This window comes from Prunus avium, chromosome 6 (genome assembly GCF_965620075.1).
Source record: "Prunus avium chromosome 6, drPruAviu1.hap1.1, whole genome shotgun sequence".
Lineage (NCBI taxonomy): Eukaryota > Viridiplantae > Streptophyta > Magnoliopsida > Rosales > Rosaceae > Prunus > Prunus avium.
In genome coordinates this window covers 2,606,766-2,664,619 of record NC_142289.1, presented here as the reverse complement: position 1 = coordinate 2,664,619, position 57,854 = coordinate 2,606,766, and the positions used below count along the sequence as shown (strand labels likewise).

At 40.9% G+C, this 57,854-nt stretch overlaps 8 protein-coding genes and 1 long non-coding RNA gene across 17 annotated transcripts; 3 read left to right on the top strand and 6 right to left on the bottom strand.

Annotated features, from left to right (window-relative positions):
• Positions 1-14,371: 14,371 nt before the first annotated feature.
• Positions 14,372-17,785, top strand: LOC110746132 (pseudouridine synthase and archaeosine transglycosylase (PUA) domain-containing protein). The gene is made up of 8 exons (XM_021946350.2): positions 14,372-14,530; positions 15,135-15,216; positions 15,299-15,366; positions 15,482-15,579; positions 16,444-16,580; positions 16,712-16,779; positions 17,203-17,266; positions 17,455-17,785. Exons 1-8 carry the CDS (start codon positions 14,520-14,522, stop codon positions 17,470-17,472), a joined length of 546 nt encoding a protein of 181 aa, XP_021802042.2. The 5' UTR covers positions 14,372-14,519; the 3' UTR covers positions 17,473-17,785.
• Positions 17,786-18,563: 778 nt separating this feature from the next.
• LOC110747301 (folate receptor family protein) lies at positions 18,564-20,693 on the bottom strand. Its single transcript, XM_088254065.1, has 4 exons — positions 20,494-20,693; positions 19,385-19,743; positions 18,927-19,255; positions 18,564-18,753 (listed from the first exon to the last, which is right to left on the bottom strand). Exons 1-4 carry the CDS (start codon positions 20,552-20,554, stop codon positions 18,636-18,638), a joined length of 867 nt encoding a protein of 288 aa, XP_088110191.1. The 5' UTR covers positions 20,555-20,693; the 3' UTR covers positions 18,564-18,635.
• Positions 20,694-27,067: 6,374 nt separating this feature from the next.
• On the bottom strand, positions 27,068-29,010 carry LOC148293475 (uncharacterized). Its single transcript, XM_088255787.1, has 2 exons — positions 28,693-29,010; positions 27,068-28,312 (listed from the first exon to the last, which is right to left on the bottom strand). The coding sequence occupies exons 1-2, from the start codon at positions 29,008-29,010 to the stop codon at positions 27,068-27,070; spliced, it is 1,563 nt and encodes a 520-aa protein (XP_088111913.1).
• A 3,856-nt stretch (positions 29,011-32,866) lies between these two features.
• On the bottom strand, positions 32,867-34,076 carry LOC110746136 (Dormancy/auxin associated family protein). Of its 3 annotated transcripts, none has more exons than XM_088255361.1 (3): positions 33,852-34,076; positions 33,477-33,647; positions 32,867-33,075 (listed from the first exon to the last, which is right to left on the bottom strand). In XM_088255361.1, the coding sequence occupies exons 1-3, from the start codon at positions 33,964-33,966 to the stop codon at positions 32,921-32,923; spliced, it is 441 nt and encodes a 146-aa protein (XP_088111487.1). In that variant the 5' UTR covers positions 33,967-34,076; the 3' UTR covers positions 32,867-32,920. The 3 variants fall into 3 exon arrangements, with proteins under 3 accessions (XP_088111487.1, XP_021802046.2, XP_021802047.2); XM_021946354.2 differs by having other exon boundaries at positions 32,867-33,082; positions 33,852-34,075; XM_021946355.2 differs by having other exon boundaries at positions 32,867-33,079; positions 33,852-34,075.
• A 451-nt stretch (positions 34,077-34,527) lies between these two features.
• Positions 34,528-35,992, bottom strand: LOC110746137 (uncharacterized). The gene is made up of 2 exons (XM_021946356.2): positions 35,849-35,992; positions 34,528-35,034 (listed from the first exon to the last, which is right to left on the bottom strand). Exon 2 carries the CDS (start codon positions 35,026-35,028, stop codon positions 34,687-34,689), a length of 342 nt encoding a protein of 113 aa, XP_021802048.2. The 5' UTR covers positions 35,029-35,034; positions 35,849-35,992; the 3' UTR covers positions 34,528-34,686.
• Positions 35,993-42,832: 6,840 nt separating this feature from the next.
• LOC110746135 (F-box/kelch-repeat protein At3g06240-like) lies at positions 42,833-44,105 on the top strand. The gene has a single exon (XM_021961243.2). The coding sequence runs from the start codon at positions 42,842-42,844 to the stop codon at positions 44,090-44,092; it is 1,251 nt and encodes a 416-aa protein (XP_021816935.1). The 5' UTR covers positions 42,833-42,841; the 3' UTR covers positions 44,093-44,105.
• Positions 44,106-44,618: 513 nt separating this feature from the next.
• Positions 44,619-46,770, bottom strand: LOC110759217 (Hypoxia-responsive family protein). The gene is made up of 3 exons (XM_021961254.2): positions 46,580-46,770; positions 46,055-46,145; positions 44,619-45,022 (listed from the first exon to the last, which is right to left on the bottom strand). Exons 1-3 carry the CDS (start codon positions 46,647-46,649, stop codon positions 44,887-44,889), a joined length of 297 nt encoding a protein of 98 aa, XP_021816946.1. The 5' UTR covers positions 46,650-46,770; the 3' UTR covers positions 44,619-44,886.
• Positions 46,771-50,390: 3,620 nt separating this feature from the next.
• On the bottom strand, positions 50,391-51,869 carry LOC148293474 (uncharacterized). 3 transcript variants are annotated; one of them, XR_015836448.1, is made up of 3 exons: positions 51,528-51,793; positions 50,834-50,930; positions 50,391-50,661 (listed from the first exon to the last, which is right to left on the bottom strand). It is a non-coding gene; the product is annotated as an uncharacterized LOC148293474 (long non-coding RNA). The 3 variants fall into 3 exon arrangements; XR_015836447.1 differs by having other exon boundaries at positions 50,868-50,930; positions 51,528-51,791; XR_015836449.1 differs by lacking the exon at positions 50,834-50,930 and having other exon boundaries at positions 51,528-51,869.
• Positions 51,870-52,550: 681 nt separating this feature from the next.
• On the top strand, positions 52,551-57,471 carry SR30 (SERINE-ARGININE PROTEIN 30). 5 transcript variants are annotated; one of them, XR_015836804.1, is made up of 16 exons: positions 52,551-52,711; positions 52,828-52,924; positions 53,215-53,280; positions 53,457-53,531; positions 53,650-53,758; positions 53,844-53,890; positions 54,038-54,095; positions 54,236-54,285; positions 54,360-54,416; positions 54,525-54,673; positions 54,756-54,833; positions 56,291-56,372; positions 56,645-56,732; positions 56,829-56,862; positions 56,975-57,048; positions 57,209-57,471. XR_015836804.1 is itself a non-coding variant. In XM_088255723.1 (14 exons), the coding sequence occupies exons 2-14, from the start codon at positions 52,838-52,840 to the stop codon at positions 57,210-57,212; spliced, it is 888 nt and encodes a 295-aa protein (XP_088111849.1). In that variant the 5' UTR covers positions 52,553-52,711; positions 52,828-52,837; the 3' UTR covers positions 57,213-57,471. The 5 variants fall into 5 exon arrangements, 1 of the variants encoding a protein (XP_088111849.1); XR_015836803.1 differs by having other exon boundaries at positions 56,479-56,732; XR_015836805.1 differs by lacking the exon at positions 56,645-56,732.
• Positions 57,472-57,854: the final 383 nt, after the last annotated feature.

Genomic DNA, 57,854 nt, shown 5'->3' with positions numbered 1-57,854 from the left:
ACACTTTCTTTTCTTGTCCTTTAACCACAAATCCTTCTGGCTGTTCCATATAGACTTCTTCGTCTAATTCTCCATTCAAGAAGGCCGTTTTAACATCCATTTGATGTATCTCCAATTTATATATGGCTGCTATAGAAATTAACATTCTTATAGATGAGATTCTTGATACAGGTGAATATGTATCAAAATAATCCAACCCTTCCTTTTGTCTATAGCCTTTTGCTACTAGACGTGCCTTATATTTGTCAATAGAGCCATCAGCCTTCAATTTCTTTTTGAATATCCATTTATGACCTATTGGTTTATTACCAGGTGGTAAATCAACCAATTGCCATGTATTATTTTGTAAGATGGAATCCATTTCACTTTTAATTGCTTCCTTCCAAAGAGAAGCCTCACTTGAAGCCATTGCTTCCTTGTATGTTTGTGGTTCTGCTTCTGACAAGAAGGTTAAAAAATCAGGTCCAAAGTTTCTTGGGATTTTCGTTCTACTTCCTCTTCTTGGTTCCATTTCATTTTCATGAACCCTTGATGAAGAAGGAATGTCACTTTGATTTTGTTCAAGTGACCTCTTTCTATTTGGAAAGGACCTATTTTCTTTGTAGGGATAAATATGCTCAAAAAATTCTGCATCTACAGATTCTATAATAGTATTAACATGAATATCAGAAATTTCAGATTTAACTACTAAGAATCTATAAGCTGCACTATTATTTGCAAAGCCAATAAACACACAATCTACTGTTTTTGGTCCAAGTTTAACTCGTTTTGGCAAAGGTACTTGAACCTTTGCAAGGCAACCCCACACTTTGAGGGTTTTATATGTAGGTATTCTACCTTTCCATACTTCATAAGGAGACTCGTTGGTCTTCTTATGTGGAATTTTGTTCAAGATTGTATTTGCAGTAAGTAAGGCTTCACCCCACAGATTGTGTGGAAGCCCTGAACTATTCAACATGGAATTAATCATGTTCTTGAAAGTTCGATTTTTCCTTTCAGCAACACCGTTCTGTTGAGGTGTATATGGAGCTGTAGTTTGATGAACTATTCCATGTTGAGCACAAAATCCCAAGTCTTGATTAATTAAATATTATTATTAATCAAGCCCATCATGCAAGCCAACCATCCAAGCCCATCATACCACCAATTTCTTATTTAATTGATGTAAAGGTTTCATGCTTATAAAGCATGAGAAACCTTTTGGTTTCTCCAATGTGGGACTCCATTTGCTTTCAAACTTCCAACAGTGGACAGATTGTTGTGCATCGAATTTAAGAGGTGACTTTCCACAAAAAAGGGATTGTTGATAAAAGAATACCACGATTTATGAACACACTTGAATCGCATTAGAGATTTGGAAGGCAATCTTTGTAGGATACGCAACAACATCTCTTCCGACATCTTGCAAAACTCTGTCACTTCTGCTTTGATCCACTTCGGTTTTTTCTTCTAAGATAATCTCATTCATATGTACGTTTGTATAAATTCACACAAAGAGTAAATTAATACTAATTATACTAAATTCAGGAAGATTTGCTGACCAGAAAGAGATGGGTGATGATGGTTTATGTACGTTATTTGTGAAGATAGATGTGACTTTCTTTTAATAGTTTTCTGGTTTACTTGTTTTAACGGTATAGAGATTTTACTATTAACACAAAGCATGATAAAACTTGAAACAACTTAACAACTTTAAGAAAAATGTTAATGACAGAAACCAATTAAACCAACTTTAAGAAGTGTGAATATAAGAATTCTGTTGACCTTGGGGATGTTTAGATCTACCTCCTCTACATTAACAGGTATGAAGCAGCACTAAAATGAAGAGCTAGAATTCGTACCCGCGACTGCTATATTAGAAAACTTTCTTTTGTAAAGTCGATTATACAAGTAAGAAAAAATATAACAAAACACAACATGGGAGATGAAATAAATTAAAGTTTACCATGGATTTACTGTTCGCGTGACTTGTGGACTATTGACTTACTTTCCTTACACACCAAGAATTCCTATTATAATTGTAATCGATTTACTTTAATTCCTAATTTCCTATTGTAAATAGATTTAGGAATTTATTATTTACTTGCCCATTTTGTATTATAAATATGACCTACAAGGAGAAGAATACACAGAAAATTCCCACAAACAAATATTCTCATATTAGGTTTCATATTTTAGCATGGTATCAGAGTGGCGATCTTGGAATTGCTTACTCTAGTTTTAAACCCCCACCGCTGCTATGGGGGTTGATGATTTTTTCAACCCTCATAGAGGTAGCACCACCGACTCATTCTCTCCTTCTCAACCAATCATAGCCGAGTTGAGTGCCCAAGTGGCTCAGCTTCTACAGATGCAACCTTTGACCCCGAACCCAATCCGGAATAAGGATCCTATTTTGACGACCCCGAACCCAATCTTGAATCAAGATCCTATTTTGACGACCCTAACCCCGACCCCGACTCCGAAGACGACTCCGACCATGACTCCGATGATGACCCCAACCTCGACTCCGATGATGACCCCGGCCCCGAATTTGTCTTCGATTTAGACCCAGATCCCGACTTCAACTCCGACTTAGGCCCCGACTCAAGCTCAGATCCCGATCCAGATTCCTACTGTATCCTATGCATCTTCCGCTGCATAGATTATGACTGACTTCCCGATTAACGACCTCGACACATGGACGAGATTGCTCATATTGTGGTGATCTAAGACACACTCGTGAGACGTGTTTTAAATTGCATGGCTACCTCGAATGGTAGGCTACTCTCAAAGATCGAACACAAAGCGATACGACTAGTAATGGTGCTGGTTATGGATTCCATACTTCAGATTGTCTGCCGCGCAAATCTCACGGCCTGGAGTTCCGGGCCGAGGGGATGTGCGTTAACACGGGGTTTCCTGCTTTTGGGTGCGATGCGGTTGTGCGCGGGCGTGCCAGCACGGTTTACCGTGCGTTGATGTTTCGATGAGCGTTGGATTGGTGAATGGTGCGCCTATTTGATCTGTCTTCCTAGTCAAACGATTGTAGCCGAGAGAGGAACTGGTCTCGGCTGTTAGGTTCACGGCCTGAACTACAAGGCCGTCGAGTGATGGTGTTTGTGGTGGGTTTTGGGCGGTGCTCTGGCGCGCTGCTCAGGGAGCGACGGTCGTGTGATATATGGGGTGAGTGAACGAACAAACAGAGATGGTGCTCCGGCGCCTTGAAAATCAAGGGTCGTATGATATATTGATGAATGGATTCTGCTTACAACCTAACACTACTCCTAGGAAAGCAAGTAAAGATATTGAAAGTGCATTACAGAAGAAAATAAGTTGCTCCGTGGGAGGCTTGTTTTGGTGTTTGAACCATTTGAATGTAGCTCGAGTCTTGTATTTATAGGAAGAGTCCCTGGATGAGTAATCGAGGCTGAATTTGCGCATAGTGGAGTCTGATTAGCGCAAGTGGGTAGTCCAATCGATATTTGGGATCGTGAAGTATGGTGATGAGACCCCAGAAATCCTGGTGAATCTCGGCCGCCGCACTCAATCGTGGGTTCTGAACCTCTGGCCGTGGAGACGCATTTATTGCCTGGATAGCTGGTGAACCAACATCTCAAGCTGTCAGAATCCTTGTGAGAATGTCCACGTCTAATCACTCTGATCTTCATCACCAAATCCTGACTTCAGTCACTTCCCACCTTCCCTCATGCATTAAATGCTACTTTGTGGCCAATGGGTTTTGCTGCATTAAACAGGCACTACTTCATTAAATGAAGCCTGGGACCCTGTTGTCACGTGATGATCTGACTTTAATCCCTTTGGCCGTGACCTTGCTCTACCTCGGCCTCGGCCCTCAATCGAGGCCGAGATGATCGTGCCTTAGCAATTCTTCTTGTTTCTCTGGAAGGTCAAAATACTCTGGCAAAATGCTGCGTTTTCAGTTTCTCGAGAAGGTACGAGGGCCGAGATAAAGGGTCCCTTCGGCCAGTTCACGGCCGTGATTTATTAGGCACAAACACAGATAAGATTGACTCTATTAGTTGGATAATTGATTCCGGTGCAACTGATCATATGACGTTTGATCCTGATGATTTTATGAATACTACACAACCCCGACGAACTTGTATTGCTAACGCCAATGGAGTTACTTATCCTGTAACAGGGGCTGGCACTGTTGCACTCGCATCCTCTCTCTCACTGTCTAATACTTTACTTGTTCCATCTTTGTCTAATAAATTGATGTCTGTTAGTCAGCTTACTGAACAATTGAATTGTTGTGTACTAATTTACCTGAGTTTTTGTTTGCTTCAGGATATTCACACTAAGGAGATTCTTGGTCGTGGTACTAAGAGAGGGGGGCTATATTATGTAGATGACTTCAGTCCCGGCATGGCTAATAGTGTGACGCATCCCTTTGATAGCCAACAAAAGCAAATATGGTTGTGGCACCGTCGATTGGGACATCCGTCTTTTAGTTATATAAAGCATCTTATACCAGATTTATTTTCAGGTTTCAAAAACTCTAACTTCACATGTGACACTTGTATTTTGGCCAAGAGTCACCGTGTGCCCTATCTGTTGAGTACGACCAAGTGTACTACTCTGTTTACGTTAATTTACTCTGATGTCTGGGGACCTTCACCTATCACTGCTCCTTCTGGGGTTCGGTGGTTTGTCACATTCGTAAATGATTGTATGTGGATGACATGGCTTTATTTGCTGAAGAATAAAAATGAAGTGTTTTCCCGTTTTCAGTTCTTCCACAAACAGATGAAAACTCAGTTCAATGCTCAAATACAAATTCTTCGCTCAGACAATGGTGGAGAATTTGTAAATCATGACTTTCAGACTTACTTCCAACAATATGGAATTATCCATGAGACGACATGTCCTCAGACACCACAACAAAATGGTGTTGCTAAACGAAAGAATCGACATCTTCTTGAAACCGCCCGAGCACTTCTGATTGGCGCTCATGTTCCTCGCCATCACTGGGATGATGCTATTGTCACAGCAGTTCACCTGATCAACCGCATGCCTTGTAGTGTATTGACCTTTAAAACTCCCTTATAAGTGTTTGCCCAACACGGGCCCCTGCCCTCTGTTTTGGTACTCACATCCCGAATCTTTGGATGTGTGGCTTTCGTTCATCTCCACAAAAATCAACGTAGCAAACTTGATCCATGTGCGCTTCGTTGTGTTTTTGTGGGTTATGCCACTCATCAGAAAGGCTACCGTTGTCATCACCCTACTACCCGACGTACCTATGTCACTTTGGATGTGACCTTTTTGGAATCTGAGCTGTTCTTCCATGACCCATCATCCAATTCTACGCTTTAGGGAGAGATACGAAGTGAAGAGCAGAATTGGAGCAACTTGGAAAATGAAGAAATTTTCCTCTATACAGAAATGATTGATCGGCTCGACTCTGGAGCACGAGATTACTCTCTACCGAAAAGCAATCAATTTTCCATTCATAGCGATCAATCGCCTGATCCACCTGATCCCTACGAAGATGTTTCTGATCCGAGTCCTACACCTACAGACAATACAGAACAACAAGATGAAGACCCCCCCCCCCCCCCCCTCTAACTCAACAGTACCGACAGACCAATCTCCTGACAATATCCCTAAGGTAACTACTCCTCCTACACTTGTGAATTTAGAGGATAAATTTACTGGATACCAATTATCTTTCAAGAAAAATCGTGGGAAGCCACTAAATCGCTATTCACCTGATATTGGCAAGACATCAAAGTATCCAATTGCGAATCATGTATCCACTGAGAAGATGTCTGAACCACTCAAGGCCTTTGTGTATCAATTGTCTGCTATTCATATCCCAACCAAGGTTGATGAAGCATTTAAAGATCCTAAGTGGGTTCAAGCTATAAAGGAAGAGATGAAAGCTCTTGAGAAGAATCAGACTTGGACACTGGAAACTTTAACACGAGGAAAAAAGACTGTCAGATGTAGATGAGTGTTTACCATAAAACATAACGCTGATGGATCTATCGAGCGATACAAGGCAAGACTTGTGGCGAAAGGATACACACAGACTTATGGTGTAGATTATGAAGAAACCTTTGCACCAATTGCAAAATTGAACACAGTCAGAGTCTTACTGTCCCTTGCAACTAATTTGGACTGGCCACTACACCAGTTTGATGTAAAGAATGCATTCCTACATAGAGAACTCACGAAGGAGGTGTATATGGACATTTCTCCTGGATATAATACTACTCAGATTGGAATAGTATGCAAATTACGAAAGGCGTTGTATGGACTGAAACAATCACCACGTGCATGGTTTGGACGGTTCACCATGGCAATGAAGAACAATGGTTTCAGACAGAGTAACTCAGATTTTGTTCTTGAAACATCAGAAAGGGAAGGTAACAGCTTTAATAATCTATGTTGACGACATGATTATTATTGGGAATGATAAACATGAAATATCTTAGCTACAATACTATTTGGCTACTGAATTTGAGATGAAGAATTTAGGTGGACTAAAATATTTCTTGGGGATTGAGGTGGCCCGATCACAACGAGGCACATTTCTCTCTCAAAGGAAATATGTCTTGGACTTATTGACAGACACAGGAATGCTAGATTGCAAACCTGTAGACACTCCTATTGTTCAAAATCATCATCTTGGAGAATACCTGGATCAAGTTCCAACTAACAAAAAAAGATACCAAAGGTTAGTGGGAAGATTGATCTACTTGTCTCATACTAGGCCAAACATTGATTATGCGGTGAGCGTCGTCAGTCAATTATGCATTCTCCGAGTGAAGACCACATGAATGCAGTTATTCGGATACTTAGATATTTGAAGTCTGCACTCGGAAAAGGACTTATGTTCTCAAAACATAGTCATCTGAATATTGATGGTTACACAAATGCAGATTGGGCAGGAAGTATAACAGATAGGAAATCCTCATCCGGTTACTTCACACTTGTGGGAGGTAATTTGGTTATATGGAGAAGCAAGAAACAGAAGGTGGTCGCCTTATCCAGTGCAGAAGCCGAGTTCAGAGGTATGCCGAAAGGAATTTGCGAACTCATTTGGTTAAGGAGGTTGCTTACTGAACTTGGGTATAGACCTACATCTGTAATGAATCTCTTTTGTGACAACAAGGCTGAAATAGCTATTGCACAAAATCCAGTTCAACATGATCGCACCAAACACGTTGAGGTAGATCGACACTATATCAAACAGAAGCTCGAAGCTAAAGTGATTCAGTTTCCCTTCATAAAGTCTGAGGATCAATTGGCGGATATTTTGACAAAGGCAATTTCCAGTAAAGCATTCCACAATTCACTGGACCAGTTGGGCATTGGCAACATCTATGCACCAACGTGAGGGGGAGTGTTGGCGTAACTTGTGGACTATTGACTTACTTTCCTTACACACCAAGAATTCCTATTATAATTGTAATTGATTTACTTTAATTTCTAATTTCCTACTGTAAATAGATTTAGGATTTTATTATTTAATTGCCCATTCAAATTTCGTTGTATTATAAATATAACCTCCTACAAAGAGAAGAATATACAGAAAATTCTCACAAACAAATATTCTCATATTAGGTTTCATATTTTAGCATTTACTACTTGGAATAATTACGAAGACATACAAATTCAATGAAATGTCATCATCCTTTTTGGAAAAATATCAGTTTAGCTAGCTAGAATTAACTAACTGTATCCCTTCAAGCTTCTTGTCTGTCTAGATCATCGAAACTATCTGGTACTGGTATTTTATGAAATTTCTCAACTGCCATATCAAATGAAATGATGACTTCCAGTGAAGTTCATGTGTCACTCCCGTACCAATAAAAAATTCCGTTCAAGTATGTCTGGAAAACATGTGGGAGAATATGAGCTTCTTGTGTATCACACTCGATTTCTCTCCAAGAATCAGCATCCAAGGTGTAAACCTCTGCTCTTGAATAAATCAGATTGAGATCCGGCACAGCCAAGACAAATTTAACTCACAAACCTTGTGCACTTTTGCTTTGTCATCATAACCAAACCCCGCGCCAAGGATTTCTGATGTTTTTGGCAATCCCGAGGCAAGGTTTTCTGGTGTGTCTTGAACATATGGAAGCGGCGGAATATAAGGCTTTGGAAGAATTCGGAATTCCCTGGTTGCTGGATTGCACAAAAAACCTACTCCACATCAATCTGATGTCGAAGACAAATGATGCCGTTCCAGTGGCCTACAAGTTCTAACATATGATGTTCTACACTCATCGGAAGTGGAACATGAATGTCCTCGACAACAGAACAGAATGTTGAACAAGGTTATCGGCATTGTCGTTGCAAATATTAATTATTGATGAGAATATCGGGGCCGTTCTGTAGAATAAACTAAAAACTCACGGTAGCAAACTCACAGACAACAAACAGACCAAACACCAAATGCAAGCATGCAGATGAAACCCAAGAAAATCAAGTCTGTAAACACACCCTCAATGAACTCACACAGACACGGAAGAGAATAGAAGGAAGAAGACTAAAAACCAAGAAACTGATAAGCTTCGTTCACCTGCTTTCAAACAACAACAGCAGCACTAAATACAAATAGAGGCAACGCCTCTTTTAAGAGAAAGAGAGACCTTTCAGCAAAAACAATAAAAACTTTCTAGAGACAAGTGAGCACACGGCCGACAGCCTGCCTAATACAAAATAGCCACAGTAGCCTCACTCCTTGAGCCAATAAACAAAACACATCTGACATAAAGCATGGGCATGCTTTTACAAAGTGAATAAAGTATTAAAAGTGGCTTTGAATTCGGTGGACTTGGTTTAACTCTCAACAGCCTCCCTTAAACCAAGCTCATCATAGCTCTCCATTCCCATCATCTTCTTCAGCTTCATGAACGCATCCATCCTGAGACCCTTTGTAAATATATCTGCAATCTCTTCTCCAGTTGGACAATATTGGACTTCAACCACCTTGTCATTTACCAAATCCCGAATGTAGTGGAACTTCACAGGTATATGTTTAGTCCTCCCATGAAAAACAGGATTCCTTGCCAATGCAATCGCTGAATTATTGTCACAATAAATTGTTGTGGGGCTTTTCTGTTCATGAAGAAGATCACCAAGTAATTGGCGCAACCATACTGCATGTGTAGCAGAATTTGTGGCTGCAATATACTCTGCTTCAGTAGATGAAAGGGCTACAACTTGCTGCTTCTTTGATGACCAAGAAATCACTCCAGAACCAATATGAAATGCATAGCCTGAAGTACTTTTTGCACTATCAACATCACCAGCCCAGTCACTGTCCGTGTATCCTACCAGCTTCACAGGACAATTAGCTGAATAGAAAATACCATCACTTTGAGTTCCTTTGACATATCTCAAAATTTTTTTTGCTGCCTGCATATGTGACTGTCTTGGACTTTCCATAAATCTACTAATTAGCCCTACACCAAATGTGATATCTGGCCTAGTAGCAGTTAAATAACGCAAGCTACCAACCAACTGTTTGAAAAATGTTGGATTAACCAACTTTCCAGCTCCATCTCTCTGCAGCTTCAATCTTTCTTGAACTGGAGTTGAAATTGGCTTGCATGACTCCATTCTAAATCGTTTGAGGATGTCACCAGCATATTTCTTTTGAGAAATAAAAGTCCCTTGTTCAGTTTGTTTCACCTCAATACCAAGAAAATAACACATCAACCCCATATCAGTCATCTCAAATTGAGATGCTAAAGCCTCCCTGAATTCTGCAACCAATCTCATATTATTTCCTGTAATTATCAAGTCATCCACATACAGACAGACAATAATAATATCCCCTTGCTGATTATTTTTGACATACAAAGTATGTTCATATGGACACCTTTGAAACTTGTGCTCCATGAAGTAAGAATCAATTCTGGTGTACCATGCCCTTGGAGCTTATTTAAGGCCATACAAAGCCTTTTTCAGCTTATACACCATGTCAGCTTGCCCTTGTTTCACATAACTTGCTGGTTGCTCAAGATAAACCTCTTCTTCCAAGGTTCCATTCAAAAATGCAGATTTTACATCCATTTGTAATATCTTCCAAGCATTATGGGCAGCAAGAGAAATAACCATTCTAACAGTATCAAGCCTAGCAACAGGAGCAAAAACCTCAAAATAATCAATACCTGGTTTTTGCTTGTAGCCTTTAGCTACTAACCTCGCCTTGAAACGATCCACATCTCCATTCGGCTTGTACTTTGTCTTGTATACCCATTTAACTCCAATAGGTGTCTTTCCTTCAGGAAGAGAAGTAAGCTCCCAAGTGTCATTCTTTTCAATTGCATGAATCTCTTCACCCATTGCTTTAATCCAGTGTTCATGTTCACATGCCTCCTCAAATGATAAAGGATCACAATCTGCATATAGGGCAAAATTCACAATTTCTTCATCTGAGGCAACATTTCCTGTTCCCATTTGATAATCTTGGAAACGAGATGGCAATCGATGCTCACGTGTTGACCTTCTTGGCTCAACTTTTTGTTGAATTTCTGGTTCATTTACTTGTTGATCATCTCCAAAATGATAATTATCAACTGCTGGAAAATATGTTGCAGGTCTGCTTTCATTCAAGGACCAATCCCAAGTTCCTTGCTCATCAAAAGTGACATCCCTGCTGATTATAACCTTCTCTGTCTTTGGATTATAAAGCTTGTAGCCTTTTGTGACTGTGCTGTAGCCAATAAAAATGCATTTTTCTGCCTTCTCATCAAGTTTCTTTCTAATATGATCTGGGACATGGGAATAAGCAATACATCCAAACACACGAAGATGCTGAATATTTGGCTTCCTGCCACTCCAAACTTCATAAGGAGTTCTTCCATTCACACTTCTGCTAGGAGCCCTATTCAAAATATACACAGCACAAGCAACAGCTTCTGCCCAAAAATACTTAGGCAGATTCTTCAATTTCAGCATACATCTCACCATATCCATAATTGTTCTGTTTTTTCTCTCAGCCACACCATTTTGCTGAGGTGTATACCTGGCTGTCAATTGATGTTTTATCCCATTCTTCTCTAAAAACTCATCACAAACTATGTATTCTTGGCCTCTGTCAGTTCTCAGTACTTTTATCATTTCACCACTTTGTTTCTCAACATAGGCCTTGAACTTCTTGAAAGTGTCACAAGCATCAGATTTGTTCTTTAGAATATACACCCAAGTCTTCTTGCTGAAATCATCAATAAATGTAATGAAATATTTTCCACCACCGTGTGAGGTTGTCTCAACACTACACAGATCAGAGTGTATCACTTCAAGAGGCCTTTGAGCTCTAAAGGCTTTTCCTTTAGGAAAACTGTCTCTGTGCTTTTTACCAAGAACACAGGTCTCACATAAATCATTAGGCACAGAAATATGAGGCAAACCAAATACCAAATTTTTCTGAGCAAGGAGATTTAAACTGTTAAAATTTAAATGTCCATATCGCATGTGCCATAGCTAGTTATCATCAACCATCATTGAACTGAAACAAGGTAATTCACAGTAACTGAGATACAATGGAAACAGCCGGTTTGGTGTCATTTTTACCTTTGCTATTAGTCTCTGATTGGCAGCATGGATGGTGCAAACTCCATTGACAATTTGGATGTCATATCCTTTCTCTGACAACTGTCCCAAACTCAACAAATTGTGCCGCAAACCAGGAACGTAGTAAACATCTGATATGGAATTGGACGAGCCATCCTTTAGCTTGATAGTGATTCTTCCTTTTCCTTTGGCTGGAATCTTTGTTTGATCACCAAATGTGATCACAGACTGCACAGACTCATTCAAATCACTGAACAAATCCTTATGCCCACACATATGATTACTGCATCCAGTATCCAACAACCACTTGTTTTTCTCATCATCATTTACAGCATTAAAAGCCAGCAACAAAGTTTCTTCATTGCCTTTATCATTTTCTGCAAACTTAGCATGATGCCCCTTATTTTCAAACCTCTGAGAATTGCATTCATTTTTGTAGTGGCCATATTTCTGGCAGTTAAAACACTGAACATTAGATTTATCACGAGCTTGACTCCAGCTGTTGCTATCACGGGCTTGGCTCCAATTGTTGCTTCTTCCTCTTCCTCTGCCTCTTCCTCTTCTGTTTTCAAATCTATTCTGTCCCCTTCTGTAATTTGAGTTATGATTCTTGCCATTTGATCTTGCTTCATTGCAGGACTCCTCATTTTTAGAGTCATTCTTTTCCTTTTTCAAGTTCACTTGGGCCTTCAATGCTTCTTCAATCCCAATCTCTGACTTCTCATTTAGTCTTTGCTCATAAGCTTGCAGTGAACCTTGCAACTCATCAACTGTCAAAGTACTAAGGTCACGTGTCTCCTCAATAGCTGTAACTTTGCCTTCAAACCTGTCTGTCAAGGTTCGAAGTATTTTCTCCACAATCAGTAGCTCTTTCATATCCTCACCATTGGCTTTCATCTGATTAGCCAAGGACAAAGTACGTGAGAAATAATCAGAGATACTTTCTTTTCTTTCCATCTGCAAAAGTTCAAACTGCCTCCTCAAGGTCTGCAACCGTACCTTCTTTACCTTCTCTCTTCCAATATAGCTATTGATTAGCACATCCCATGCCTCCTTAGATGTAGAGACATGTGCAATCTTCTCATAGACTGCTGGATCGATGGCACCAAAAATATACATTAAGGCCCTGCTGTCTTTCTTCCTATTTTTCTCCAACTCTTCTCTCTGGTTCTGTGTGAGAGTTGCTTGATCTCCTGGTTCTACAAATCCATTTAATACAACATCTGTGTACTCCATCACTTTGAAGAAAAGCTCCATCTGAGAACGCCAATATTGGAAGTTCCCCTTCCCATCAAATTTACCGACGGGGCACTGCACAAAGTCATTTCTGTTTGCCATTCTCCTTGAGCCTCAGCTCTGATACCAGATGTAGAATAAACTAAAAACTCACGGTAGCAAACTCACAGACAACAAACAGACCAAACACCAAATGCAAGCATGCAGATGAAACCCAAGAAAATCAAGTCTGTAAACACACCCTCAATGAACTCACACAGACACGGAAGAGAATAGAAGGAAGAAGACTAAAAACCAAGAAACTGATAAGCTTCGTTCACCTGCTTTCAAACAACAACAGCAGCACTAAATACAAATAGAGGCAACGCCTCTTTTAAGAGAAAGAGAGACCTTTCAGCAAAAACAATAAAAACTTTCTAGAGACAAGTGAGCACACGGCCGACAGCCTGCCTAATACAAAATAGCCACAGTAGCCTCACTCCTTGAGCCAATAAACAAAACACATCTGACATAAAGCATGGGCATGCTTTTACAAAGTGAATAAAGTATTAAAAGTGGCTTTGAATTCGGTGGACTTGGTTTAACTCTCAACACGTTCTATCATATTGGAGCTCACCCGTGTTGTTTTCATCCTCAAGGATAACAGGACGCTTGAAAATAATGCAAGCGGTGGAGGAGGCATTGAGCTTGGAATTGGAAAGATGCTTGGCCACCAAGCTAGGGCTGTTCATTAGATTGTTCCATGACTTATTCAAGCATCTAAATCGCATCAAAGACTTGGGAGGCAATCTTGACATCATTTGCACACCACCATATCTTCCGAAAATTTGCCAAATAGTATTGCCATTTCTCTCGTGCTCTAATTTATTGTTATTGTTTTTTCTCCTCTTCTACCTGTTTTCTGTTTGTCACTGACGACATGCAGACATCAATATTTCATTTTCTTGGTTCAATTCTTTCTGACAGAAAGGTAGCTCCGTATTCTTCTCTCACGGCAATTGGCCTTACATATTAAGCACGCAACTTGTAGGTGTACGTGCTGCTAGTATGGAAGAGGAAGAGAAAAAACGGGTGCAGTGCAGATGAGTGGAAGAGGAATGTTTTAAGTTTTGGTCTCTTCTCTCCTTTGAAAACTTCATGGCTGTCTCATTAATGTTTAAGTTTTGGTCCTTTTGATACATAGCAATGTTTTCAATACATTTTAAGCGTAGTCACTAAATACGCATATGTGCTTATTTTGACAATTTATATATTAAAGGAATAAATACTTTTTTAGTCACTAATTCTACATGAACTTTTAATTTGGCCACTGAGAAAAAAGTTTAACCAAATTAGTCACTAAGAGGGTAACATTTGCATGGCTTTAACTAACGACAGGTCTTTAAATTGTAAGCTCTAAGTTATAATGACAAATTTGGCTAAATTTGTATTTTAGTTATCAAATTAAAATTTCGTGTAAAATTAAGTGACCAAAAAGGTAATTAGCCAAAGTCACTAGTGCCACTATGGCCCATTATTTTGAGCCTTACCCAGACCATATTGTTCCTTCCAGGCCAGCCCACTGTGAAAAGGCCGAAAGAGTGGCTCAAACACAGTGAACACCAACGCGGGCTATAGAGCGCAGCTGAGCTTAAGTGATCCCATACCGGTTTCAGTATTGTTCGACCTTAACACCAGTTTAAAGGGTTTTCTCTGCTTGCTCTTGAAGATCTTAGATTCTCTCTTACCTCCATTTTTCCAGAATGTTCAAAAAGTAAGCTTTGTACACGAGCGCGCGCACGCATATAAATGTTTTCGTCGATATTATTGTGTATGTGCGTGTGTATTTCCAAGTATACTGTATATGTCTTTTGTTTGTTCACTATGTTGATATTTGAGACATATGATTCCTGGGTTTGGTTTAGTTCGATGAAAATACAATCAGATTGTTTTAATCTTGTTTTTATTTGGTATTGTTGATTATGTTTTTATCTGGGTTTTGGTTTTCGATTTATGCCTTGAATTTCATTGTATTTTGGTTTGATGCGAGCATGCGTTTGAATGATGCCGTTACTTCTCTGTGCTTTAAGCAACCGTGAAATGGTTGTAAATGGTTTGTAAAGCTTCAGCTTTCTCATCAAAGTTGATTTTTTTTGGCTGAATATGAGATATTGTTATATAGTGAATCTTGAAAGGTTACTTATTTTGAGGTTAATTATTTGGAGAGGATGGTCAGGGTTCTCATTAATTTGTCTTCTTTGTGCTAGCTGTTTGTAATTGCAATGTCTTCGATGTCAAGGGAAAATTTTGTTATATGATTGCATATGTACATCAGCAAAAACATTTCTCCATTACCCATAATATGTGCTATGTTATAGATTTTCCTCTGAAGAGGTGTCTGCACAAAACCAAGTTAAGGCATCTGTCCAGCGCAAAATTCGCCAAAGTATTGCCGATGAGGTAAGAGATTTATAGGGATTTAGCTGATGCTTTTAAATACGCTTTACTTATGTCTTTAACACAAAATTAAATTCGATTGCAGTACCCTGGACTCGAACAAGCTTTGGAAGATTTGCTACCAAAGAAATCTCCTCTAATTGTGGCTAAATGGTTTGTTGCTCTGTCGCTCCTGCTTCTGTGGTTTTACTTCTAACTCAGGTATTCGTTTTATGATGTGTAATCCTGTATATTTAACATTGTCCCCCACCTCCTCCACTTTTTGCAGTCAGAACCATCTAAATTTAGTTGTGGTAAACAACGTGCCACTATTTTTCAACATTCGTGATGGACCGTATATGCCTACCCTAAGGCTCCTTCATCAATGTAAGAATTTCTTAACCACCAATATGTCGTTTCTCGTTATTATATTTTCTACAAGAATTATTTGTCTATCACTTTATTTGTTGATGGTCATGGCTCTGTACTGTGAAGTTAATGCTTCCTTCTTGTATTGTTCTAATGAAATTCTGGTCTGTTGGGAGTGAATGAATGGATAGCAACTTCTAGTAAATTTTAACCTTTTTTTTCTATAATAACAATATATACCTAACTGTTCCTTATAGCATAAGAGTTGCTTCTGTTTTCTATTTTAGGATTGAATGAAACATTAATGAAAATGTAATGTAATGGTGAATGAAATCCCAATGGAAAACCAGCTATTTTGTGGACTTATTGCTATTCTTGGGGGAGTTTGAATTTGAGATGAGTCCTACTCTAGTGGAAAGCCAAGGACGACTCTGTTAATATTTTCATCCTTGGATTTTGGGTGGGGGTTGACAGTCCTGGCAGGTGGAACCATCATACGGCTACTCTAGAAAAGTGAGCTTCAGGCAAGACCTGCAGGTTAAGTGATTCTCATGCTTGGAAGATCCTGTTCAACTATGTTCCGGGTACCTTATTAAAAAGGAGAGTGATTTCAAAACTTACCACAAGTCTTCGTATATGAATTTAGGGAAAAAATTGAAGGGGGGAAGGGGGGCTGTGAAACTATAATTTATAGTTACAGCTATCTTTGTGCTTTTGTTTTCAATTCTGATCTATGAATCTCTTTGCAACCATTGTTTTGTTTTTTCTTCTTGTCAGCGGATTACCTTTTTGTTCTTATAAATAAAGCTATCTTGTTAGTGAACTTTTCCTTCCAAAAAGTTGTATCCAAGAACACTAAGGGTTCCTTTTTGGGTTTTACAGATCCAGATATAATGAAAAAGTTGCAAGTAGATAGGGGTGCCATAAAGTTTGTTCTCGCTGGTGCAAACATAATGTGTCCAGGTCTGACTTCTCCCGGTGGTGCTTTGGATGACACAGTGGCTGCAGAGACTCCTGTGGTATAAGTTTTATTTCATTTTTTTAACGATTAGTATAATGACAAACTCATGTTAGAACAAAAAATTTTGTTGAGATATTATGTTGAGTTGATTTAAATAATTGCCTTATCTGTGAAACTGAATACTCTCAGGCAATAATAGCAGAAGGAAAGCAACATGCTCTTGCCATTGGCTTCACAAAAATGTCAGCAAAAGAAATGTAAGTTTTTTTTTTTTTTTTTGAAGAAATGTAGTTACTTCTCTTAGCTTAATGCCTGGGGTACCCTTGGACTATTGAGGACAAGCTTTATGCTACATAGAGCCTAACTTTTCACCAATCTCTAAACATAAAGCTTGCAAATTAAAAGAATTAAAGAAATTCATAAATGTTTCATTGTTGGCTTCATTGCGATGAATGGTCAATGTAGCACAGATGCAAACCTTAGGTGAAGGTTTATTGGTGCTCATATTGTATTCCATGCCATGTCTGTTGGGAGCTTTTATAAGTTCCTTCCCTTGTTCTTTGTAAACTTGGGTGGTAGAAGTTCATACTATGGTGAAGTTATAATTGTATCAAAGCCAGCTTAGTTATTAGTTGCTGATTGCGTTATTTAAAAAGTTGAGTCCTCTGCTTGGCTTGCAGAAGAGATATCAACAAGGGAATTGGAGTTGACAACATGCATTATCTTAATGATGGTCTTTGGAAGGTATGTCATTGTAAAATGTTTACTTTGTCTATAGCCATCACCAATTATCTTCTTTATTAGCACGAAATGCTCTGATAAAGATTGCTGCTTCGCTGATGCATCGCATGCCAAAGCATTTCTTATAACTTTTGGGTGTCCTTCCTACAATGTTTTGTGGGCGTTCTTCAATCTTTCGCCTTGTTTTGCAGATGGAACATCTAGATTGAGGATATTGAAGACTAACTGTGATAACATCAAGAAGAAATGAAGCATTTATATTATGGTTTCATCAATGTGGTGTGGATTTTCCTGTCATAAAGATTCATATGTATACCCCATCTTTATTTACTTGTTTTGTCTTTGTATGTGGAGTGATCATCTTTAACAAACAGCTCATCCTTTAATCGAATTCATGGTAAGATGGTCATATCCATTTTGTTATACAGTTAAAAGGGATTTTTTGTGTGTAATGTAAGATGGTGAATTCTCAACTCTCAAGTGGCTGTTCTTCAGCAAATCCGTATCGAGCCTGTGTTTATCAAGTCTCATCCGATCAGCTTTGAAACTGATTTCTTGAGGGCACTTTTCGAAATGACTTCATTTTTATCCTATCAGTGTAATTCCAGGCAGCACGCGGATTAGAGCCATGGGAATAGCTCCGCCTCACCATTTCAAATACTGATTCAAAATATTTCGTATACAATTTCAGTCGCATTGTTTATAAACAAATAGTTTAATTCAATATCACAACATTGCCAAAATCTTGCTTACTTTTCTCCCCTAACAATAGCCAAAAGCTAGAAATACATCATTTGTAGGGGACAAGAAGACATTTCATGTAGGAGACATTTGATGCCATCCTAAAACTAATCGTCTTGAAATCCTTTATCAAGCTTAAAAACAAGATGAGTTGCATGGGGAGACAATGAGGAACTATACATAGGAGAAAGTGAAGAATTATATATATGTTTGTTCTCAAGCTTGTTGCCCCCCTTTACAGAAACAACTATTCGCACAAATAAAATCTTGAAACTCCTTGGAACTGGCCATGATGATGATTAGGGAGATATTTGACCGTCCGTCGGTACTCAGATTATAGGAGAGTATATGTCCATCTCCGGAAATGCCTGCTAATGACTCTTGAATATGGTCCGAGTATGATCTATGATTTTCTATGAGGTAAAAGTACTTGCATGCTTATTGCTAATAGAAAAGCCTCAAAAACTGGAACAAAGTACTCGAAAATTTTGAACAAAATACCAGTCGACTAATACACCATTCACTTTTCATACAATAACCAAAGAACAAGGGCATTATAACAATCTATTGATACACCATCTGTAAGCTGTCATAACCAAATACTTTCCCGTACAAGGGAGAAATTCATCTTTTACTTGCTTTTCCTATTTCCTGGACTACTAGGAGATTTCTGGCTCATTTTGGCTTCAAGTTTCTTATAGTGTTTTAAAGCAGCTAGCTTGTGGCGCTGGTGACGGCTTTTCCTTTTGCTGCATAGACGATAGACGTGAACAAATAAAATATCAATAGCCAAAAAAGGAAAAACAAAACAAAAACCAATCCACCCTAGCTACCCTAACAATGCCTAACAATGGTGATCCCCCATCAAAATTTAGAGTTGTATTACTAGCACTATAAAAGAGGCAGTAGGAGAGTGCCAAACCTTACAAACAACAGGCCTGCCGTAAGAACCAATCCTCCCACAGCCCAAGAAACTCTTTCACTAAATGGCATTTCCCTCCACCTCTGCTGGAACTCCTCTAGCAGCCTCAAGCTCTCAACTTTCTGGGGCACCTCGGACTGTGAAACCTTCCATGAATCAGAAATCAAATCAAGACTGGCTTTACCACCATAGCAAAATGCTTCTCCCTTTCTCACGGTTATATCATCTTTAACGGCAAAGCCTGCAGCATGGCAGAACTCTGTGCCATTAACGATCCATTCAGAGGCCCTACCACAAACATAATCATTTACTCCACATGGTGCTAGAACCTGGCAGAAAATACTTGATCAGAAAAAATAATTCCCTAATGCATCTGGAAGGAAATAATTGTAATCACCTATTCCTTCATTACAACGGATTATAATGGATTTGGCTAAGTTTAATGGTCACCCGCATACCTGTGTTATTGCATCCGTAGAGTAGTAAGCCTCGGCACAAGCCTTAAAGACCCTGTCACAGAAAGAGGCACATATAACTGGAGGTCCTGGCTGCACGCCAATGCGGGGATCGCAGATGGAACATTCCAGTAATTCCCATAATTGCAAGCACTCTGGGTTAGCTTCTCCTGTTGAAGCCAACTTCCTAACGGATACCAGTGCAGGATGTGTCTGGGATACATCACAGCAAGTTTTTTTGCGGAACACCCTGCAAAGGGTCAGATCTTTGGGTCCCTTGTTCACCCGTCGTGGAGGCTTTCCCTCAGAAGAGAATGGTGGGAAACGACCACCTTGGGAACTGCATACTTTATCAGGTTTACCTGCATTAAATTAGATTTAGATAAAACTTAATAAATAGTTCCATATAAGTATTAATGAAAAAGAAAAACTTGAAGGAAAAGTAACAAATTAGTCTAATTTCTAGGCCAGCATTACATTTTTTAAAAAAATGAGCAATTTGAGCATACACCTGTAAGATGTGATAAGGCAGTGAAGGCAGACCAAAGATCACCTTGTGTGAGTTTCAAACCCAAGCATGCCCCTTCAAGACTTGTGAAACCCAAAGATAATTTGCATAGAGGCCTAGCTTTAAACTGATTCTAGCATATCTCAGCTTCCCACAAGCTGTGTCAGAAGCATTGGCCACGCCAGAATGACCTTTCATATGAAAAGTTATATGCTTTGACAGTTGACACTAAGCTAGTGTGAGAAAAAACTGAAACTATTTGATGTTGCAGTTGTCAAGTTTAGCCACAGGTGTCCATGTTAAAGCCATCGATACAAAAAGACTGCTTCCCTAAGCAGTAATATAGTAATGTTTGCATGTGCTAGACTAAAGTATCCCCAATTAATGCAAAAGAAGGGAGCTTTCTAGATTGAGACGACAAATAGAAATTCACGATGTCGTTCATTTTCATCTAAAGCTGGACTACTATGAATAAAAATGTTCTGTGCATAATTTAAGCAAAGAGGTTCGCTATCATCAACAAAATCAACAATTATGAGTGAGCAAACTGCAAATCTGATAGGAGACTGAAAAACCCAAATAAGAAAGTGAAATTTATATTTACCGGATGAGAAAAGGACCAGTGAATTGATAAGCAGCAGCAAAATCAGAGACGAATGACCCATTTTTCGTCAATCCGTGGTGGTGGTATGCATTATTGAGCTTCTGAAAGACTCGGAATCAGAGAATGGAAGACTCTGTTCTGTTCCATCTTGACGAAGCTGAGGCAAAGAAAAACCGACTCGCAGAGAAGAGAACGGTGGCTCTGGGTACCCGATAACCCGATTATGAAAGGTCCGTGGTGTTGAACCAATTGGGCCAAAAGGGAGAGTTGGGTCCATGTTGCACAAAATATCTGAATAGAATGCAGGCCCATCTTAATCAGGCTTTACTTTTCCGGGAGTCATTTAATAATGAGGACATTATCTAAGGTCTTTAGATGAGATCTCATTATCGAAGGTTTTTATATGAGATTTTATCTCATAATCGTTGAATTAAACTAACCAATTTAACAAACCGTGACTATTGAATATTCTTATTGTTGACGCCAAAAAGTGGTTTCCTGTCTTTGAGGGTCAACTTAGTAATTTTATACCTTCGGTATGCTTGAGGCCTCGGAAGGGAGCGTGATCTGCAAAATGAGAGAACGCTCGGTAAGACCCAAGGCACCGGTGTGATACCGGCCGAAGGCTCTCCGATGCTTAAATAAGTTCGGGAATAGAAAGTTTAACTGACATATCAATAGGCTTGTATGCCGTTAGTTCTGATTACCTCTATTTTGGGATAGTCGGCCTCCTTTTATAGGCCTTGGGAGGTGTGCATTTTGTTGATTACTTCGATGTGGGACTGTGGGCGTCGCTTGGGAGCGTGCCACGTGTCCCAGGATAGGGCGTTGCCTTAATGAGGAGATCGGTAGGTAGAGTGCCGAGGGCGCCCCTGACCAAGCATCATTTCCTCCTCGTGTCTTGCTCTTATTGGCTGTTTATTTTGGGTGTAAACAAGAGTCCCCCAAGTTCTCGAGCAAGATTTCTCGGTCGGGGACTGGTTTGTTCTTCGACAGTCGCTAGGTTGTCCTACCGTTCGGTAGGTTATCAAGGAGCGTGCTGGGCCCTTACCCCAGTTCCAATCCATTCAGTAAGCTTGCCTGGGAACTCGAGCCGCCACTTCGAGGGTTACCGTTCGGCAGCATTTGGTGCGTTGAAGGGGTTCCGAGAGGGGATTGCCGATTGTTTGTTAACTTGGGCGTGTTTGGCCTTTTCTCTCGCATCCCACGCACAGGGAAGGGTAGTGATGGGACAGAGCGACGCTTCGTCTTCTGTACCCAGCGAGCTGTCAGAGGTTCCATTCGTTGCGCGACACGTGGCGTGTCAAATCACGCGGAGCGGCGCCATTAATGCACCGTTTGGTTTCTCGAGGCGTACCGTTGGAACCCCAACCCTATAAATAGGAATGATTTCTGAAGCATTGTTCACTTTGCGTTTGTGAGTGAAGCGGAAGCTCTGTCCAGGCGATTCCGGCGAGTGTTAACGGCAATCAAGGCGATTTTTGAAGCGAACAATCGGTAACCAAGGCGATTTCCGGCGAGGTCATCGGTAGTCAAGGCGATTTCCACCTCTTCTCAACCAGTTCATACAAGGTACTGTTCGGCAACCCTTCTATTTATTTTCTTTATTCATGCGTATGTCCTTCCTTGGTTCGAACTAGACTAGAGCTTTATGCAAGTGGGGTGTGGTTCAGTAGTCTAGTTGCCATAGGTAGAGGCGTAGGCATCGGTAGGATAGTCCTTCGACATAGCCCCTCAGCCTTCTTTCCTTGCTTTTGTAGATGTCTGATAGTGAGTCTGGGTTCGAGAGCGAGCCCAACGCCTATGATGGGGAGTCCCCAGACAGAGGAAGGGATACCGAGAGTGAGGAGTCGGGTCCTGATACCGAGAGCAACAGTGGCTTCGACGTTGAAATAGTCGGTGAGAGAGTTAGGTCGGCGCCTACCCATGGGATCGGCAAGGTGTTTGTACCTGATAAATCACGGCCATGAGCTGGCCGAAGGAGCCCTTTCTCTCGGCCCTGGCACTTGTTCGCAGAAGCTGAACCGCAGCGTTTCGCCAGGGCATTTCGCCTTCCTAAAAATAAAAGAAAGAAATGCTAAGGCATGATCATCTCGGCCTCAAGCGTAGGCCGAGGCCGAGGCCGAACAAAATTGCGGCCAAGGCATTAAGGGCAAATCATCACGTGACAGCAGGATCCCAGGCTTCATTTAATGAAGTAGTGCCTGTTTAATGCAGCAAGCCCATTGGCCACAAAGAAGCATTTAATGCATGAGGGAAGGTGGGAAGTGACTGAAGTCAGGATTTGGTGATGAGGATCAGAGTGATTAGACGTGGACATTCTCACAAGGATTCTGACAGCTTGAGATGTTGGTTCACCAGCTATCCAAGCCATAAATGCGTCTCCACAGCCAGAGGCTCAGACCCACGATCAAGAGCGGCGCCCGAGATTCACCGGGATTTCTGGGGTCTCACCACCATACTTCACGATCCCAAATATCGATTGGACTGCCCACTTGCGCTAATCAGACTCCACTACGCGTAAATTCAGCCTCGATTACTCATCCAGGGACTCTTCCTATAAATACAAGACTCGAGCTACATTCAAAGGATTCAACACCAAAACAAAGCCTCCCACGGAGCAACTTTTTTTTTTCCTGTAATGCACTTTCAATATCTTTACTTGCTTTCCTAGGAGTAGTGGTAGATTGTAAGGAAAATTCATTCATCAAATATATCATACGACCCTTGATTTTCAAGGCGCCGGAGCACCATCCTTGTTATTCGTTCACTCACCCCATATATCACACGACCGTCGCTCCCTGAGCAGCGCGCCGGAGCACCGCCCAAAACCCACCACCAACACCATCACTCAACGGCCTTGTAGTTCAGGCCGTGAACCTAACAGCCGAGACTAGTTCCTCTCTCGACTACAATCGTTTGACTAGGAAGACAGATCAAACAGGCGCACCACTTATCCATCCAACACTCAACACATCAACGCACGGTAGACCGTGCTGGCACGCCCGCGCACAACCGCACCGCACCCAAAAGCAGGAAATCCCGTGTTAACGCATATCCCCTCGGCCCGGAACTCCAGGCCGTGAGATTTGCGCGGCAGACACAAGGGGCTCATGACCAGTCAGCCAATGCCGTTGTCGGTAGTGTACAGCGACGGTAGGCAATTTGGCTTGGGCGGGCACACTGGGCCCTTGGAAGAGGACGTCCGAGCTCCAGAACAGCAAGGAGGTCGCCGACCTGAGGCCTCTACTTCTGATCGGGAGGGGACGACCGCAGGCACCACTTCCTTGCCGAAGGTCACCATAGTCAACCGGGGGAATCCCAGGGTTGCAATAGGGGTGCCGAAGGAGGTACTGTTCGCCGTGGACTACCTGGACCCCAACAAAATGACTTATCGGGAGTTGGCCAGGATCCGGGCGGAGTGTATGATACCTCATTCGGTAGGGATGAGGATCCCAGGCCCTACCGAGTCTTTGAGTAAGCCTAAGGACGATGAAGTCGTTTTCTTTACCGACATTCTTCTGCAAGGAGTTAGGCTGCCGTTGCAGCCTGCCGTTCAGAGGATTCTGGCCCAGATCGGGTATGCTCCAAGCCAGTTCAACCCCAATTTCTAGGTGGCTCTGATGGGGGTAGTCACCGCGTTCGGCATGGCTGGGGAAGGAGAGTCATCGTACGAGCAGTTCTCCTACCTCTATAGTGTCACGAAGTCGAAGAGTGCTGATCGTGGCGGTTGGGTTCAGGCTGTCTCAGAGCGTTCGAACGAGGCCATTTTGTGAGCACCGTGCCGACCTCCCAGAAATCGTGGAGGAATCGGCGGGTTATTTTGTCGGGAGACTGGGAGTCTCCCCCAGGGGTTCCCGTTCGATTCCACATCCCCAACACTTTCCAGATCACCGGTAAGTATTGACCATACCGATCGGTAGGCGAGTTTTTCTTTTGTTTGCCTAACCGTTTTGAGTTGTCTTCTGCATGTAAGCTGAAGCAGCCGGTACCCCGAGATTCGGCAGATTGACAGGGTGACGCAGAGGATCCCTGCCGATTCTAGAGTCTACCCCCAGTTTCTGTTTACTGAGAACTTGATCAAAGCCAGACTCGTCGACCCTGCCGAGAGTAAGTGCACTTGCTTTCTTCTCTTTGTTTTTGTTTTGTTTTTGTTTTTGTTTTGTTTTTGTTTTTTTTTTACCGAATCCTCCTTTCCTTGTGTAGTGACCGAGGAGAGGAAAACTGCCGAGATCAAGAGGATGAACGAATCTTCGAAGAGGCGGCTCGCTATGGGGCTGCAGGGGAAGAAAAAGGCTCGGCAGTCAGAGGCTGCCTCGGAGCCACTGGCGTCGGCTACCGATCCTGACAACCAAACCCTTGCCGATCGGCAAAGGGAGCTGGCTGCCGAAACGCCAACCGGGCGCATGCCTACAGCCCAGTCCATGCAAAAAGGCGGGGCGAGTGTTGAGGGTACGACCTCCAAGGCTCTTGGGAAACGGCCCATAACCGTGGACCTGGATGCCGAGGCACCACCAAAACGCAGCCGGCAGTCTGACCTGCCGAGGGTAAGATTGGATGCCGAGGAGGATTGCGACCCAGTAGATCCTGTAACCCTTGCCTGCCCATCGAAGACGGTTCAATTTGTGAACCATATGATCCTTGGTTCGCAGATGGAACTCTCCGAGATCGACGAGCTCCCGAAGAGGCAGCTTCGGGATGAGGCGGGACGCGCCTTCCGTTTCCAGGCTGCCGTAAGTCTTCCATTCTTTCTCCTTCTGGTTTCTGTTTCCTTTACCACTGCAGGCTAACCAATCCCTTTTGTAGGCGTCCATGGACATGTGGCTCTGTATGGGGCGGGCCATCAATTCTGCCGAGCGCCTGAAGAGGCTGTATGAGGACGGCAAAACTAAGGTTGCTAATGCGGCAAAGGCCGTTCAGGATCGCAACAACCTTAAGCTCGATATGCAGGCTGCCGAACGACAGGTTAAGGCCCAGGAAGCCAAAATTGCAGAACTGGTGTCGGCACTCGGGGCGGCTGACTGGCGGCGAAGGAGGCAGTTCAGGTCGCGCTAGAGGAGTCTGAGCGGGCCAAGGCTTTTGAGATCGAGGCCGCCGTTCGGGAGGCGATGAGGACCTACCGATCGTTTACCGAATTCTCCACGCTTCTGGATAAGGAGGTGGGCGTGGAGATGGCGGACCTCGTTTACCGTTTCAAACGGTACAATCCTGGCCGGAAGCTCAATCTTAATTTCATTGCCGATCCTCCCCCTCTCCCCAAAGGGATTACTGAAGAGATGATTGAAGACTATGATGGGGAGGAGGACCCTGTGGATGCCGATCCTTCCAATGCCGCTGCCGTTCCGCCCCAGACTTCCGAGGACAATCCTGCTGCCGAGGACGACGTTAGGGAGGCTGCCGTTTGAAGCTGGCCTTGGGCCCTTAATCTTTTGATTATTAGTTTGTAATTTTAATTGCCGTATCAGGCATTTCCGAACAAGTCGATGCCGATGGCATCTTTTTAATTTAAACAACGTTTTGTTCAACTTGTGTTTTGTTTGATTCATGATGATTTTTTTTTAATCATATCCATGTTTGTTACTGCCGTAGGCTAATAACTGTTTAGGATGATTACCGATTGGGCCGTTGGCCACTTAGTTGTTTATTTGTTTTGGATAAGCCAAGTGTCTCCACTCTCGGTAGACAGAACCCAAGGTTGTGATATTGTCGTTGGCTCATACCTACTTGCCAGAACCCAAGTATCACGCGCATCGGTAGGAACAAGGTCCCAATAACCTTTCGACCATAGCGATGCCGTCGGCAAGTCTAGGGTACCGTATAGTTTTGTAGTCTATGCGCGATGAGAATACCGTAGGTTATTCTGGAGCATTGTACTGTTGGCTCGTACTCAATGCATTGATTTTGAACATGTAGGGACATAGCCTTCAATTGCCGTAGGCAATGATCAAGTCTAGGCTTAGCGTGAGTGCAGCCTCGTTCGGTAGGATGACTCGCCAATTTCTACTGGGACAACGGCTTCCGAGCCGAATGCAAGACTGAAGGGAGTTTCCCCTGTGGAGGTTCGGTAAGATGTCCTTATGGCCCACAGAGCTTCGGGAAGCTTCTCCGGCCAGGCGCCCTTGGCACTGGTAAGTTACCGTTTCAAGAGCTTCTTTATAATTTTGTTCACGGCTTCTACCTGACCGTTCGATTGAGGGTGAGCTGGGGAGGCGAAGAACAGGTTGATTTTGAGGCGGGTGCAGAACTGCCTGAAGAGTTCTGAATCGAACTGTCTGCCGTTATCGGTGATGATGGCATGGGGGATGCCGAAGCGGCAACAGATGTTGTTCCAAACAAACTCTTCGACCCTTGCCCGCCGTTATGGTGGCTAGGGCTTCGGCTTCAACCCATTTCGTGCAATAGTCCACGGTAACAATTACATACTTAACATGTCCCTTACCCTGTGGCATTGGACCAATTAGGTCGAGCCCCCATTGGGCGAACGGCCATGGACTTACGATCGGTGTGAGGGGTTCGGCAGGCAGGTGGGGAATATTACCGAAACGTTGGCATTTATCGTACTTTTTCACCATCGCTATTGCATCCCGATGCATTGACGGCCAATAGTACTCTGGCGGAAGGCTTTGTGGGCCAGGGATCTGGAACCGGAATGGTCGCCGCAGATACCACTATGGATCTCCTGAAGGACATACTCGCCCTGCTCTTCGGTGATGCATTTCATGTACGGGGTGGTGTAGCCACGTTTGTACAGAACATCGTTGATGATGATGTACCTTGCCGATCGGTAACGCAGCTGTCTTGCCTTGGCCTTGTCTTCAGGGAGGGTGTTGTTCGTTAGGTAAGCATGAATGAGCGACATCCATGTATCGGTGTACTCTATGGCGTAGATCTCGGCAACGGTGGTGCTCGGCAGGGTCAGTATCTCGACGGGAATTTTTCGGCCCACTTTGTCGTTGATTGCCGAAGCCAGCCTAGCGAGGGAGTCGGCATGACTGTTTTCGTTTCTGGGTATCTGCCGAATTTCGTACGCCTGAAATTTGTTTAGCAGTTGGTGTGCTGCCGTGAGGTACGCCGTCATTGACGCGTCCTTCGCTGTGAAATCAGCAGTCACCTGGTTCACTATTAGCTGCGAATCGCTGTAGATGCTGATCTGAATGGTCCCCATGCTTCTGGCGAGCCGTAGGCCGGCCAAAAGTGCCTCGTATTCAGCTTCGTTGTTGGACGTTCGGAAGCCGAACCAGATGGAATATTCAATTTTGGCTCCATCGGGAGCGGTGAGTACAAGACCAGCCCCGCACCCTTGTTGGTTTGCCGAGCCATCCACGTGTAGGATCCAGAAAGGAGTCGACTGGTCGAGACGACTACTGTTCTGTAGGCCTTCCTGTGCAGGGGTTCTTTCAGGTTCTGAGGCTTCCGAAGGTGTTAGCTCAACGATGAAGTCTGCTACGACTTGTCCTTTTTCGGCAGGCCTGGGTTTGAACTGCACGTCGAATTCTCCCAACTCGATCGCCCATTTCACCAGCCTACCGGATGTTTCTGGTTTTTGAAAAACTTGCCGAAGGGGATGGTTGGTTAGAACGATGATGGTGTGGGCCTGAAAATAGGGCCTCAACCGCCGGGCAGAAACGACCAGGGCAAAAGCCAGTTGCTCGAGTGGGGGGTACCGAGACTCTGCCCCCTGAAGGGCCGTACTGACGTAAAAAATCGGTAGCTCCGCCTTCTCAGGGTTCCGTGTCAGTACTGAGGTGACGGCAGTGTTGGATACCGATAGATATAGATAGAGATTTCCCCAGGGAGGGGTTTTGACAACAGCGGAGCTCTGCCCATGTAGTCCTTCAAGTCTTGAAACGCCTTATCACATTCGGCGGTCCACTCTATGTGATGTTTGCCCCCTTTCAAGGCCTTGAAGAACGGTGCACACTTGTCTGTGGCTTTGGAGATGAAGCGAGTGAGGGCTGCCACTCGTCCGGTAAGGCTCTGGATGTCCTTTTGTGTCTTCGGCACCTCCATGTTAATTATGGCTTTGATTTTGTCGGGGTGCGCCTCGATGCCCCTCTGGCTGATCATGAAACCGAGGAATCTCCCTGAAGATATGCCGAAGGCGCACTTCGTGGGGTTGAGTCACATTCGGTATTCCTTCCAGATGCCGAACATAAGGGATAGGTTCGCCAGATGTTCCCCCGCCGTTCGGCTCTTTACTAGCATGTCATCCACATAGACCTCCATTGTACTGCCGATCTGCTTGGCGAAGATTCGGTTGACTAGTCTCTGATAGGTCGCCCCCGCATTCTTCAAGCCGAACGGCATGACGTTATAGCAATATAGGCCTTTGTCTGTTATGAACGCCGTGTGTTCGCTATCGGCAGGGTGCATGAAGATCTGATTGTATCCTGAGTATGCGTCAATGAAGCTGAGCAATTCGTAACCGGCAGTGGCGTCAACCAGCTGATCGATGCGTGGCAATGGGAAGCTATCCTTCGGATAGGCCTTATTGAGGTCGGTATAGTCTTGGCACATTCGTCACCCGCCTTTTGCCTTCCGAACCATGACAGAGTTTGCCAGCCAATCCGGGTATACAGCCTCCCGGATGAAGCCTATGGTCATTAGTTTGTCCACTTCATTTTTCATAGCTTCATACCGTTCGGCATCATAGGATCGGCGCTTTTGCCTGACGGGTTTGAAGGCTGGTGAGATGCTCAGCTTGTGGCTGATGACATCAGGGGATATGTCTGGCATGTCGTTGTAAGACCAGGCAAAAACTTCCGAGTTCTGCCGAAGGAACTGGATGAATTCGGCACGGAGGGTGGCGTTTAACATGGTACCGATTCTCACGCACCGATCCGGTTGACGCTCGTCCAGCGCCACCGTTTCGAGATCCTCGGCAGGTTGTGCAACCGGAGTGGGCGTTTCCTCCCTTGGATCGTCCACTGGTTCGTTGCCGTTCGGCAAGCCTGCGACCGTAAGGGTCTCCTTCTGCTTTTCAGGGGCTGCTGATTTCAATGCCGTGGCATAGCAGTTCCGAGCGCTTACCTGATCGCCCCTGATTGCCCCCGTGCCGTAGCAGGTTGAGAACTTCGTGAGTAGCATGTGGGGGGATAAGTGGGCCTTTATCGCTGTGAGCGCCGTTCGACCAACTATGACGTTGTAGGCCGTCGGACAGTCCACCACAAGGAACTGGTCGTAGACCATGGTCCTTCGTGGGGCTGTGCCGAAGGAGATTGGCAGACTGACACTACCGATTGGCTGAACCAGGTCTCCCGAAAAGCTAAGGAGAGGCGAGAGTTGTCGGTTGACCTGGCTGTCATCTATTCCGAGTTCTTTGAATGCATCGGCAAAGATGACATTTACCGGGCTACCAGTGTCGATCAGAATTCGTCCGACATTGAATTTGGCAATTTCGGCTCGGATGATCATAGGGTCGTCATGTGGGTAGATGATCCCCTCCTCTTCTTCCTCGGAGAAGGTGATGGGTTCCCACCTGACCTTCGGCATCTTGGTGTGAAGGCTACTTTCTATGCCGAGGACTTGGGGGTATTGTGTCGCCCGGACATATTGCTTCATTGACCGGTTAGATGCCCCGGCGAGGGTTGGGCCCCCACTGATCGTGCTGATCATGTTGATCTGTCGATTGGCGTTCGGCACTGGCGCCTGCTGCGGCCTGGCTATGTACTGATCCAGTTTGCCTTCCCGAATCAACCGCTCGACGATCCTTCGCAAGCTGATGCAGTCCTCAGTGTTGTGGCTGTTCTGCTGGTGGTATCAATAGAATTTCCCCGTATCCCTGCCGTCTTGCCGACTGGGCTTTCGGAATGCTAACTTCGGGATTATCTCGTTTTCGTTCATCAGTACTGCTTCGTAGGAGGTATTCAGCATGGTGAACACCTCCGTTCCCTGGTTATGTGCCGGTAGTTGTCCATGCCGTACCTGCTCTTGTTTTTCTTGGAATGCCCATTTTGGGAGCTTCCGGCATCTTTGCGCTTGTGGCTTCCAAGGTATCCGGCATTTTGTGCTGCTGGTGCGAACGGCGATGCCTGTGCCGTGAATTGCCGCTTGCTTCATGAGTTCATCGTACGTACGCCAATTGCTGCTGTGTACCAGATACCGAAAGTGTGAGGATCGTAGGCCACTCTTGAAGGCGCCGTAGGCTGCCCTGTGATCGGTATCTGGACATCTCGAGTATTCATGGCTGAATCGTGCGGCATACTTATGCAACGGTTCGTCATCTCTCTGCCGGATGGTATATAGATCATCGGCAGAATACAGTCTGTCCGTCTGAATCATAAAATGGTTCAGGAAAATCTGTTTTAGCTCGTCGAAGGAATCTACCGTTCCTGGTTCCAAACGGTAGAACCAGTTTAAAGCCGCTTCTGTGAGCGAAGAGGGGAACAGAAGGCACAGTCCCTTTTCGCTTAGCCCTCGGCACCCTACAGTCGATTGGAAAGAATGAAGGTGTGTCAGTGGATCCTCCACTCCTGTGTAAGGGGTTATGCGTAGGGGATGTACGTCTCTGTCCTGCCGAGAGCGCCTTATGCGTTCAGTGAAGGGTCCTGGCCGGAGCCTTCCCCAGTCCGACTCTTGAGAACGAGTTCGATCATCCTCCATCTTCTATACCCTTTGAAGGAGGAGGCGGATGACAGGGTCCCTGTCCGGTATCTCATTCGCAGTTTGATGCACCGATCGCTACTGGGACCTGACAGGGTTGACCTCAGAGAATTTCGTTGGCGTTGCCGAACGGTAGGAAGGTGACCGATTGGTGGAAGGAGCATACTCTCGGTCAGACTCTGCCGTCAATTCCAAGACTTGAATCCTCCGTATCGGAGACTTCCTCCCCATGTTTCTCAATCGGGGATCATCCAGGCGGGCATTTATCCTGATCGGTGATTCCTGCCGTTTGGACTGCCGTTCGACTTCCCGCTCTAACAGCCTGTGTCGGCAATCGGAATAGACCTTCTTCGGCACATGGGGCTTATTTTTTGGTGCCGGGACCACCAATTGTTTAGACGGCGCAGGCGTTGCCTTGGCCACCTTTTCGCCCTTCTTCTGCCGACGGGGAGTCTGTAGGCTCTCGGAGGATCGACCAGTCTGGATATTTTGCGTTTGCTGCTGGTTCAGCAGCTGTTGTGTTTCGTCCACCCTGGATGAGAGGAAATTATTGTGTTCCTGCAACCTAGCCATGTCCTGCCGAAGGGACACGACTTGGGCTAAAAGCTCCGCATTTTCAGCGGGTTGGAGTACAGGTGGATTAGTTGCCGGGGTGCATGGGGGTGGTGCAGGGCTAACCCCGCTTGGCATACCGTATGGCATCCCCTCCTGCGGTATGAACGTATTTTTTTCGGTGGTCCCCATGTGTTCGGGACAAAGGGTCGATTTGTTTAATCGTTTCCCACAGACGGCGCCAAACTGTTGACGCCAAAAAGTGGTTTCCTGTCTTTGAGGGTCAACTTAGTAATTTTATACCTTCGGTATGCTTGAGGCCTCGGAAGGGAGCGTGATCTGCAAAATGAGAGAACGCTCGGTAAGACCCAAGGCACCGGTGTGGTACCGGCCGAAGGCTCTCCGATACTTAAATGAGTTCGGGAATAGAAAGTTTAACTGATAGATCAATAGGCTTGTATGCCGTTAGTTCTGATTACCTCTATTTTGGGATAGTCGGCCTTCTTTTATAGGCCTTGGGAGGTGTGCATTTTGTTGATTACTTCGATGTGAGAATGTGGGCGTCGCTTGGGAGCGTGCCACGTGTCCCAGGAGAGGGCGTTGCCCTAATGGGGAGATCGGTAGGTAGATTGCCGAGAGCGCCCCTGACCAAGCATCATTTCCTCCTCGTGTCTTGCTCTTATTGGCTGTTTATTTTGAGTGTAAACACTTATACTTATTTGCATGGGTTGATAGTTGGCAAGATGCTCGTGTATTTTGGCCCAAAACCTTTTGTAATTTTTCATTTTTCCAAAAGACAATAGGATTTGATCTGAGACTAGAGTTTTCATAGAATCAGTGGATTCTTGAAATATAATTATATTTTGTTTCAAGAATCAGTGGTAGAACCAATATGAATATTCAGCATGGCTTGGCATCGACAAGACACGAGCAATTTTTCAGGCACCAAATTATGCACCACATTATATAAAAATACAACACCCATGCTGCCAAGAAAAATAAATACTTTCTTTATTCATTCAGATGCCAAAGCAAACTTGCAAGAGAATAAACACTATGTACACATACATGATACATATAGCAGATTAGATTACCAACTCCATCCGCATTTCTCACATCTTACATACAAAACCACTCTCTCTCTCTCTCTCTCTCTCTCTCTCTCTCTCTCTCTCTCTACATACATATATAGCACATACAATATATATATATATATATATATATATATCTTCAAAACAACAAACAACACACCACCACCCAGCAACACCCAAACTCAGCAAAGAAAGGGCTTAATTATATCACTACATGTCGTCCTATTGTCACACGTCGAAAGGAGAACGGGGGCTGCTCCTTGCTCCTCCTCCACCAACCTGGCTTGCCTTCTCGTATGCATCCGATGCCGACCTCCTTCTGAATCTCCCCATGCTGCTGCCTCCTTATCATCAACATTCAAAACAAAACATCGTCAACAACAAACAAGAAAGTTGAAATTTGTTTCCCCTATATTTCATTTCATTATTAGTGGGGGTGACAATAATATCTACTTAATATATCATCGTTAGGTAAGATTCCATATCACTCTTGTTAAATCACGAATCAATAAGGACACAAACGTCATTTCACAACCAAACAGATACAACTCCTTCATATCATATATGTATCTAGACAGAAATCTGACTAGAAAATTGAAATTTGGTTATTTTAAATTACGAACGTGCCCCTTGTCTCACTACATTCCAGTATCAAGGCAGGCTCCACCATTTGTGGAGACTTGGCCCCACCGTAGTATACAGTGAGCCAGGGGTACATCTGACTTTCCGGATGCTTACCAGAAAACGGAGACACCGGAGGGGTAGACCCAGCTGGCGAAATCGGAGGCGATCCACTGTTACCGCTCCCATATCCTGGGGGTTTCACTATCATAATACTCCTTGTAACTCTCGTCGCCTCCTCCGTCGAATCCTCACCGTACGATCCCTCGTTTCCTCCATCCGACGATCCTAATTAAAACAAAATCAAAGCAAATTAATATAAGCCGCATGATCTCAACATTCTAATGCTTCGACTTCATTTTGGCCGGTCTGATTTTATTGTCAGTTTCATTTAAATATAAGATTTGCAAAGTCAGCCTAGAGCCCTTATATTTATGGCATGTGTTAGCTAACATGCGCCGGCGGCTTAGGATTAGCAGAAAATGGACGCACCCTTGGCCGAGCTGGATCGGAAACTGAAGGTTTTGTGCTTGCGGAGCTTGCCAAGACCGATATCGGGCCGGGGCCCGGCGACGGTGTCGTCCCAGAGCTGGTCAAGTAGGCCCATGTTATATATCGTGCGCTGGCTGGCAGACACTGGATCAGCAGCGTATGATAGCAGAACTGGCGTAACTTAACGATTGCAGTGGGATTGGACTAAGAGGGAGTGAGCGGGGGGATTTTGGGAGGTTATTTAACGACCATGAGGGCGTTAAAGGTCGAACAGGTATGCTGGATCGAGACTGATCTGGAACGTTCGTCGGATCCAGAGCGAGGAGGGTGACTTGGCAAGTTGATCGAGGAACACGTAATTGGCGATAAGATCGAAGTGACAGGCGGACCCCAGGAGATGGGGAGATTAAAGGCAGCGATGACAGGGGGAGTGAACGAAAAGTCATTGGTCCAGGGACCGAAACTACCAGAATGCCCCCAACTTTATCCAAACTGAAATGAAATGGGCTTTTGTTTTGGACAAAATTACAAAGTTTTGGGTCATTGGCTCTGGGCCTGCCTTGTGCTTCATATGGGTTGTGTTTCCCCTTTTGGGCTGGCCTTCTTCCATGAATTTCCAATTATAAGTCAATTTTTTGACCACATTTTACAAAGTGCATTCACATGAACAATAACATTCAAATCAAAACCAAAATCAGGTTACCAGAAGAAGTCTCCACTGCATCAACAATCAGAATTTCCAATGGTGTTCGTGATCACAATAGCATAACACAACAGAAAAACTTCAACTGAATTGATACCCGAGTAATTGTTCATCTTCGTCTCGCGGTCGAAATCAGAGGAGTTTGACACCTGCTTCCACCACACTGTCAACGACAGCTTTAACCTTACCATGATATTTCTGTTCTCTCTTCAACTGGACGGATACAGCAGGGATGTTCTTGAGCAGCAGGCGCTCCCCCAATATCTTCCCTATCTTTCCAGCAGCAGCAACGTCCCGGCGTATCTCCATGCTTTCTCTCAAGGCCTTTTCTTGGGAGCTTGCAGAAGAAGCTACTGTGGCGGTTGGTGTGTGGATTACTTGCGCAGTTACGTAGTTGTTTGTAAAGTGCATTTTCAGAACATAAGGCTTTAGATACTTTATAATACGTGGTGCCCTGACCGGAGGAATCCCCATTTCTGTCTGCAAATAAGTCACAAGTTCAACCATAAAAATAAACAGGAAAGTTTAATATCCAGGACGCTAGAAAAATCGAACACAAGGAAACACACTGGAATTATCTAGACTTAGACAAGTGGTACAAGAAGAAGAAAAATGAAGCAATAATGCATTTTTACCAACATATAGAAACTGCCATGATGCAGGAATATATGAAAACCAAACCCTTAAAGACAAACCAAAGCCACTACATGAGGCAGCAACACAATGGAATTCCTCAGTTTACAATGGTATATGATTCTATCAATTAAACCAGAGCGCGGCACAACAAAAAAAGTTATATATCAGTTAGGAAATATGTACTCTCTATACCTCTATGGTACCTACACAAAGTATTAATCACTTTAAGAATTTGAACCCCGATCACTATAAATGATCAAACACACTCTGTGGCATGTATCAGACCAAATTAATAGGCATATCTCTAGAGAACAGTTATAATTAATTTCCCAGTATATGTTTATGTTGGTTTTTCATTCGTAACCTCTATCAAACAATTGGTGTGCAACTTCTGAAGCTCCAAACCTACACCATATTCTATCTAGGATCATGATATGGGTTCTTCTTAATAAGCACATAGAACAGAAAAAACTTTAACTTTTACATTCATGTATCTCTGTTTGGTTCCCAGGAAAACACAAGACTAGAATAAATAAAAAATGTGATTGAAGTTCAACCAAAAAACTAAAAATTTGCTGCTTAATTTATCAAAGTAACAAAGAAAACGAGATTTAAATTTCGCAAAAACGATAAAGAATTGAAGTTGAAAACGGCGTACCGAATGGTATATCTCGCAGAGAAAGCTTGAAGTGCTGGATTCAGAACTCACAGAAGGGCTCAAAGTTCAGAGCTTCAAAAATGATTTCATTGGCCAAAACGAAATGGTAGATGTTCCTTTTTCTTTTCCCTTCTCTTGAGAAATGGGCCATTTTTATCGGGCTTACTAATACAACTTATTATGCAAGCCCGCATTATGTTTGGGCCTTTAGTTTATTCTACTAGTCAACGCCAAAGTCTAAAAAACATTTGGTGATACATTTTATTCAAAAATTGTATTTTGATACAGGACATTTATAGCTCAAGTGATTAAGAACATTTATTTCTAGAGTTGAGGCTAAATTCATTATTCTCTAATATCAATTGTATATAAAATAATAAAACGATCGTACTCTAATATCAATTGTATATAAAATAATAAAACGATCGTAATTTGAGTAGGAATAAATCTATCTTTTTAGTCTAAACCTGCAGTACAAAATCATAAATCAAATTTTCAAATACAAATCACCATATAATTATTAAAACTTCATTTACAAATTTGAACTTGGAACCTAGTCGAATGTACTTTTTGGCTAGTTCTTGTGCTAGACTTCAAGTAAACATGAACGTGAAGGAACCATTTTCATCACACGAAGGAAATGAAACCCACAATTTGAAATTGGTAAAGGGCTAGTTAAATTTGTGTGCCAATGACAAAATGGGGTAAACAGAACAGAACCCACAAGTGAACGAAGCTGGTTTGACAAAGTCAAGAAGTGAGTGATTGTCACAAATACCACCATTGAAGAGACCTTGGTGATTTGCAGAAGGTATCAGAGAGAAGAGACCTTGGTCAGAAGAAATAAAAATCCACCATAAACTATGGGGGGTGAAGTTTGAAGATAGAAAAATAGCTACACTACCAAAGATAGGGAATCATATCCACCTAGGGACTAACCCTTGCCCTCTCAAAACCCAACACAACAATATTTTTTTTTACACAAACCCATCTCACCCTCCTTCCCTTCCCCTTTAATCAATCAAACACTTTAACAAAATTGCCTCCAACACGCAACCTCTTCTCAGCAACAACAGGCAATGTCATCTTTTCCATCCACTCACTATTCTGCTTCCGTTTTCACCTCCCCCATCTTCTCTCTCTTCATTCTTCACCACCATCATCATTTCTTGGTCATAAAAGTCATTACCCTTTTCATCTTTTGCGGGGAAGATTATCCGCAAACATCCCAATGAAGCAAATTAACAGAAATCCATTTTTAAATGCTGGCAATGTATACATTTTCTGGTTATGGACTTGGATATTTGGAATTAAGTATCATTATCAGAAATTAACCCTCAGTCTGTCACCCAAATTTGAAATCATGACACAAGATTTTGGAGAAATATCCAGCACAAATTACGCTTTGGGGAGAGGTAAATTGGCGGCAGGATAGTACCTCACAAAGTGACGTTTTTTATTATCTGAAAATATCTCACAACATGACCACTACTTAATCAAACAGATGAGATGATCACTGAGCAAATGTCATACACGGGGTCAAATCTATTGCCATGCCAATGCCATCATCTCTGCTCATACAAACAGAACCACTTTCCTCCGATCGTGTTTGTGCACCACTCGATCAAAAATCAAATTATAAAGTATGGTTCACTTTTTTCAAACAGAGAGGGCACTGTTTCAACAAAATATATGCATTAAAGACCCTGAATTGCATTTTTTTTTAATAGGTCATGATAAAACAATTGAATTGCGTTTTTTTTAACGTTGAAAACTTTGAAGTCTTCAATTGCTTTTGCTTCTGATTTCAAATGAGGTCTTTAAAGAATGGACACTTCAAGACTCAATGTCTTTACTCTGTTTCTCATTGAGTCTTTCTCTCTCCTAGAAAAAGTTGTATATAAATGCATGGCCTCCCTCACCATTTTGATTCACACCTTTGGTTGAAACATAACCTAATGGTTCAAGAAAATGGGAGGGAGTATGGTGGCTTAACTTAGCCCATGATGCATGGGTGAGTAGCTCTTGTTGGAGAAGCAGGGCACGTGCAAGTTCTAGCTCAAATGCTTCTGCATGGGAGCTTAAGCTAAGCTTATAGCAAAACTTTGCACGTGCTCCCCTTCTCCAACACAAGTTTCTCACCTCTTTCTTTCTAGCCCTGTTTGCCGAACAAGCCATGTGAATTCTAAAAAGGATGGTAAGCTCCAATTTTCCTCTGGCTATCTTCTTTTTTGTCTTAGTTTTCTACTATTACACATGCCATTTGTTTCCTGTAATCTGTTTCCTTGAAATATCCTTGCTCTGCTCTGACTCTGACTCTGTTTTAGTTTTTTTAGAGCTCTCTCTCTCTCTCTCTCTCTCTCTCTCTCTCTCTCTGTGTCACATTCCAGGAATGAGAATGTCAAAATATGAGGCTACCCCATGACCACAAAGACACGGAAGTCAGCCAGCATGAATGTGTCTCAAGTATATCATGGACTTTTTGTGTGGTCCTTCAATCCATATGTTGGCTAGTACAACAGGCGTTTTTAGCGAACAAGATTGTAATGTGACTGGATGGCGGTATGGATATACATGTGAGATGACCAAGAACCAACAAGTTTATCGACACCAGACATTTTTCTGCATTTTGACTTGTTGACATGATTTTTTGGCACTCAAATCTTCTACTCAACCTTGCAACAGGGGATATACATAGTTCTTTCCTTGCTAAGCATAAACTTGGAAATTAAAATTGAATGGATTAAACTTCTTGGTTTCATTTTGGCCTGAGGTTCAAATCGATGTAAGTAAGATGTAGAAAACACAGCTTCAGTTCAGAGCAGGAAACAAGTAAAAGTAATATGGTACATGATGACCATGCATGCTCAAGAGGGTGGCAATTGAGTAGGTGCTATAAAGTTGGGAATCAAAAAAATAGAGTAGGTGCTGTAAGACCTTCAAAACTTGTTAACTTGGGCAATCAAATATACATGAATTTGGAGTTATTTTTCCACCATAGTTGTGAAAAAAGCAAATTAATTTAGTCCCATTATATCCTTTGGATCTAACCCATTGAAGAAGTGACTGACAGTTTTGACTCTTTGACCAACTATACTTAATTATGCAAATGGTACTTGACCTTCCATTTCCTCTCACTCTCTCTCTCTCTCTCTCTCTCTCTGTGTCTGTAGTTAATTGGTGCAAGCAATGGTATGGGTTAAGCACATAGAGGCAGGCTGAAGCAAAAAAACACACGTTTGAGACTGACCAGTTTCAGTTTGACAGGAAGATGGCGTAAGGTTTACAAATTTGGCAGTCAAAAAGAAGGGATTCTAAGCAACGGGTACTTGCACTTTGCCTTATAAAGTGGGGGATTCTGCCATTTCCCCCTTCTTTTATATTTAGTCTTGTGAGAAAAAAGTTTGATTTGGATAGGGTTTTGGAGTGTTGGAAATTGAAGTGAGAGGGAGGGGGGACAAACAAAGAGAGATATGCAGTGCTGCTGCTGCCTGCCATATTCATAAAACCTTAAATTGCAAGCAATGCTTTGAACATAAAAAAGAGAGAGAGAGAGATGAGGAAGAGAAGGAATATGTCATAAGTGGGAGTGTTTGGACACGCAATGCACAAGTATCAAGGCTTGGAAAAGCAATACAATCATTATTTCACATGCCTGGTTATTTATGCTTGGTTGGTTGTTTGGTCTTCAATCAACCCACATGTCATGCTGAATAAGCAAACCAATCTTTTGTTTTTTTCTTCTTTTGAATTTGGGGTCAGAGTCTCCAATCTTCTTCACTGTGCCATACCATTCTTAGAAATCTCATCATCCACTGGAGAACTATTTCCTAGCATGCTCATATTGAAGAGGGTAAAATACAATCGGTAGTAAGTACAATGAGTGCATCCAATTTTCAGTCTCAATTCAACCAATTCATCCATTAAAGAAACGTCACAAAGATTATTGTACAGGAAAGCTGTTTTGGGTCGCGGTGATTTTGCCCATTTTTATTCTTAATGTTTCATTATTATTTTATGTAAGACAACAGTTGACTAAAGTAGATAAAATTTGTGTACGGGTGATAAGTGCATTATTTCTTGTTGACCAAAAAAACAAGTGCATTATTTCTTATATTTTTTATGCCTCTTATATTTGATTTTTGTATGGAAAGTTAATTAAAAATAGCATTATTACTTTACTTTCCTTATTTTCAACTATTCTGTACTCTTGAAAGGATTTCGATTGAAAATCAACTTTTCGAATGAATTTTAGCGCAAGGCCAATTAAAGAAGAAAGCTAAGACATTGAAAATCATTATGTCAAAATTTCATAATTTTCTACCAAGCCAAATGCTCCAAACTTACAAGTCAAGACAGCCTAAGTTTAAATCCCATCAGAATTACACTGCTGTGGAAGATTGAAGATTTGAAGACTTTTCCGATTTTTCCTAGTGGCATGTAATATATGCTTGGAAAGCTTAGAGATCAAGCTACATTTTTCATATTTTTCCAAAATTTTCTAGGAAGTGGAAAGACCCCAAAACGTGCGTGCAAGTTGGATGACGTGTTTCCAAGTCAAAGAATGATTATTTCCTAGTTTGTTTTCTTAATTGTTTGGGATTTTGTTTTGCTTTAGGAGAGTTTTTCCAGACCTTTTTAGAGGAGGGGTTTAGTTTTTTTACACTATATAAGGTCACCCTAAGCTCTCTCTAAGGATCACATACCACATGCTTTTTCATCATATTTCAATACACCAACAAATATAGCCGAGAGAGAGCCAATAGTTGCTGCCGCATGTTAGTCCCTTTCTAGCCCTCAGTCAAGACATGGTATTTGTTACGAGAAGCAAACACTAAACATCTCCTCTTGGTCTCCGCTTGGGTCATCAAATCAATTAAATATCAGCCAAATATTCAAAGCATTAAGAACATTAACAAATACTCAACATGGAATAGTAATCAAAAATTAATATAACTATAAAAATTAAGTATTCATGGTTAGGCTACATCGTAGACCTAGTAAGGGAAATTAGTTCATGACAAAAGAAAAGATAAACAAAAGAATTGTTGTCATAAAACTGATTTGACAGATGAATTTTATCTCTGGATTCTCCATAGCAACACCTTCGTAAGCTCCAAAAACACCGCGGCAACAACTCTTGGCTCTCTCTCTGATATATTTGTTGGTGTATTGAAATATGATGAAAAAGTATATGGTATGTGGTCCTTGGAGATAGCTTAGGGTGACCTTATATAGTGTAAAACTAAACCCTACTCTAAAAAGGTCTGGAAAAACTCTCATAAAGCAAAACAAAATCCCAAACAATTAAGGAAACAAACTAGGAAAGAATCCTTCTTTGACTTGGAAACACGTCAGCCAACTTGCACGCACGTTTTGGGGTCTTTCCACTTCCTAGACAATTCTGGAAAAATATGAGAAATGTGGCTTGATCTCTAAGCTTTCCAAGCATATATCACACACCACTAGGAAAAATCGGAAAAGTCTTCAAATCTTCAATCTTCCACAGCAGTGCAGTTCTGACGGGATTTCAACTTAGGCTGTCTTGACTTGCAAGTTTGGAGCATTCGGCTTGGTAGAAAATTATGAAACTTTGACATAATGATCTTCAATGTCTTAGCTTTCTTCTCCAATCAGCCTTGTGTTAAAATTCATTCGAAAAGTTGATTTTCAGTTGAAATCCTTCCAAGAGTGCAAAATAGCTGAAAATAAGGAAAGTAAGGTAATAATGCCCTTTTTAATTAACTTTCCCTACAAAAACCAAATATAAGAGGTATAAATATATAGGAAATAATGCACTTACCAACGGGGTTATTGTTGTTTTGTAATTCCGGCCAACCACAGTATGCTATTTGTGATAATTTTTCCACTTGGCATTGCCGGGATAGCAAAACAATATTATTTTCGTTGCACACAAGTTTTCCAAATCTAAAGATTATGAACTTTACGACCTTGACGATGTTACAGTGGAAGATGACGAGGAAGATCAGCAAGAGCAGAATCCATAGCCTATGGCCATTCTAATTCTCATGTGATGTGAAGTTACATTTTTATATCTTTCAATATTTTGTGTTGTCACCACTATTTTTGTAGCTATTATTTAGGGGAAAAGTAACTAAAGATGATGGTGATGATTTATCTGAGGTCATTGAGGAACCAAAGCTGAAAACAGCAAGGCTCTCATTGAGGAAAAAATTACCCAATTAAAGCCCGTGGATAGCTGAGGTCTTGGATTTCAAGTCCATTTCGACGTGGTTTCGGAGGACCTGTGTTCTCTTTAGAAATCTCTCAAGCATCCAACTACTTATATATTCTCTTTAGTTTGTTCCTCATATAATTGACCTTCTAATTAGCAAATACAGACCAAAGGGAGTACTCATCATGAATCAATCGAGCTTGTTGCATCTCTCTTGATTGAGCTGGTCATAAACCAAAAACATCATTTCCTTTCACCTTTGTCTTGATTGGGAAACAAATGTTCATAAATTTGAACATATATAACATACACACACACACACACACATCATAATTAAAAAAAAGCTTAAATTGATGGATGATGAATATTAGCCACAGAGTTTATGGACAGGTTCTTGTTAACCTAATCCAGACATACTATTAAAAGCATTAATTGAAAACTTCCCTTCCCTTCCCTTCCCTTATTCCCTTACCAAGTTGCAATTACAGAATATGATTAATTTCTATGTTATCTTTTCACCTACATCTTTTCCCTTCCCTTACCAGCATGCCAATTGCCCCAGCCCTCTTCGGTACGATTTCTACGTCATCTTTTTACTATCGCTTTCCCTTCATTGTTTCATGTATATTTTTGCTCTTATGGCCGGGCATTTTTGCTATTATGTCTTCTGATTAATTTGGATGCCAGGTTCATGTTAATCCCGTTGTCATCTTTCCTTAAACAACAACAAAAGAAAAAAAAAACTTATTTTACTTGACATTGTTTTCCACCTACATTGTCAGCTCATCGGAGCAGAAATGACATACTTTTGCAAAATGACAGAGGAAATGGAGGTGCAAATCTTAGCAAGGCTGCCTCCCAAATCCCTAATGCGATTCAAATGTGTTTGTAACTCATGGCATGCTCTCCTCAAGAACCCCCATTTTGTAGCCAAGCACCTTCACTTGTACAACTACCAACCTTCCTCCACTTGCATCCTTTTCAAGCGTTCTGTCCTCAGCAGGACAGAACACAACAAGGAGGAGCTTGTATTCACATTCCTTAATCTTCACAACGACAACGAAAGCAATGCTGATCATAACCTTATCAATTGTAACGTTGAGGACCTCCATTTCCCACATTCTATGGGTTTAAAAAGTAGGGGCCCATTCATTGAGCTCCCTGGCTTAGAGCTTGGTGAATCTGTCCACATTGTAGGTCATTGTGATGGATTGTTTTGTTTGTCTCTTTACACTGGAGAACTTGTTTTCTATAATCCAGCCATCAAGGAGTTTAGGGTTCTTCCCCAATCATGCCTTGAAAATGCCTTCTCATGCACTTTGGGGTTTGGCTATGATCCCAAACGTAAAGATTACATACTTCTCAGTGTTGTGTCTTATGGGGAGGAAATATTGGATGACGAGCGTCTCGTCATCCATCCTCCCCAAGCAGAAATATACACATTGAGCACTAATTCTTGGAGGGGGATTGAGACTCATTACTTGGAAACAGAAACGACCTACTTTTGGGGCAATGAGACTTTCTCGACCTACTTCAATGGAGTGTTTTATTGGTTGGGGTATGAGGAGAAAAAGGACTTTGTGTCTTTCTATGACAGGCTTGAGGAGGAAAAGACGCAAGTGATCATTTTGTTTGACACATTTGATGAAGTTTTTCACAATATGCCACTTCCGGATTGTTTCTATGAGTTTCCAACTCATGAAATGTCCCTTACGGTGTGGAACGAATCCATTGCTCTTTTCGGGTTTTATCGTTGTGAATTTGAAACCTTTGAGGTTTGGGTGATGGATGAGTTTGATGGGTGGACAAAACACTTATCTGTTGTGCCCAAAGTGGATCAGGAGGTAGATATACCATTGGCACTTTGGAGGAACGAGGTTCTTTTGGTTGACAGAGATGGACGCATATTCAGCTACAACTTGGATACTGAAAATCTTAAGTATCTCCCTGTTCATGGTGTGTCCAGAGGAGATTTTCAGGCTGTTGTTTGTGTTAATAGTATAGTTTCAGTCAAATGTGATAACAAGTTCGAGACCAAAGATTATTAGTTGTAGCTAGCATTTCTCACTTTGTAACTTACCAGTAAGCTTGTTGAAAGATATCAATAGGAATCAATTTTTTTTAAAGTACTTATTATTGTTTATGGAAAGAGTAAGCCAGATGGTCGTGACACTTGTGATATCATTGATCTATACTGTTTTTCCTTTTGATAAGGTGACTGAAAATGGCATAAGTTGGACTCACAATCCACATGAATTTCTGTCATCAATATTATATTCGCAACAATGATAATGATGGCGATCATGATATAAATCTTCATGGTCCTGTTGTGGAGGACCTCAAATTTCAACTTTCTATGGGTCTACTACAAATCAGGGACCAATTTATTGAGCTCCATACTTGTGAATATTGATCCAAAATCTTTCTTTTGATAATGCGATTGAAACTGCATAAATAAGCTTCTGCATTTGACAGAAGAAGATGCTTTTGCTTCTCTTGCTCAAAATTGATTTTTTGATTGCATTATACTTTCACAATTGGTTAAACCTATTTTGACCGAATGCGCCATTACCAGAACGAAACTGAAAAACTGATTTAATTTACACCAGATACGCGTTTATTTTGCAGGCAAAAATGACAGCTTACTTGTAAACCAATAGCAGGGAATTCCCAAGACCTGATTATCATCATCAAAGTTATACAAAACTAAACTATCCAATACAAACAAATACAGTAATGGTTGAAGAAAGGCTGTTCAGAAAATGCATCTTTATTATCCTCCTTCGAATATTTTAGATTCCTAGCAAAACTTCCACCATGCCATGTTATATGGGAAGTTTACTTAATCCTTGTGTGAGAAGTTCTCAATGTTGAAGTACTTGGCATATTTATCAGCCTTTGCTCCAGACTTGTGCTCATAGTATTCAACCACTGCCGCACCGGCTAATGCAGCCAGCGTCAGACCCTGTGCATGCAACCTGAAATAAAATTGAGGGGCATGAAGTCAGAAGGGAAGCACAAGAAGTTATAAACAAACCAAACAACAAAAACTAGAAAACGAACAAAACAGATTTCACAGGGGAGAGGGGATGTACGGTTTGAAAGTTAAAAAGGCCATTAGGATGAATGGAAACGGGAAAATTGGATAGGAAAAACAATTTGAAAGCATTCCCAGTCAACAGATGGAAGCAAGTTACAACAAGAATAACTCACAATGCTCTCAATTTTTCCCCATACTCCCTAGATCACAAGTGTCTTCAAGCATTCTTCTTTTAAGAGTTTGGATACTAGAATTTTTTAACCCCTAAGTAGACCATTACATGTTATTGGAGTAACAGCATGCCTGAAGTAATCCCAGAGACACGGTTCAGATTAGGCTAAAGGATATAAGAGCCTAAGTTCACAATAAAATTTCCATATGCGGAACACTCATGCCAACCTAAAGTAACAAATAGCAACAATGCTTCCGGCAAATGCAGAGGCTCCCCTGCAATATGCTAAATCCCCAAATTGAAGGGCCATCACAACAAAATCCATATTTGAATGGCAATCCTGACTAAGGCACAGCTCTCATACCAGGGCAACAACCTATGCATAGGACTTACAAGACAAATAGCACTGGCAGGGCAAAGGAATACCAGAAAGGGAATAGTTTGAGGCATGACCAATGAAAAACTAAGCTCTAGTTCAGAGAGAAATTGCTTTATGCCAAACATAATGCCATGCGCATTCAAGCATTCACGTTAACAGTTAGTAATTACAAATAGTATAATTGAATGAACAGATGAACCATATACATAAACTCCCATTGAGCAATATTCGTTCAATATCAAATGAGTAAGGTACAACAACATTCTTCTAAAGCTAAACAAAATTTAATGAAAAGACATACCTGCCTATTTCCCTTAAAGTTATAACTCGGTAAATGCACATATTACAAAATGCAATTAGCAAAGCTGCAAATCAAAAGCATTCAAGAGAAATTAAGAATTTATAAAAACCAAAACTACCTGGCGTGAATGATCCTAACACTGGTCTTCATGTTGGGCTGAGACCAGTTGTATGCTATTGAACCCGCTAATCCACTGAGCCATAGACACCCTTTTCCAGTTATGCAAATAAAAAATCATTGTCAAAACAGATCCACGCACACAATTATGCAGTAATTTGGCTAATATCCCTTTTTCCAGTATCAAAAAATAAAATATACCAAATACAAAAGCTAAGAGTAGTAATTGAAGAAATAAAGCTAAAAGGAAAATATCAAAAAAACCTAATTTCGGCTTAAAACCAAAGGACAAACTTTTTTCCCCAATATTGTAAAAATGAATGTCCAAATCAAGCAACAACATTCATCCAACAGAAATCCAAGATCATTAAAATAGAAACCAAATGAACGAATTCAAATCACAAACATGTATGATTAAACCCATTTTACAACGAGAACAACAAAGAAAGATCTAAACCAGGCCAAAGCAAACAACTTTTCTAATCCAAGTGGAAAAATCAAAGCAGAGAAAAGTAGGGAAATTTACCGACAGCTCGAAGCTTATGCTCGACAACCCATTCCCTGATGGAATCGACGGTGCTCTTAGGTTCCGACATTCTTGAGAGAGTTGGTGTTTTCAGAGAGAAATATTGAAAAGAAAAGGGCTTGTGGCTTTGGTTGGGGCTTTGTGACTTCTATTATAGAGAGGCAGAAGGAAAACCGAACTCGTAAACTGCGAATACGGTGGGCACAGTGGGAGGTGGTACGATTAAAACGTGTACCATATTTTTTTATATTTTACATCCGATCCGAGTAATGCTATTTAGACACACGACGTTGATTACTTTAGTTGACTATCTTATGTAGCAATTGATGTGTCATGTCAAGTCAATGAATATCGTCATGTCAATTAAAAAACCTTATCGTTCGTAGTAAGTGGCGTCGTGACAATATTCATTAATTGACATGACATGACACATCAGTTGCCACATAAAGTGATCAACTAAGGTGACATATTGCGTGTCTAAATATCATTACTCTTTACGTCCTGGGACAACTCATGGTTATATCGTCATATCGTCTCATCTTCTCATGTTGTCGTGGTATATTGCAAGGTTCTCGTGGTATATTTTCTATCCTTTTTCTTTTTCTGTTTTTGTGGTCAAATTATTTGTTCTTGTTGGCTAGACCCTTTGCCAGCACTCTTTGGTTGGGTTTTTTTAATGTTTATTTTTAAAAGGATTCGGTTTTAAAAGAACTGAATGGTATGGGTTCAAAGACGACGGGCGTTTGTGTTTTCTTTTCCTTTATCAAGTTTTTAAAATAATCTTTAAGATTTGTTTAAGTTAGGGCATTTTAAGGTAAAGACATGCATATATGGGCTTAGTTAAGTTGACATCGATATGCTTCCTACTTTGCATTCGTATTCGAATCTCCCTCATGATAGTTTAGATTAAATTAAAATAAAATATCATTTGTAAAAAAATAAAAAATAAAAAGAGGGGTGAAGACATACATTTGTCTAATTAATCTGAATATTGATTATAATATGGGTCTATTATTACCTTTTGCACGTGTGAAAGGAGATGAGTAAGATGAAAATATAAATTCTATATTCTCAAAATTTATGAAGGTATCATGTCCTTGTGTTCAGCGGCGGATCTAGGAAGTTTTTAAGGAAGGGGCAATAACATTTTGATAGGATGGAATTAAAAAAAAATTAAAGAACATATAAAAATGATTATTATAATGAAATATATATATATATATATATATATATATATATATATTACAATAGCTATAATCAATTAATTGAAGCAAAATAATCAATCTTAAAGCTATTTTATCTAGGCTGACTTGGCAAAGAAATAAAAAAAGCTAGGGGAGGTTTGTAGAATTATACATACATATCTGCTGCTGTGATAACGATTTGGTTTGAACAAATTGGTCAAGATTCAACATTTCACTTTTAACTAGTTGGGTTGTAAGTAAGGTTTTTATTCATTTATTGTTTATTTATTAATTTTGTCAGAGTTTGGGCAGGAAAAGGAGTTTTGTTTCACCAAAACGGTAGAGTTTGACTTTTAAAAAACTTCAATGAAACGTGCGTTTCATTAGACAAAACTAAAGGACGACGTTGTTTGTGTGAAAAAGAAAATTAGGGTATAGATTTATCTTCCTCCTTCGTGAACCATCGCCTCAGCCTCCATTAGAGACGCCTCAGCCTCCATTAAAGACACCTCTGCAACACATCGTGCACCTAGCATCGCCTTGAACCATGCTACTATCTGTAACTTGCCAAACGATTGGCTCCTTGAGGCGATTTCCAGAATCCTTACATAACGATTTAAAACCTTGGGCGCTAGCGCAGAGGGGCAAATCTAGCACCTCCATGGCTTTTTTCCGACGAGGGGAGGTGCAGGTGCACCTCCTTGCCAGTGGCGAAGCCAGAATTTCATATGAGTGGGGGCCTCTCACAAAAGATAAACAATAAAAAATTTAAACTCACAAGACATATCAAAACATCAAAAATCATATTGTGTATTCATTACAATCATCATTGTTCTTGACAAGTTTTCATATTTTGAAATCGTTGAATAACAACCTCGTCATCTATACTATTAAAAATGTCTCTCTCAATATATGCAACGAAGCAATCATTCATCCATAAATTAAAAGACCTATTAAAATCAATAAAAAGCAAAAATCAAAATCAAAATTTCACGAACTAAAAAAAAAACCATAAATAAAGAGAAAAAGAAAAAAGAAAAAAGAGAACTACTAAAAAAAACTTTAATTGAATAAGTTAACCTAATTAAAACTTGATAGTTTAATATGGAGTTTGAGAGAAAAACTCACAGGCAGAGTGCATTGAGAAAGTCTACTTTGCTGCTTGTGTTTCTCCAAGAAAGGAGAAAAATGAGTTAGGTTTTTTTTATCGATTTTTGTAAAAGGGTGAATATATAATAATAAGAGCTATAAACCTTTGGGAAAAGGAAAGGAAAGTGGCTTAAGCTTGGTGGAAAGGAAAGCAGGATTTGGCTGCTGGCCCACGTGATAAAATAAACATATTAATTAATATAAATTATTCAATAACAGTAATACATATTACATTTTAAAAGAAGAAAAAAAAGTTGAGTGGGGGCCACTGCACTGGTCCCCACGTGCCTCCGCCCCTGCTCCTTGCACCTCTGTAGGTCCGCCACTGCTTGTGTTTAAAAGTTATCTTGTATTTTTTATTAATTTATGACTATCAATAATGTTACGGGCACCAACCATTATACTAATATTTTAACACCAACTGATATGGCATATGAGATGACAATCCATGTCACGTGCCACATCATCTATTTTTAACTTGCTTAATTTTTTTTTTATCTTTTCTTTTCTTTATTAGTTCTTTTATTTACTTATTTTTATTTTAGTCTTCGAGTCTCCATAGTTCAAGAATCCTGCAACACATTCCTCCTCCATAAACGCAGCAACGCAGCTGCTCTTGTGAGGTAACCACCACAATCCACTACCCAATCATCAATCTTGAATCCAACTCATCGGCCCATAATAATTTGTTTATGGGTTATTTAAGTCACATTAAAACTCTTGATTGAATCAATTGGAATTCACAATTAACTGCTTGAGATTCATATTCATTGTAAGATATAAGGTTTCTAAACATAATCAACAAATTTTTTTTGTCCATGTGTAGATGTCCCGCTGCCAAGGGTGCTTAAATAACTCTTGCATAGTAATTTCATCATCAGTCACCAAAAGTAATTAATATATGAAGGAACTTTCAGTCACCAAAAGTGCTTTTGGACTCATGAAGAATTGAAACCAATTTAACATTTGGGGCAAAATAAAAATGGTAATCCTATATAGAGGAAGAACAATGGAATTATGACGGGCCACATCTCCACTATGAAGAGGAGATGCTGCGACCTGAAAGGTTGGGTTCAAGTGGTGGTTGTAGGCCTGGGCACGGTTCGGGTCGGGTCAAAATTTGGCCGACCCGCACGCCAAACCGAAGGAGAGCTCGGGTCTCGGGTCGGGTCGGGTCTAAAGTGAAACCCGAAATTAAGCCGAACCGGAAATGGGCTCGGTTCTCGGGTCGGTTCTAAGGTTCTGATCGGGTTTGGGCTTGAGCCCATTTTTACCATTTTCAAAAGTCTAAATATTATATTTTTTTCGGCAAAATAAAGCCCAAATCAGATTTACATTCAGCCTAAACACTTTTTTTGTTGTCAAATTGCCAAAACCTATTAAATTCTTATGAACAAGCCCAAAACCAAATTTTCAAACAGGCCATCCATTAAAGCCCATTTCGTTTTTCCTCACCCAAATCATATAAATTCAACCTATCTATAACCTGTTTTTTAAAAGTTTCTAAACTGAATCACAATCACAAGCATCATCCAACTATCAAAGTAGTTGGTTCTTACATCCCATGACAAAAAATACAAGCAAAGCACCAAATTATATTTTACATCCCATGACAAAAAATACAAGTAAAGCAGCAAATTATATTTTACAACCCATGACAAAAAATACAAATAAAGGAGCTGCAGGTTTGAACAAATGATACTAGTGGCATATTATCACTTACCAAACAGATTCACGTGTATAAGGGAGCTGCAAAAAATCCAACTCAATAGTTAATTTCACCAAAAAAAGAAAGTGTTTGCAGTAACTCTAATTCTATTAATATTGAAGATAGAAGAACACTTCCCAGCAACCAAACAAATAAAAATTCATGGCCAAAAATAAAGAATCTGGAACCCAAGCAAACAAAGAAAAACTCAACCGAAGGATTAGCCACATATTAAAAACACCCTAACTGAAAAGCTTTAGCCACATAGTTTAGAGAATGATTATGGTTCCTCTTCTTCATCATCCTCCATCTACATGAACATTACCCATGAACTCATGTCAGATTAAACCACACGAGAGAAATTATCAAAGAACTAAACCCTTAATAAACCTTAACCCAAAAGAATAAACATGAACCATATCATATGAATTAAACCAAAAATGACAACAACAAAAAATTCAAATAAAATTAAAAGCCTGATTTTGATCAAAGTTGATACCAGAAACAGAAAAGAATCACATAACCCATTACAGATTAAGCCAAAAAAATAAATTCACAGGAATTAAAAACTAAGCCAAACCCATCTCAATTCAAAAGCGTCTCTACAAACCCAGAAAAGAGAAAATTTCATATAGCTCATCATGTCAGATTGGCAAAGAAAAAAAAACATAAAATAGATAAGCAAGACCCTTTTATGGTGATTCAAAATGAAACGCGAACTTACAATTATTTAAGGGAGCGTTTCTCAAAGGCACCGAATCAGTAAAGGATAAAAAACACAGAAATTAAACTAAATAACAAGAAATCAAACTAAATAATCAGAAACAAAGTCAAGGCTAGCAGCAGAAATCAACATATTAAACACACTCAAAACAAAACAAAAATAAGGTTAGCAACAAATATTTACCTCCATTGAAGCCAAAATTTCAAAACCTTCCATAGATTAACACAGTTCCACCATCGACATGAGATGGAGAGAGACGAGGCGAGACGAGAGAGACGAGGTCGATGACGGTGAGGGTGAGGGTGAGGGTGAGGTCGGGAGAGAGACGATAGAGGTAGAGGGTGAGAGAGAGGCGGCGACTGAAACTGAGAGTGAGAGGGAGGTCGATTGAATTTGAGAGAAAGGTGAAGGCGCTAGGTTTAGTTGTGGTTGTGATCTAGTGCGAGCATCCTCAAGGTAAACTCTTCTTTTACCCAATAAACAGAAGCCACGTGGTATATTTATATATTATTAATTAATGCTCGGTTCGGGTCAGGTTCACCGGTTCCAAATTTTTTTGAACCGAGGACCGAACCGTTGACTTCGGTTCGGGTCAGGTCCAGTGTTGACTTTTTCGGTTTGGTAAAAAAAACTCCATTTTTCGGTTCAGTTTGGTTTGGGTCGGTCGGTTCATTCGGTTTATCGGTTTTTATGCCCACCCCTAGGTGGTTGCACCATGGCGGCTGTAAACTAGCAACGGCGTTGATGCTGCGTGGACTCTTGAACTATTAGGACTCAGATTACAAAAAAAAAGAAGATAAAAAAGACAAATAATAGAAAGTTAACCAAGTTAAAATAGATGATGTGGCAAGTGACATGGATTGCCATGTCATATGCCACATCAGTTGGTATTGAAATGTTGGTATAATAGTTGGTGCTCGTAGCGTTACTGTTATTTTAAGTGTTTCAGCATTCCTTATCTTTTACCATATATAGATAGATAGATAAACAAATGAACAAGAAAGTTTTAAATTTGTATTTACAAATTACCAGATCCGTACGTGTCACGTGACAGTGATGGTGAAAGAACATACATGCATCTCGTGCACGCATGAAAATCTACAAGGCAAATTCCTAAATTCTCCAATTATCTTCAAACTTCCCATTTTACCCAGCACGTTGATGTAGCGCCACGTAATAAATGGTAGAAACTACTGGAAGCATTGGACCGCAACCCGCCCATAGTCGAGCCCTGTCCTCACTAACCCTTCCAGAAGCTACCAACTCTATCAGAAAGAAGAGAACTCACTGACCCATTATCTCCTCTCTCTCTCTCTCTCTCTCTCTCTCTCTCTCTCTCTCTCCTGCAATCTCTGTGAAGTTTTAAGGTAAGGCCTATATTTGTCTAAGAAATTCATGAATAAGAAAACAAATTCGTTGTATCTTAATTGTAAAGTTTGGTTTTTTTTAATTTGTGGTATGGTAATTTTGGCTGTGTTTTCAGGGGGGGGAAAATGAGTAGCCGATCGAGTCGCACTATCTACGTCGGCAATCTGCCTGGGGATATTCGTATGAGAGAAATTGAAGATTTGTTCATGAAGGTCTCTTTTTTTTTTTCTTTTTTTTTTCTTTTCTTATATATTTTTATTTTTATTTTAGTTTTTCTTTCACAAAATTTTATTGAAATATACTTTCTTTCTGCGAAAGTGTTTTTCTTATTGATTAATTTGATTTAGTTATGTGTAAATTTTAACTTTTCCTCTGTAACCATTCTGTTTCCATGTAAGATGGACAATTTGCTTCCCCTTATTGTTGACTGTCAATTAGTTGGTTTAAGCTGCTTGCATTATGTTATTTGCTAACTGCCTTTTATCTTTCTATATAATTGCAGTACGGGCCCATCGTCGACATTGATCTCAAAGTCCCGCCGAGACCACCGGGTTATGCTTTTATTGAGGTAATTTTGAATCTTTTTTTATATGCAGGAGATTATGATTTTGTTCACATAATCTCTGCATTTGAAGTTTCATCTTGCTAACCGTTGCAATTCAATGTTGGTGAATTGGTTACTTATGTTTTGCTTTCGTTGGTTGAAACTTTTGTAATACTTTCGATTTCAATGCTTAATTGCAGTTTGAAGATGCTCGAGATGCTGATGATGCAATTTATGGCCGGGATGGGTACAACTTTGATGGGTATCGTTTACGGGTTAGTCATACTTGTATATTGACTTCTTCTATTGCGTATTATCTATGCTAGCATCCCTACTTAATGCTTATTATTGTACTCTCTCTTAAATATGTTTGTTTTTCATCTTGTTTTGTAGGTTGAACTAGCGCATGGTGGACGAGGACACTCATCATCAATGGATCGATACAGCAGTTACAGTCATAGTAGCAGTAGCCGTGGAGCTTCCCGTCGCTCTGACTATCGTGGTGTGTATCAACTTCAACACTATTTTTGTAGCAGTTTTTTTTGGGTTCAATTTAGTTAATGTATAATATGTCACTTCATGTGCAGTACTGGTCACTGGATTGCCTCCTTCTGCTTCATGGCAGGATCTGAAAGTAAGAAATATACTTTTATTCTGTATATGTGAGCTCTTCCTATACACTTGTTTTATGGCATTGCATTAAAGTATTTAAAGGCTAGAGCTACTTAAAATGTTTTAGCAAATGAATGTTAACTACTAATTATATATATTCGCTTATCAGGACCACATGCGTCGAGCTGGTGATGTCTGTTTCTCCCAAGTGTTCCGTGATCGGGGTGGTGAGTTGATTAAGTTGTGTTCTCCTTTTTCATTCCATAGTCATCAGCTTGGACCTTGGAATTTTCCTTTTGTGTACTTTTATCATGTTGAAGTTGTATGTTTATTGATTTTAATAGTTTTTATTACAATTTTCTTGTAGGCATGACGGGAATTGCAGACTACACAAACTATGACGATATGAGATATGCTGTAAGTTAAAATACTGACAAGATGATACAAATGTGTTGTTCTTTTGAAACAGTCTGATTTGATTTGCTCTACAGATCCGGAAACTTGATGACTCTGAATTCAAAAATGCTTTTTCTCGGGCTTACATACGGGTAATTTTTTCAGTTTGACTTGTAATTGTGTATACTATGATGTACACGCTGTGCTGAGTCCGAGTTTCCACTTTTGTATTCATTTGGATTTTATTCTGCTATGTACAGGTGAAGGAATATGATTCTAGACGTAGCTATTCCAGAAGCCCTAGTTATGACATGAGACGGAGCTACTCTAGAAGCCCCAGTCGTAGTCCATATATGTCGAGAAGTCAAAGCCGCAGTCGCAGCTATAGCTATGGTGGCCGAATCAGAAGGTGCATAATGGTTTTTTGGCAACATTAGTTAGCAATTTTGCTTTTTCCCAGTGCAATTTTGACAAAGATTCTCTGGTTGCAGCATATCACCGGAGGCAAAATATTTGCACCGCTCTCCATCTGCATCTTATCCAAGGTCTGTCTCACGTTCCCGTGCAAGGTATGGACATGCTACGTTAAAGTTCTGAACTTTTATTTCATGGGTATAGATGTACAAATTCCGTGTATTTTCATGAGGATTTCAGGTTTAGCACACAAACAATTCCTCATGATATTTAATTTTGTTTAAAAATTGAGCTTCTCATTGTTAAATTGTTGTTTGAATGTCTTCTACCTCTTACTTACCTTTCTTCTAGTAATTGAATTTCCTAGTGGATTTTCTGATAATTAAGTTATTATTTCTCCTACATTTACTTTCCTTTTTTCTGGTAGTTGGCTATTATGTCTATTGACATCCATAACCCTAAGATTTGCTCATCATTGAACTCTGGCTTATATCTTCATATAGGCTTCCACTTCTAATAATTGATACAAATAGGCTCTGGCTACTCATTCAAACTTTGCATCTGCATCATTGCCAAGTGGTTGGCTTTTTCTTTATTGCTTCTCTACTCTTATCTGGCTTGAGTGCTCTGTTCTTCTTTTCTGGTTCTTTTTTTCGTTTCATCTATGTGATTATGGATGGAAATTATATAGGTAATTCTTCTTTCTGTGTTTACTAGTGAGAAGAAATCTAGAGATGTTTTGCATTTATACATGTTCTGAAATCTTGAAATTATATTATCCAGTATGTCATAACATGGTTCCCCTCATGATGTGTTCCAATTTCCAAATCTTGGAAGTTACTGGCTAAACAAGCCTCCTCAAAAAATAAATTGAACAAGTATTCATGCTCTTGAGAAGTTAATTGAGACTTTTCCTTTGGGATCTTCGTGTTCCGTATTTTGATTTTGTTAGTAGATTCTGGCTTGGGCATGCACCTCATCAAATTTGTTAGTCAGATCCTTTCCCTATCTGGAAAATTTTGAATATTTAGGTATTTAGCTATTCAATGCATGTTTTAGCGTTGCACAGGCCCTTTTAATTTTATGAGGTTACAACTTTCAAGCTGAGCAGATTGTCAGATGACCTTCAGTATATTATACCGTTTAGTTGGCTTGGAACAGTTCACTAACACCATCCTATTACCCTTACCCATATGTTTGTTACAGTTCAAATTTTTAATCCTTTAGATTTTGTTCTGCAGGGTTCTGAGTGTTTCGTATCTGTTTCACTTTTAAAAACTTTCTGAGTATGTTTTTTTCATTGAAGAAAATGTGAGTTTGTTGTGTCTCATCTCTTTTTCTCTTTAAAACAATCTGAGTATGTTTTTGGAAAAAGAATTTGAGAATTTTGTATTATCTATTTCAAATTCTTATGTGTCATATTTCCAGATTTTTCCAACATGGGGATTCGTACTACGACGTCTTTTTGAAACTCTCTTTTAACCACTTCTCAAACTTGGTATACAAAACCATTTTTCCTAATTTTTCGATGGTGTAAGCGGAAATTAAGAAGGGTTATCAGGCTAGCCGGTTATCCTAATCTGTTTATGAAGGTTGCCTTCTTTCTTGCTAGATCTGGCTTTTGCGGAGATCTGGGGACTGGATGTTAGGAACTTGATGGGATGTGGTGCTCATGCCTGCAACTCTTAGTTGAGGTAACGCCACTTTATTGATGAGCACCTCTGAAAACATAGTCTCAATGGAAGTAATTCTAATGAGTTTGAATTCTAAAGTTGGATTTATGTTGGACACGTGCAATAGCTACCAAAAACCACAAATCAGCAGTGCGGACACATAAAGCTCAAAACTACTACATTCACTAACTTGCGATAAGGATGAGTGGATTTTCTCCTCCTCTCATCTAGGATTAGATGTTTGATGCTGGTATTTTAATTTCTTACTACATTGGTTGTTTTATATTTCTAAGATCTGCCGGAAAGATCATGGGATGCTGGGTGTAGAGCATCTGGGCTAAAGGTTTATAATTTTTACTGTTTTCTTCCCGTCTAATTATGGTAAGTCTGCCCTTGAAAGTGGTGTCAGGGCCTTTGGGTCCAAAGTAGAGAATAATGCCGTTGAATATTGATTTGGGTTATTGGAAATCATTGCAGATCTCGGACAAGATCTAGGTCTCCAGTTTCTTCTGTAAGTTTTGTTTCCACTCTTTCATCTTTTCTTGAATTTAAAAGAGCAATGGAAAAACAAAGTGAACCTCATATATAATGGCCCCTGAGTAGTCTTCTACAACTGAATGCAGGCTCGTCCCAGGAGTCTGAGCAGATCCAAGTCAAGATCCAGAAGCTTATCCCGGTCGCTTTCACCTTCTGCAAGGTACTTTCCTTTTGTTTCTAATGATTGTTATCAATTCTTTTCCTTTCTCAGGATCACCGTCATAGAATAGATGTTATATATCTGTCTCTGCATTTTTTATCTAATAGCAGCCAATTTAAGTAATAGCATTTTAGGTACTAACTATGGTTGTAATTTGCAGGTGAGATCTAAACGAAGCCACGCCGTTGACTCCAGAGATGGCGCTATGAAGTACAACTTTCTAGTGCGTTTTCTTTGGGGACACGATAGGGAAATCAGTAACTCGATGTAGTGTTCTAGACATTTTGATTAGGACCTTCATTGGATGGTCTAGTATTGCGTCTATGAAGTGGTTAGTTTGAAGATAATATGATGTATTAAATTAAACCATTTTACTTTTTGCTTTTGAAGTGAGATATATGCAGCGCTTGCGGTTGATGTTCAGCCTTGTATTAAATTAAACCATATTACGTTTTTCTTTGTCTCTGATCTGATCCTGCATTGGTCTCCATTCAAAACTTGACAGCAGTGAGTTAAGAAATAAGTTCGCTAGCCTGTATGAGTTCGTGAACGAAGTTATTAGCTCAATTTGAAAAGCGTATTTATACATATGAAAAACGTAGTTGGGAAGAAAGATTCCCACATAGGTAGCTTAATCTAATTAGTATAGGTCAGTGAGTATGTAACCTGCTACATCGAAGTAGTTGTGAACACCAACAGGAGTTGGTCCAAGTGGAAGGGGCTTGGATCCTTTAAACAAGAGGTCCTGGGTTCGATCCCAGGCGCTTGCGAATAGAGCAGACTTTGTTGGGAGAGGTCCCCGTTTT

What these genes read in the sequence shown, in the direction of transcription:
- LOC110746136 (XM_088255361.1), bottom strand. Translation starts at nt 33,966, where the DNA reads ATGGGCCTACTTGACCAGCTCTGGGACGACACCGTCGCCGGGCCCCGG. An exon ending in CCGATCCAGCTCGGCCAAGG is followed by an intron (nt 33,648 to 33,851) that starts GTGCGTCCATTT and finishes TGTTTTAATTAG; the next exon opens with GATCGTCGGATGGAGGAAAC. An exon ending in TCCGGTGTCTCCGTTTTCTG is followed by an intron (nt 33,076 to 33,476) that starts GTAAGCATCCGG and finishes ATAAGGAGGCAG; the next exon opens with CAGCATGGGGAGATTCAGAA.
- SR30 (XM_088255723.1), top strand. Translation starts at nt 52,838, where the DNA reads ATGAGTAGCCGATCGAGTCGCACTATCTACGTCGGCAATCTGCCTGGG. An exon ending in ATGACGATATGAGATATGCT is followed by an intron (nt 54,286 to 54,359) that starts GTAAGTTAAAAT and finishes TTTGCTCTACAG; the next exon opens with ATCCGGAAACTTGATGACTC. An exon ending in TATGGTGGCCGAATCAGAAG is followed by an intron (nt 54,674 to 54,755) that starts GTGCATAATGGT and finishes CTCTGGTTGCAG; the next exon opens with CATATCACCGGAGGCAAAAT.
- LOC110746135 (XM_021961243.2), top strand. Translation starts at nt 42,842, where the DNA reads ATGACATACTTTTGCAAAATGACAGAGGAAATGGAGGTGCAAATCTTA.
- LOC148293475 (XM_088255787.1), bottom strand. Translation starts at nt 29,010, where the DNA reads ATGTGCCAAGACTATACCGACCTCAATAAGGCCTATCCGAAGGATAGC. An exon ending in TCTATGTGGATGACATGCTA is followed by an intron (nt 28,313 to 28,692) that starts GTAAAGAGCCGA and finishes CTACATGGGCAG; the next exon opens with AGCTCCGCTGTTGTCAAAAC.
- LOC110759217 (XM_021961254.2), bottom strand. Translation starts at nt 46,649, where the DNA reads ATGTCGGAACCTAAGAGCACCGTCGATTCCATCAGGGAATGGGTTGTC. An exon ending in GCATAAGCTTCGAGCTGTCG is followed by an intron (nt 46,146 to 46,579) that starts GTAAATTTCCCT and finishes TAACTGGAAAAG; the next exon opens with GGTGTCTATGGCTCAGTGGA. An exon ending in GTTAGGATCATTCACGCCAG is followed by an intron (nt 45,023 to 46,054) that starts GTAGTTTTGGTT and finishes ATTTTATTTCAG; the next exon opens with GTTGCATGCACAGGGTCTGA.
- LOC110746137 (XM_021946356.2), bottom strand. Translation starts at nt 35,028, where the DNA reads ATGGGGATTCCTCCGGTCAGGGCACCACGTATTATAAAGTATCTAAAG.
- LOC110747301 (XM_088254065.1), bottom strand. Translation starts at nt 20,554, where the DNA reads ATGGGTCATTCGTCTCTGATTTTGCTGCTGCTTATCAATTCACTGGTC. An exon ending in ACTGGTCCTTTTCTCATCCG is followed by an intron (nt 19,744 to 20,493) that starts GTAAATATAAAT and finishes AATTTAATGCAG; the next exon opens with GTAAACCTGATAAAGTATGC. An exon ending in CTACGGATGCAATAACACAG is followed by an intron (nt 19,256 to 19,384) that starts GTATGCGGGTGA and finishes ATTTTCTGCCAG; the next exon opens with GTTCTAGCACCATGTGGAGT.
- LOC110746132 (XM_021946350.2), top strand. An exon ending in TGGCTGCAGAGACTCCTGTG is followed by an intron (nt 16,581 to 16,711) that starts GTATAAGTTTTA and finishes GAATACTCTCAG; the next exon opens with GCAATAATAGCAGAAGGAAA. An exon ending in AAAATGTCAGCAAAAGAAAT is followed by an intron (nt 16,780 to 17,202) that starts GTAAGTTTTTTT and finishes CTTGGCTTGCAG; the next exon opens with AAGAGATATCAACAAGGGAA.